The sequence below is a fragment of the Lygodium microphyllum genome, chromosome 18 (assembly GCF_053477565.2).
Source record: "Lygodium microphyllum isolate KBCC chromosome 18, Lygodium_microphyllum_v1.1.10, whole genome shotgun sequence".
Lineage (NCBI taxonomy): Eukaryota > Viridiplantae > Streptophyta > Polypodiopsida > Schizaeales > Lygodiaceae > Lygodium > Lygodium microphyllum.
In genome coordinates, this window is record NC_141152.1 from 87,586,660 (window position 1) to 87,658,748 (window position 72,089).

Genomic DNA, 72,089 nt, shown 5'->3' on the forward strand with positions numbered 1-72,089 from the left:
CATAATATTTGGATCCACACAGCCTATTTCACTTGGTTGAAAAGTAAAAGCTTTTCCATGTTTCATTAGCATTTGCATAAAATAGTCTTTTTTAGCTGGCGAAAGGAAATAATTTTCACCTATTTTGAGCACTTTTATACTTTCAGATGTGAACTTATGACCAGTGTTGGAAGGATCATGAAGACTTGGCTGATTTGTTGCCCTATCAGCGAGCCCTTCACTTTCAAGAGGTAGTGGGACTGCCACAGGTTTGACTTTCTTATCCACTATCTTGTATTTTGTCTCTACTTTTGCTTCAGCCTTGTTGAGTAAACCATTATCTTCGTGTTCAACAAATTCTTGAATTGTTTGATAAAAATCCAATGTACATACTTCTATGGACTGATTTTCTGCATGAGCAGCTACATATATTTCAGCCAATGTGTCAGTAGTAATCAGTCCAAAAAAAATGCCTGAAATATCTTCATTTTCAGCCATCATGTCATATGTTTTTAGCTCCCTTTTTAAATGACATAAATACTTTCTTTCAGCCTTAGTAATGGCCAGAAGAGACTTATAACAGCACATACTATTGGCTATGCATACATATAAATTTGCTAGAGACGCAATTTCTGTTGCATGAGGAGGTTCGATCTTTTAACATGACGCACTACCATAGCCTCCCTTTATAGTAGTGTAGCCCAAAAACCCTTGAATTCTCAGGCATTAGGAGGCATAGGATAATCACACAGTTGATCTCTGTTTTGATGATGGTTAACACACACAGTAAGAAATTGGTCAACTCGTTCATTATCCTTGCTTCGGATTCAAGCATAGGAAGAACCATCATCAAGAGCTTTTGTTTCCAAGTGGGCTTCAGAAATGTAAGGTTTCACAAGAATGATAGGGTAACTACAAGAGTCTTGAACAAAAAAATGAAAATCGTCTTTTATGTCTCCAATAGTTACCTGCACATTAGGACATGCAGCATATAACTCTCCAGAAGAGTTGTTTGCAGCTCTCATTCACCAACCTAGATCAACATCTATGGGCCATCCGCCACTTTCATAGAGACTCCTTGCCATGATTACGTTTATCTTCGAGCCATGGTCTAAGAGTGCAATACATGGTGTTTCTCTTTCTCCAATTTTGAGGATTGTCTCCGTTGTTGCTCTTGCCAAATGCATACGGGAGTAGTGACTGCTTGGAATGAACTGGGCCTCTTCTTCCTCATGCATGTGTTGTAGATGGTTGAGAGGTGAGCTACCCAACTGGTTTGGACAAGCCGGCCATTACATTTTCAGCTTTCACTTCTTTAATTTTTGCATTCATGTTTTCTTTATCTTTAGCTTTAATTGCTGCAATTAATTCTTTAACTGCTTCCAGTTGAATTCCTTGTGAAGTCACCTTCTCTTCATCCTGCACAAAAACTCGAAGAACTTGCAAAAAAGCATGCACTGTTTCTTCATCACCAACATATTGTCTTTTCCTTTTGATTATATTAATAATTACATCATGGAATTCACGTTTGGCAATTCCAAGAATTTTGCCTAAGGTGAATTCAATTTTGCTTCCTAGAATTCGTTCTTCTAGGACTTGTTTGAGATCGATTGCAGTTTCTATGTCAGACTGCAATTTGTAGCCTAGTTGCTTGCCTTTCTTCTTTTCTTCGGTCTTCTTTGTTTGTGGCGCATCTTCTATCTCTTAATCTGGGGTTATATTTTCAGCAAGCTTTGGTTGTTCAGGTGTTCTTCTAGTTACCCATTTTGAAGGGCCAGCACAGAGGAAGGCCGTGGTTCATCTTCTCTTCTTCTCTTTTCTTCATTCAAGACTTCTTTCTGATTGATGTCAGCCAAATGTGCAAAGGCAGAAAACGAATCTACCGGGTCTTTCCAACCAGTTATTCCTCAAATATACTGATTGGCTAAAATCTTCTTTGGCTACTTTACCACATTCCATTTGATCTACTATATGCATCCATACTTTAGATTGCACATTAGCTTTACATGCTTTCAAACTTGATTTAATTGGCTCAATTTGTAGCCCATAGGTAGCTGCATCAATTACTGCATAGGCATTTTTTACAGCTAAATCTTCTAATATTTTCTTCATTCTACCATTGCTAAAATTTGGCTCTAGTGGAAGACCAGTTTCAGTCGCATGAATTTTTCCGTCTTTCTAAAAGACGAGTTTTTTTACTTCAGCTTCACGGAAGGCAGAACACTCCCTCTTGTCATGTTGAGGCTGTCACACCAAATAGAATGCCTCATAAAGCCTTCTCTCATGGATCTTTGAGTTGATGCTCGTCCTCGCTCTTCGACTTTGACATCCAGCTTCTCTACTTTGGAACTAATTTCTGTAAGATTCAGATGAAGGTCACACATGCTTTTAATGAATTCATCCATTACATCATTTTTAGAAGGAACAGAAGAAGAAAGAGTTGGTTGATTAGTCAAAGGAATAGGGGATTTTGAAGGTGGAACAAGCTCCATCAATGGAGTTGTTGAAGTTGAAGGAGAGTCCAATCTTAGTCACATCCACTCTCTTCGAGCAATCATGTTAACTGCATCAGTAACATTTGTCCATGCAGTCTTGACTCCTGATTTGGAGGTAAAATCTTCTAGGCGATCAGCAAGCTTCTCTTGCAGAATGGGATCTGCAGCCTTAAGGAATAATTCAATCTTCTGACCTTCCATACTTTGTTGGTCTTCAGCATCAAGTTGTCCAAATTTACTTTCAAACTCATGGTACAGAGCTGTTGTAGCTACCCTTGTTGGGTTTTTCAACCCATTCAGTGAAACTTTTCTTTGTCATTAGGCCAGAGTCTTCTAAGAAGAATTCTTCGCGTAGGCTTTTTTGAATGCAACCCAATCCGCATCTTGTTGAAAAAAACCATGGATTCTTTCTTGAAGACCATGCTTGGCTAGTCTGGCAAAATAACGGCTTCATGCATATTGTGGTACACCAAAGAAGAGCATTTTTTCAACATTTAAGCGAATAAAAATAGAGACATTTTGACCATTAAATTGTTTTAATTCATGCCCAACTTCCTCTAGGGCCTTGATAGCTGTGGAGTCAATCTTCTCTTCGTCTTGCCTTTATTGTTGTTGTTGTAACATTTGGATTTGTTGTTGCTGAGTCTGCTGCAGTATGCGCACCAATTGTTGTAGAGTATCTCCTAAGGAATCCCCCATCTTGGAGTTCTCTTACACTAACCTTCACCTCGGGTTCACCAATGTTGCAGCACATAGGGTTGAAGGTCACCACATGGATTTGGCAAGAGAAGAATGTATGGGGTTTCAAGGACTTCGGAGATGGTAGAGATAAGAGAAGGGTTGAAGGTTTCAAGCCAAGTTCTTGAAGATAAGAGACAGCAGGGTGTAGGTAGATTCAAGGAGAGAAGTAGATGGAAGAGAAGGGGTTTGAAGAGATTGAAGATGTAGAAGAATACTCCCAAAAAGAATTAGAAAATATAGAAGAATACTAACAGAGATGAAGTCTGTCAGTTTCTTTCAGCATTATGAGAAAATATAACTCTAATAGACAAAAACGTGTACAAAATAATACCTTCCTCTATGTTGCTTAGATCACCAATCTAATGCTTCCAATGGCTTCGAAAGGGGGGTTAAATAGTAGGACACCTGCCCAGAATCGTGCCAGATCACTCCTTCTTCATCTCCCACTTTCGGAGTGATGTTCACTACTTGAAAACATCGATTGCGCTGTCGTATTGCTGCGCATTCGAGGTGTGAAAACCAACCAAAAATTGTGTGTGTGATTTGATACTTTGTATATACTCAGTTGTTGTGTTTACATTTATTTTCTGCGTATGAGTATAGTGAGGAGGAGTTGGAGGCATAGTGGTGAGCAAGATGAGATGCTTTCAGCCTATGTTGTGCAAAGTCAAGAGAAAAGCAGTTTATCATGTTACAAGCAAATGCAAGATGAAGGTTGTATTCTTTGCAAGGCAATATTTGTCCTTAGCCTTCAGGCATGCATAATAGTCATAGAGAAGATGACATTACTAGAAATTATACAAGCAAAGATAACACAAATGCATTGAAGGATGTGTTGGATGATGGGGCTTCACCAAAAGCAGCTGATTATGATAACAGAATTGCCTTACATCTTGTCGCTAATGGAGTTGCTACTTCAGTATAATGCTCTTGACAATCCAACGGATCGTTGGGATAGAACAAGTGTTTTACAACATGGCTGATGCAACATTTTAACTTACAGTTCACACATCTCGACTTCTTTGCGAGCATTATGGTATACACGGGAAGTTAAAAAAGATGGAGGCCGCTTTTCTGTGTGTGATATGCTATGGAAGAAAGAGTGGCTAAAAAAACAAAAGGGGATTGTGAATAGTAAATGGCAAGAAAAGCAAAAAGGCTATTTGGGGAAAAAAAAGAAGCTTTTCTAGAAAAAGGAAGGAGCTTTTTGAATCGGGAAGGAGGGAAATAGAGGGGAAGAAGAGAACACTCGGCGCAGAATTCTGGGAGGAAGATCATAGCTGATATGGAAAAGAAGGTCGAGGAGCCCTTTGATTGCTCTGCAGCTTCGGTTTGCGGAGTCTTTTTGCAGTGCCTCGAGGAGCCATTCTATTTCTAAGTCGCAGTTTCTGAGGAGCCATTGATTTTTCTGCAGAGGTGCTTTCAAAGTTGCAGTGATTTTGAAGGATCCAATTTGAATGCTTCGCAGAGTGCATTGTACAGGGCCATCGGATTCCTCTGTAGAGGAACTTTGAAGAATTCTGCTGCTTTGCGCTGTGTATTGACGTCGAGACTTGGATGCACGGGACTATTAGAGATGGCTGACATCTGCCCAGACGTACTTGTCTGTTCTTGCTCGGTCAGACATGGCCGACCCTATTTATGACAGCTGCTTCGGCGCCTGTGTGCGCTTGCTCGATTATCTAATGGATTCTCATGAGCCGTTTCTGCGACTGAATTTTGGAAATTTTCGGCAGACATTACGACCTTCCTTCTCTGGCGAATCTGTGGATTTGCGCTGGAATTCTGAGAAATCTCTCTCCAAAATAATCCTGAGATACTGATTCGATTCATGACATGTGCTTGCTTGCCTAGTCTTAGTCGGTTATTCAATGGATTCTCATAAGCCATGTCTACGGCTTAATTCGGGACGTGTACCGCACAGATTGTTTTCTGGAGCATTTGTCCTGAATTTCTGGCAATTTTCGGTCGCTTCTTAGAGTTTTTTTGGGAGCATTTATGGGTTTGCCCTGAATTTCTGACAGATCTCTCTCAAGGATAAGTCTGAGAGACTGATTTTGATTCTGAGATGCATACTGGAGATGATGATGATTTGTCCCAGAAGATACTGGCCTCTCTTCCAGCAGATCCGTTTGAACAGCTGGAGATGGCACAAAAAACCACATCCATGGCGGCCCAAGCTCCGGCAAAAACTCGGGGAGAAAGAGAACATGATTCATAGCATGCAGCAGCAAATGGGGGAGCTTGAAAATTCCCTTCAAGACGCATCGATACGCTTAAACCAATCTTTGGACGAGCAGGATTCATTTTTTTTTGCAGCAACTTGAGGAGAGTGACATTATCTCGCAACCTACTTACATAAGCTCAATACCTAACACATCAATGCTTGGCAAAGTCTATGATGCAGATGGAGAGGGGAAAATGACTCGTGAAAACATTTTGGAAGTTCTCTATGACTTATCAAGCTTTTTCCTTTCCGAAGAACTAGGCCAACAAGTCTGTTTGCCACATTCAAGAGACTAAAGGCTTGAACAAATTGATTATAGGGTCATTTTCTGACATTGCATTCACAAATTGAATCTTGATCTTGTTTGATTGATCTTCTATCTTGGACCAATAACCTCTGTGGTTGCGACATTGCTTTCACAAACCCTTCGACATCTTTGGTGAACCCGACGTGAAAGCGTCGCAGAAATTTCAGGATGGGAGATACTTCAGCCTCTATTTCAGCTTCTTCTACAACTCCAGCTGCCTCTACTTCAGCTCCATCAATGACTGCAGCGTCAAGTACTTCAACGGAGGATCTAAAACAGATTTTACAGAATATGTCCATGTATATGCAGCTTCAAAATCAGCAAACTCAAATGTATATGCAGCAGCAACAACAATTGCATCAACAACAGTTGTCTCAGCAAAGGCAACTCTACTCGGAGCAGGAGAATGCAAACAGCGCGACTAAGGCTATTGAAGCAGTTGAGAGTGAGAAGAAGCTATTTGACGGGCGTAATGTTTCAGCATATTTGAAGACATATGAGATCAAGATGGGGTTTTTTGGAGTTCCTGCTGGACTTATGAGTAAGTACTTCCTTCGTCTTGTCACACCTGCTTTGAGGACAAAGGTGACTGATTTATTTATTCAAAATACACATTGGCAAGATTTTAAGAAGGCTTTAAAAGAAGAATACTTCCTTGAGGACTTTGGTATGGCTACTCGGCGGTCATTCCGAGAGTGGGTCTACATGCCAAACAAGGGTCTTGCTGCTTCGGAGTTGATTCGAGAATTTGAAGAAAGGTATAGTCAGCTTGATGCCATTGAACAAAGAGCATTGGATGTTGAAAAAGTTGAGCTTTTCTTGCAAGCTGCAGATCCTGCTCTTCAAGAAGAATTGGGTGAGCTTCTTGAAGATCGCACGAAGCCTATGGGTCTTAAAACTGATTGGCAGGATGCTCAGGATGCAGTCTCGACTTTGACCAAGAGGAGGATATGGAAGACTCACCTACAGAATGGTTCCATGACACCTACATCATCATCTGCTCCTATGCCTACTTCTATCCCTGTTATTTCTTCTCCTCCTCAGCCAGTTTCTTGGCCTATGCCAGTGCCTATTATTTCTACTCCACCTATTCCTCCTGTTCCACGACCGATGCCTACACCTTCTGCTCCAAAACCATCCGCTCCATCGGTACCTACTTCTCTTGATGACATAATCAAAGGTATCACAGATTTGACACTTGAGTCAGTCAAAGCGGAGTTGGTGGGTAAGTTGAAGGAGCAGTTTGCTTCAACTGCGCCTGCTACTTCCTCTAGTGCTCCTATTGCACCTAGGAGTGCTCCTAGTGCACCTAGGAGAGATCGGAGATGTATTTGGTGTGATAGTACGGAGCATCAGCATTGCAGGGATTGTGACTCTTTCCAGGATGCAAGGAGGCAGAATTTGGTATATTGGGGGCAAGATGGTAAGATTTGGTTGACTGAGACAGGAGCTCCACTTGCTACCAACTTTGGTAAAGGTGGAATGAAGAAGTTAGTTGAGGATATGGCTGCGCGTACTTCTTCTGTGACAGCTAGAGGTGATGCTTCTACATATGGAGTACAGATTGAGAAGGGATCAGAGACTCAGTCCGCACTATGGACTTATGCTATGGAGACTGCAAACAAGGGGAAAATTCAGCAAACTGTTTTGACTAGCGCAGGCTCTAGCATCAGATCAGAGACAGGTTGGGACTCGCCTGTTGACAGGTATTCTATTTATGCTTATTTGGCTAAATCTCATGGTGCAGATGTATTTGTTGAGGAGAAGCATAAGAGGGATGAAGACAATCCTAGTGCAGCTAAGAAGACTAGAGGGGGTGAGTTTGTTACTCCACCTACTGCAGGACCGTCTTCACGACCAGGGCCAGATCGACAGATGGAGGATGCTCAAAAGAGGGAAAAGAGGCAAGAGCCTAGAGAGAGAAAGCAGCCAGGATTCAGATTGATGTCCGATATTGAGACATCTACAGATATGAAGAAAATCTTTAATGATAAGATACTTGGCAGTGAGGTGACTTTCACTATTTCCGAGATTTTGGGCATCTCAAAAAGAGAGTTTCAGGATCAGTTTCAGGAGGTCCTGAAGAGGAAAAGACATGCATTGTCTACCACTGATACACAGGGAGTTTTGATTGGAGAGTTGGATGATGATGATGATGAGGTTATGGTTGATAATGCTTCTGTTTTGCCACAGGTAGAGAAGAGGGTTCAGCCTATGCATTATGCTGAAATTGATGAGCCTGTTTTGATACCACGTAGTCACTTCTCGCGGAGTCATTGGGCTAGGGCAACTACAGAGACGATGGTAAAAGTTGGAGAAAAACAGGTGCCTTATGTTGCATTGGTTGATCATGGTTCAGAGATTAATCTCATTGTTCGTGGAGTTTATGAGAGTAACAGATGGCCTATGGATGTAGAGCATGGGTGGCGTATGAGAGCCGCCAATAACACTGCAGGTGATTTATATGCTGCTTGCCCTAGTGTCAGGGTTTCTATTGGTGATGTAGAGGAGGATTTTCATTTCTTTGTGCAGGATTCGTGCTCGTATCCCATAATTCTTGGTCAGCCATTCATTACAGAGATGCGCATGGAGACAAAGGTCATGGATGATGGATCTGCTTATGCACGGATTCGCAGTAAAGATGGTATGAGAGCAGTTCAATTTATGACTATATGTGTGAACCATGTTAGAAACAGGGATACTCTCAGAGATGCACCCTTACCCACTGTGAGGGATTCGGGTTTTCATTAGGTACCGCCGTTTCGCGAGACGACGGTGGTACAGAGGAGAGGAGATTGGAGTTCTCGCCTCCTGGCAGCGGTGTTTTCTCCTCCGGTTATGTTGAGATTTCAGCAAACAATTCAATGAGCTATCAGAAGACTTCTAGATTGTCTAGAGCTGCCAGGCAGTATATATGCAGGAAGGAGAAAAATTTGAAAAATGCAGGAATTTTGGAGGATGATGAGTACATAGATGGTATGTATGACAGTGTGATTTGTGCAGATACGATGACAGAGATGAGAGATATGCTGAAAACTGATATGCTGAATTGTCATGGTAATGTATTAGTGCAGTCCCTGGACATGTTTCATGAAATTGCAGATTTTGTGTCACAGATTGAGTCAGAGGCTGAGGAAACTCAGCAAAGAGTGTTGAGTGCTGAAGAAATTCAGCAAACAGAGTTTCCAGCTGGTTATGATCAGCTTTCAGAGAGACAGAGGGCTGAAAAATTTCAGCCAACAGAGTTTACTGCTGAAATATTTCAGCATTCAGAGTTTGGGGCTGTTTCTATGCAGTCCATAGAGCAAAGGGCTGAGAATATTCAGCCATTGGAGTGCAGAATTGCTGATTTACAGCAAGGTTTATGTAATGCAGAAGAGCATAATGAAGCCAGGGTTGACACGAAGTACAAGACTGTGGATAAGAAGGTGGATTTTATAGGCAAGATTATGGAGTATTGTTCTACCACTTCAGAGATACAGAGATTCATTGGTGCTTGTGTGTTTTATATGATTTGGATACCTCATTTTGCACACATTGCAGATTGTTTGTATCAGCTGTTTCGAAAGGGGCAGAAACTATTTTGGGATGAGAGCCACACTAGAACCATGCGGAAAATGAGGAAGTTATTGCAGATTTTTTGGAAGATGATGAAAAGATGGTTTGGGCCGTACATAGTCAGACATGTCTTTGATAATGCAACATATGAGCTGACAGAATTGGATGGAACAGTGCTTAGAGTGCCTATTGCTGGAAAAAGAATCAAGATTTTCAAGAAAAGAGATGATGAGGATTACGCATTGGAAGAATTTTCGAGAGAAGAGCAACGACAAGAAACTCCAATGGAAGAGACAGATGATATGGCTGGATATCTTGTTGATCTACCGGTAATGCATAACGAAGAGATTGATTTGTTTGTGGATCTTGATGATAATGATCATGGGTAGTTGGCCCATCCGGAGGATGCGTAGGATTAGAGGGGGTGGATGTCGTATTGCTGCGCATTCGAGGTGTGAAAACCACCCAAAAATTGTGTGTGTGATTTGATACTTTGTATATACTCAGTTGTTGTGTTTACATTTATTTTCTGCGTATGAGTATAGTGAGGAGGAGTTGGAGGCATAGTGGTGAGCAAGATGAGATGCTTTCAGCCTATGTTGTGCAAGGTCAAGAGAAAAGCAGTTTATCATGTTACAAGCAAATGCAAGATGAAGGTTGTATTCTTTGCAAGGCAATATTTGTCCTTAGCCTTCAGGCATGCATAATAGTCATAGAGAAGATGACATTACTAGAAATTATACAAGCAAAGATAACACAAATGCATTGAAGGATGTGTTGGATGATGGGGCTTCACCAAAAGCAGCTGATTATGATAACAGAATTGCCTTACATCTTGTCGCTAATGGAGTTGCTACTTCAGTATAATGCTCTTGACAATCCAACAGATCGTTGGGATAGAACAAGTGTTTTACAACATGGCTGATGCAACATTTTAACTTACAGTTCACACATCTCGACTTCTTTGCGAGCATTATGGTATACACGGGAAGTTAAAAAAGATGGAGGCTGCTTTTCTGTGTGTGATATGCTATGGAAGAAAGAGTGGATAAAAAAACAAAAGGGGATTGTGAATAGTAAATGGCAAGAAAAGCAAAAAGGCTATTTGGGGAAAAAAAAGAAGCTTTTCTAGAAAAAGGAAGGAGCTTTTTGAATCGGGAAGGAGGGAAATAGAGGGGAAGAAGAGAACACTCGGCGCAGAATTCTGGGAGGAAGATCATAGCTGATATGGAAAAGAAGGTCGAGGAGCCCTTTGATTGCTCTGCAGCTTTGGTTTGAGGAGTCTTTTTGCAGTGCCTCGAGGAGCCATTCTATTTCTAAGTCGCAGTTTCTGAGGAGCCATTGATTTTTCTGCAGAGGTGCTTTCAAAGTTGCAGTGATTTTGAAGGATCCAATTTGAATGCTTCGCAGAGTGCATTGTACAGGGCCATCGGATTCCTCTGTAGAGGAACTTTGAAGAATTCTGCTGCTTTGCGCTGTGTATTGACGTCGAGACTTGGATTCACGGGACTATCAGAGATGGCTGACATCTGCCCAGACGTACTTGTCTGTTCTTGCTCGGTCAGACATGGCCGACCCTATTTATGACAACTGCTTCGGCGCCTGTGTGCGCTTGCTCGATTATCTGATGGATTCTCATGAGCCGTTTCTGCGACTGAATTTTGGACATTTTCGGCAGACATTACGACCTTCCTTCTCTGGCGAATCTGTGGATTTGCGCTGGAATTCTGAGAAATCTCTCTCCAAAATAATCCTGAGATACTGATTCAATTCATGACATGTGCTTGCTTGCCTAGTCTTAGTCGGTTATTCAATGGATTCTCATAAGCCATGTCTACGGCTTAATTCGGGACGTGTACCGCACAGATTGTTTTCTGGAGCATTTGTCCTGAATTTCTGGCAATTTTCGGTCGCTTCTTAGAGTTTTTTTGGGAGCATTTATGGGTTTGCCCTGAATTTCTGACAGATCTCTCTCAAGGATAAGTCTGAGAGACTGATTTTGATTCTGAGATGCATACTGGAGATGATGATGATTTGTCCCAGAAGATACTGGCCTCTCTTCCAGCAGATCCGTTTGAACAGCTGGAGATGGCACAGAAAATCACATCCATGGCGGCCCAAGCTCCGGCAAAAACTCGGGGAGAAAGAGAACATGATTCATAGCATGCAGCAGCAAATGGGAGAGCTTGAACATTCCCTTCAAGACGCATCGATGCGCTTAAACCAATCTTTGGACGAGTAGGATTCATTTTTTTTTGCAGCAACTTGAGGAGAGTGACATTATCTCGCAACCTACTTACATAAGCTCAATACCTAACACATCAATGCTTGGCAAAGTCTATGATGCAGATGGAGAGGGGAAAATGACTCGTGAAAACATTTTGGAAGTTCTCTATGACTTATCAAGCTTTTTCCTTTCCGAAGAACTAGGCCAACAAGTCTGTTTGCCACATTCAAGAGACTAAAGGCTTGAACAAATTGATTATAGGGTCATTTTCTGACATTGCATTCACAAATTGAATCTTGATCTTGTTTGATTGATCTTCTATCTTGGACCAATAACCTCTGTGGTTGCGACATTGCTTTCACAAACCCTTCGACAGCGCGTCGTGCGATTTCGCTAATCTCTTGTTTTACACAAAATCCTCTCAAATTGGCTGAAAGCTACATGCTTTCTTTTACATGTCCTTCTAATCTAGAAGTTATCTATAGTTTTATGGATTTTTACAATAGATAATATCTAGAATATCAAAAATTGACTAAAAACTTGTCCAAAAAAAAACTAATATTTTGAACCATGGACACTAATACTAATGTCTAAAGTGGCATTGGCTCTCTAAATCTAAAAGGAAGCCACACTCTAGATTCTTTTACATGGCACGACAATGTGATTTTGTAAGCCCTTCCTTTTGCATGAAATCTCCCCAAACTAGTTGAGAAAACAACTTTCTTTTTACATGTTACCCTATTCTAGAAGTTTTCTATTTTTTTAAGGATATTTACAATGAATATAAAAAATGGACTAAACTTATCCAAAAATCCTGTATTTTGGAACTAACCATACTATGACACTAACACTAATGACTATGATGACATTGAATCTCTAGATTAATAAGAAAGTTGGATGATGATGCACTACAGGGTTTTTCACATTGTGTCCATGTAGCAGCAGGACATCCACCCCCTAGAATTTGCACATCCTTTGGTATGTACCAAAGTCCTAGATGTCACTAGATTCTGAGTCCTCCTTATCCTCTGCAACCATATCCTTTGCTTCTTCATCTTCCATATCTTCTTAGCTATCCCTTGTATCATGACCACTATTTTCTTCTAATTAGGTAGTAGATTTCCATCTCTTGAATGATTTGATTCTTTCTCCTACTATCTAAAGTTTTATGGCTATCCCATCTAGCTCATTTAATGCATAAGTAGCATTATCAAACACATGTCTTACTAGATAGGTTCCAAACCATCATTTGGAGACTTTACACATGGCACTTTGCTAGTTGTCTAAACTGTTGTCATAAACTAGTACCCAATCCCCATCTTATATTGTTCTTGGCCTCAATCTATGTATTTTGTCACACCATTTCTTGTTCTGTATCCTTGCTACCCTTAACTTCACAACTGCTGCCTCTATGTCTTCTGACTTTCTTTCCAACTATCTAATACATAAGGCCAACAACTCCTCTCGATTCAACTTCCCTTCCCAAGGTAGCACACTCCATGTGATTATCATCTCTTTTATTGGCATGATAGGTTTTTGACACAATATTTTACCTTCTCTCCAGATTTTTTTTCCAATGCATTCACAATAGGTGGGTGGCCTTTTTCACTTTTTAAATGCAGCTCTTCTAGATGCATCAAAATCCTTTCATAATCAACAATATGGTCTGCAACAAACTATCTGCACCCATGAGCATCCATCTCTTCATTCTTTTCATCCACTACATACCCTTTGATTGGAACATCATCCAAGAAGGGCATTGTTATTTGTGATATAAAATCCTTGAGTACCCTATTCATACCATTTCTCATGTATGCCACTGAGTTTGTTGCATCCTGCAGGAGAGTATCCATCTGTACTAACCCCAAGGGAGTCTTCATGGTTATGATATCCCTACTTTCAACTGCAAGCTGAAACTGATCATATCCTGACCCGAGTAAAGACCATCCAAAGAATAGATTGCTCTACCTATAAAAGCCTCTACAAATTCATCAACCATAGGTCATGCACCCACATTTCTTATGTCTTGAATAAATCTCAAAGCCCCATTCTTTTTGGGCACAGTAAACCAACCATTTGAGTACAGCATTGAAGAGGGCTCTAAGATCTTCATGCAAATCTTTTCATTTAGTAAATCCATTAGCTTTGGCAACAAGTAAGATTTAGGTAGTAGAATAGGCCTCAAGTTCCATGATACATATGGCATAGTAAATATTACCATAGGAGATACAATATTTGGATCTACATAACCTATTTTAGTTGGCTAAAATGCAAATGTTTTTCCATGCCTAGCTAACATTTGCATAAAACAGTCTCTTTCAGTAGGCAAAAGAAACTCTTTTGCACCAACTTTCAATTCCTCTAATGTTTCAATTGTAAATTGATGGCCTGTATCTTTAGGATCCCATAAGCTTGGCTACCTTAACACTTTTTTATACAGACCCTCACTTTTTGTTGGAATTGGCAAAGCAACTGGTTTTACCTTTTTGTCAACCATCTTATACTTTGTCTCCACAAGTGCTTTAGCCCATTGTAATCCTTCTTGTTGAGCAAACAATGCTATAACATCATACATGTCCAAAGAACATATTGACAACACTCTATTCTTAGCCTCATTTTTTGTATGTATAGTTGTTGAATTTCAGCCATTGTGTTAGTGATATTCAATCCATAAACAATGCCTAAAATGCCTTCATTTTTAGCTACTAACAACCCTAGTGCTCTTAGTTCCTTGATAGTCTGTCTCTCATAGATATATATTCAGTCTTGCACATAGCTTCCATAGGCTTAAACCACCATGAACTGTTTGTTGTAAACTGAGAATAGCCAATAGTAAATACATGATTCATTCCATCAAGTGGCGAGTATATCCTCTGAACATCACTACTATAGCCCCGCATTATAGTAGTGCTTAATGAAAATCCAAGTCTTTGAATTCCCTTACATTTGGAGGCAAAGGAGACTCTCGAAGTGTGTCGTGATTCCTAGGATGATTAACATAAATGGTAATAAATTGGATTGCTTTCCTCCCATCCTTGCTTTTGACTCTTGCATAAGTAGAACCATCATCAAGCACTTTTGTCTCCATAAACACTCCTGTAATATAGGGTTGTCCCAAAATCACTACATATGAGGATTTATCATGCACAAAGAAGTGTTGCTCTTCTTGTACATCACCAATCGTCACGTTTACATCAAGACATGTAGCATAGAGCTCCCCCAAAGAATTTTTTGCAGCCCTCATACGCCAACCATGATCAGCGTCCACAGGCCATGCACCATTCTCATACAATGCATGCTTAATGACATTAATCTCAAACCCATGGTCAAGAAAAGCAACACAAGGAGTTTCATGCTCCCCTATTTTCACTACCATTTTAGAGGTAGCCATGGCCTAGTGATTTCTTGTGTAATGACTTTGAGAAATCAACCCTGGACTCTCTTCCCTATATATTGTCGCATCTACCTTACTCCACCATGCATATTGCTACAAGACAATGCATTTTCATCCAATTTCTTCTCTTTTTCACATGCTATCCCCATTGATTTGCAACATCCTGCATAGATAAACTGGTACTTACATCATGCTCATATTCATCCCGAATACCCAACAAACCAATTTCCTCTTCAAATTGTAGCAATGCACTAGTGGTATCACCAAGAAACTAACGCTTTCTCTTAATTATGACAATTATTTTGTCATGGAATTCCTGTTTGGTGATGCCAACCACCTCTCCTAAGGTGAATTCCACCCGATTGTTTAAGATCCATTCCTCAAGAACCTTCTTAAGATCCATGATTGTCTCAATATCAGACTGTAGCTTATATCCTTTGCTGCTTGCCCTTTTTTTTTCCCTCTTGTTTGCTATTCTATTTTTTTCTCTTGACCAACATTTTCCATAACATACTCAGGAGGTGGCCAATTTGTAGCTTTAGACTGATCCACGCTTCTTCTTGTCACTCTTTAGATGTCCCTGTAATATCTTCATCTCTCTTTCATTTCTCTTCCACAAGTACATCCATGTTTTGCACCTTTGCTAAATATGCATACACTGAATATGCATCTACTAGTGATTCTTGGCTAATTATGTCACAAAGGTCTTGCCCTGCATGAGACATTTCACTATCACTAGCTTTTCTCTTTTCAGCTGCATGCAAAGCATGTGTCCATATTGCAGCCTTTGGATCAACCATCACTTGGCCAGACATTCTAACTACAAACCAAAAGTAGAAGCATGTATAGCTGCATAAGTATTTCAAACAGAAAAGTTTTCCAACAACTTTTGCATACCTCCCATTCAAAAATTCAAAGCAAGAGTCAATCGTGTTTCTTGTGCATGGATCTTGCCATCTTTCCAAAAAATGAGTTGTCATACCAAGGCCTCCTATTAAGCAGCACAATCCTTCCTTTCATGCTGCAAACTATCACACCACATACAACTTTTTCCTAGTTTAGGGGCTATTGCCCGTCCTCTTTCCTCTTGTTCTTTCTCATCCAATTTTGTGACCTTCAACTAAATATCATGCATGCCTTTGACCAATTCATCTAATACATCTTCCCTAACAGTGGGAACAACAAGTGCAGTCATAGGGTTAGCCACACAAGTGGGTGGCTTACCGGATACATCAACTATTTTGGCCGTAAAAATGGGCAAGCTAGATGTATGCAATCTTTCTACTTCTATGATTTTTCACTAGTGCAGTAAAAGATTTCTTAACATGCCTCCAATCTATCTTAAGCCCTCTCTTTCTAGTCTGACAACTTGCAAGAGCTTGCTGTTCTACAAGATCTAACTCCTCAAACTAACTTTTAAATTCTCTTAATGACTCTGTAGCCACAAGACCCTTATTAAGTTGTAGAACCCACACTTGGAAAGTATTCAAACTAGTGACTTCAACATAAAATTATTTCTTCAATGTCTTCTTGAAAGCTACCTAATCAGCATCGTGCATGTATAATTCAATAACTCAAGCTTTTAACTCATGTACAATGACCCATACAAAATATTGGCTCCATGCAAGCCATCCCAAAGAATTCCATCTTTTGAGCATACGTATGCAAATATGCATATACATTCTTGCCATTCAATAACTTCATATCATGCTCAACTGCTTGCAGAGCACTCATCACAATAGTTTCTATTTGAGAAGAAGCCTAAATCACATGTTGTTGTTGTTGTACTTGCATAAGCATATTCATATTCTGCACTAATTGCTACAAAACATCGCTAGAAATTTTTCTTGAACTTGTCTTTCCTTCTAATGACCTTTCATGTCAAGTTCACTAATGTCGGAGGGGTTTTAGTTGAAAGGTCGTATATCCAGCGGGGATCAAAGATAGAAGAAAGTAGAGAATAGAGATAGAAGAGAAGAAAAAAAATAGACAAGAGGTACACAAGATAAAGACAAACCACAATGAATCAAAGCACTATGTATTAATACAACCTGAAAAGATAAATAAATTCATTATCTGGCATTACTCACAAGCAATCTCCAAGCATTAGATCTCCTGTAGCTCACTTGTAGACCAAAAACATGCATTAAAAAATAGCTTCTTATCTACTTCTAGTTTAGAGTGTTGTTTACTACTTGTAAACTACAATCGCGTGCTGCACAATTTTGAAAGCCCTTATTTTTTCATGAAATCTCTCCAAACTGGTTGAAAAACCAACTTTATTTTTACATGTCACCCTATTCTAGAAGTTGTCTACTGCTTTTTAGGATATTTATAATAAATAATATCAAAAATATCAAAAATGGACTAAAATTATCCAAAAATTCCGTATTTTGTAACTAACCATACTATGGACACTAACACTAATGACTATGATGGCATTCACTCTCTAAATTAATAAGAAAGTCGGATGATGATTCACTCCAAGGTTTTTCACACTGTGTATGCATAGTGGCACAACAACGGTTGGTGTCTGCAGCCCAACAATAGTAAGATTTCTATTATCTCCTACTTAATTAGGCTTTTCTCTCTCACGAAGTTCATAAATTAGGCTCTTCCTTTACTACTTCACTCGTAGAAGCTCCATTAATCATAGGGTTTAGGGTCCTATATGCAACATCACCATCATGTTTAGGTATGACCCCCACATCATCCTTGGCTTCTTCTTCTCCTCCAAGTAGCCCTCTAGAGGATGTTTGAAAGGCTTTGTAGGAACAAGCTTGGCCTTCTCAACAGGAATGGTTAGTGCTTGCCTATACATTGGCTATGATGATCTATTATTCCTCTTAAAGGAGTGAATATGCTTATGTAGGACATATATTACAAGGAGGCCTCTTTCTACTAGTCCAAACACTTTGTGCACTTTACCTTCTGCTCCTAATGACCTGCAAAAACTTTGAGTATTGGATGATTGGATGGTAGGGATGTTGGAATGGAATAGCACAAAAGCTAGTGGGCTTGAAACACTAATTGCTTCACTATGGCTTGCACATGACTTTGTTGCTCCTAGTATTGCAGCTTCTCCCCTTATCTTCATATCCTCTACTTCTACATAATAAAAGGATGGGTGGGAGGGTAGTACTTCTTGACACGACTGCCATTGAAGAAGCCTATGCCTTCACCGTCTAAGGTCTCGAGCCGTTCTAGGATTTCTTGTTAGTTGTGAGGCAGTTAAAGAAGCTTGCCAGAGGAAAAAATGATGATAGAGAGGAAAAAACCCTGAATATCTCAAAGAAAATAAATATATACAAAGGTGTGTAAAAAGGGGTTCTAACCCCTATAAAAATAGAAAAGCAAAGAAAGGAAAATTTATAAGCAGTTGATCATCGCCTTGCAAAGGATTGGTAGGTTCCTAGGGACGAGTCAGACTCGGGGCCGATGCCTTGTCTTCCTAGGGGTGGCGTCTCGCTGGAAAAGAAGAAAGTAAGGAAGGTCGGAGCGAAAATAAAAGTGAGCATCAGAAAAGGATTAAGTGTCGCCTCGCAAGGGCTTGGTAGGTTCTTGGGTACCGCGACAGAACCTGAGGCCGATGCCCTGTTCTCCTTCGGTCACTACGCTCAGCTCCCTCCTTTTTACACGCTCGAGTATGAAAAAATAAAAACCTAAAAGAAGAAATGTGCTAAAAGAAAATATTTCTTGATCAAGGTATAGGAGTCCTCACCTAGTAGGAGCTCCTGGTTGTGTTATCCTTTATTAGGTAGGTAGTTCAGACCACCACTTAGGGTGACCTCTTTGATAGTTCTTTTTAGTTTGGCCGTGTTGGAGCAGTCGATTAGTGCTAGCTTCGGACCTTCTATCAGATTACGATAGGCCTACTCCTTGTGGATTTCATGCCTTGGTTTTGTTAGGGGGTAGGGTGAGCATTGTGCTGTGGTTTAATATGTATCTATTTTGTATCATCTTGATGCTTCCTTTGGTTGTTTTGTGTAGATCTATTGTGGGATTTGATAGGCTGAGTCACCCTATCCCGTGGTTGCCAATGAGAGTGGACTTTTGAGCTCGGGATGTGCCTAAAATTTGCCAAAAAATCCAGAATTTAGGGGAAAAATAATCGACATCAAAGGCGGCAGCTGCAGCTAGGATGATTTTAAGCACCAAGTGAAAGACGGCTTTTAAAAGGCGCACGAGTGACGCTTGTGGATTTTTGATAATTTTTTGCACTGCAATGCAGGATGCCGGGAGCCGCCAGTCATTGCGGGATGCCGAGACGGTCGTGCAGGTTTTTTCAGAGGCCGAAACGGAGCCCGAACGTAGAAGAGGCCAAAAATTGGCCAAGAATGAAAAGGTGGACAAAACTTAGGCCAAAAGGGGGTGCCCTTTGGGAGGAGGCACCCCCCCTCCCTCAAATTTCATCACGTGGTGGCATGGATATGGCGACCCCATCAGAATGGTGCCGAAACCCCCCCCCCCCCCCAAATCATAAATGGAGCTTCAATAGAAGTTATGCAACAGACATTGCCTGGCAACTTCTCCTTCTTCCTTGATCCTATCGCCGGTCTTCACGCGAGATATGGTGGACTGCATGAAGAGATCATAATCTAGTATTTCTCTCTCCTCCCTCTCTCTCCTCTCTATGGGCTGTTCATGTATAATATCTTGAAGGAGGAATCGGGAAGGAGATTGAAGCAAACGGTGATGGAGATTGATGGAGATGCTGAAGATTGATGTGCAACATTGGATTGAGAGCAATGGAGGCTCTGTCCGCTGGTCATGCAGTCATTTAATGCATCTCGAGTTTCGTAAAAACACGGTATGATCATTTTTATGAAGAAAATGAAGGATTTTTGGTATTTTATGATGGTAATGATGTTCTTATTGGATGAAAATTTGTTTGAGTGCTGGTTGTATCATGATTAATTTCTGTTTATCAGAAAATTTTGATTTTGCAATTATTTACATGCTCTATTTAATTCCCGAAAACCCAAAATGCGGTTTTTAAGCGGTAAAATGATAGTTTTGTCGTTTTGGGTGGGTGAAATGTGTTCCTATGGGGGGAAAATGGAAAACAAATTGAATGTTAGTATGCTGAAGTGATTGGAACAAGAAAATCCAGAAAATAGCATATTTTATTGACAAATAAATCAAGAAAATGAAAAAACTAAGGAAAAAAATAGAAATACGCTTCACAAAAATAAGGAAAAATATAGTGATTGTTTGTGGATGTATGGTAGTGGCAAAGCATGAGGTTTAGCCTCAGTTTTCCCTATCTCCTTCTCAAAGTTTGTGATTTACCACTTTTCATACATCAAAACATGACAAAATGAACCTCTACACCTATGCAACGAAAGCAATACCTAAACGTAGGGGGGTGGGATGTTTGAATGGTGCGATTTTCATGCTTGACCCACGCTTGAGTGTGGAAAGGCAACCTAAGCCGTAGGATAGAAGTTTGTTTCTTGGGGAATTATTTGGTAAGGACGCATGGTATCTCCTAGAATACGTTCAAAATGAAAGAGTGGAGTTTGTTCGTTTGTTCTATATGTTGAGTAGCGTATCAAGGGGCTAATCCGTGCGATGTAGGAGAGTTGCAGTGGGATCGCGGTGATTCCATCGAGAGGTTTCCTCCCATTTATGTGATTATCATGGCATTTATTGGCAATGTGTAAGGGTTCTCCCTCTGTGGAGTTTATAGAAAGGGAAACATTGGACTACAAAACTATAAACGCATAGATTAGGCTTCAAGACAGTTCGTCCTTTAGCAACAGATAGACGCTCCTGGCCCACGAGGCAATATGGGTGTGTTTGTCGATTATGAGTATGAGGTCCAGCTAGTGCCATAGCCAATGCCGGCCCATTTGAGGTCCCATCAGCTAGATCTCTAGCCACAAAGGTATCCATGCCAAACAACCCAATTCTTGAGCTAGCTAGAGAAGAGGCATGCCATGATCCAACCTATCAAAAGTTGCTAAGGGAGATCCCTATCAAGGATCAAGAACCGAAGCTACAAGCAAAGTATCTAGAATTCTCTATCAATAGTGGACTTGTCTACTATAGAACGAGATTATATATACCGGCAAGCCAGTCACTCAAGCAGAAAATACTTTGGGAAGCTCATGACTCCCCTTTTTCAGGGCATCGTGTCTATGCCAAGACCCTCAATGCAATCAGAAAGAGCTATTATTGGGAGAGGCTCAAAGGTGACATTCTCAAATATGTCACTGAATGTTTGTCTTGTCAACGCATTAAGGCCGAACATGTCAAAATGCCAGGGAAATTGCAACCACTCGACATTCCCAAAATGAAATGGGAATTCATTAGTATGGATTTTGTTGTTGGCCTGCCCCAAGTTCAGGGAGGATACAACTCCATTATGGTTGTGGTTGATATGCTCACCAAGGTTGCACATCTTATCCCTGTTAAGACAAACTATAAAGCCTCAGACATCGCAAGGTTATTTATCAAGGAGATATTCAAATCGTCATGGGTTACCCAGAAGAATCATTAGTGATCGTGACTCTCTCTTCACATCACATTTTTGGAGGGCTATCTTCAAAGCCATTGGGACTCAACTATGTTTCAGTACAGCTTACCATCCCCAAACCAATGGTTAAATGGAGCGAGTCAACCAAGTCATTGAGGATATGCTAAGGGCACATTGCTGCCGCGAGCCCAAAAAGTGGATTCAATATTTGCCACTGGTGGAGTTTGCCTACAATGTTTCTTACCAACAAAGTATTCAGATGACCCCTTTTCAAGCATTGTATGGGTACGATTGTCAAAGTCCTTTAAACTTCTCGGATCCAACCTTGAGGGTTGAAGCTTCCAATCAAATGTTGGAAGATATGGATGACCAAATCAAGTCAATAAGAGAGGACATCCAAGCTGCCAAGGACAGACAGAAGGCTTACACGGAGCTGAAACGTCAAGACAGATCCTTCGTTGAAGGTGACATGGTCTTCATTCACGTACGCCCAAAGAAGAGTTCCCTATCCTTGGGGGAATGCATGAAGCTAAGTCCAAGGTATTGTGGACCCTACAAGATCCTCAAGTGCCTAGGGCCTAATGCTTCAGACTTGAAGGAACCACCGCTTTATGTGAGTCATAGACCGGTTACATGGTTCCGTCCCTGGGATTTTCCTTGAGCTACGACCTGACAGGGTCTTAGATGTTAGGGAGAGACATTTGAGATCCAGGACCTTGAGAGAATATCTCATCTAGTGGAAAGATTATCCCGAAGAGGATGCCACTTGGATAGATGAAAGTACTCTCAACCAACAATACCCCCCAGTTCTTCTCGAGATGAGGACATCTCGATTCCTCTAAGGGGGAGAGAATGTAATATTTTCGCACGAAAATATTAAAGAATTTTGACCACTACATGCCCTGTGCAAAAGCAATGCTAAGTCATCTCCCACAACAGAATAATGCTAGTGGCTAAGTCCTTACCCAGCGTGCTTCAATAAACAGCTCACCGCATTGAGCGCAGGAGGCTGAGGCTAAAAACCCGCAAGGCCACACACGAACACCCTTCACGGGAAAAACAAGTGGATAATGGATAAGAATTTTGCAATTTTTTTTATTAACCCCTCCCCTCAGCCAATGCGTGGCAGGGGGAGAGGGAGTGTGAGAGGAGTGATGAGAAGTAGGAGAAGCACGAGGGGGGAAGAGGAAGCATGCAAGAGCCACGTGTGTGGCTACCTCCCCCCCCCCCCCCCCCTTAACCTATAAGACCCCCCCTTGAGAGGGGAGAGGGAGGAAATCAGACGCTTGTTGTTGCCGCCTGAGGAGGATGCCGCCATGTTGATCCGCCACGCCACCACCGTCCTCACCTCATCACCATCGTCATTGTGATCATCATCCTCACCTCCTTCGTTCTCAATCTCCTCCTTCCCAATGATCCCCCCCCCCCCCCCCCACCTCACTCTGTCAAACAGAAGCTTCTTAAAAAACAAGGCTTCCATAAGCCTTGTACACACGGCTTTTTTCGAGTTTTTATAACCACGCCTTGTAAAGATAATTTTTGCGCAAGGGAGTAGGCAGATTTTGAGGCTAATTTCCCAAAGCCTGGAGGGAGTTCGTAGATTGGACAAAGGCAAGGACGAGTTTGCGGAGTCAAGAGTCTACATCATCGATGGACCCCAAACAAAAGATGCAAGGTGCACACACGGGAGCCTCCAACCCAAGTTTACACGTGGACATCACTACGAGTCCTCATGCCCAGGTTCCAATTGCATTTCTTGCATGAAAGGGATGCATTAAGCACGATGGTTTTTAGAAAAATTTAAATACATTTATCCATTTGTTTTACAAGCTTAGTGCATGTCATGCCCTTGAAGAATGCTTGCACTTCCAAGTTGAAATCTCCTTGAATGAATAATGCATAAATTAGAAGAGGGATCATGCTAAGAAGGATAGAGCTTGTCGCATGTTGCACTTATGATTTAAATCCATGGACGTGATTTGTATAAAGATTAATCTTAGACGCCATTGAATATTGTCCAAAGAATTGCATTGCATGAAAAGGAAACCATGAACTTACCTATTGCATGCGAGGATGCTTGCATTTTAAGTCGGGTTAAATGCTATAGGGCGGATTAAGTCAATAAATAGTCCTATGACATTCACTCATGCATGAACTTCTTTATCGAAGTTGTTTTAGAAAAAGATGCATTTCATATTAAATCATGAATTCAATGCATTGGACAAAAGGTTTATAGGTATATTTCTCATTGAAACTCAACGTAGGTTTCTATACGAGTTAGTCCTAAATTGTCAATCATTAAAGCTTGGTTCCGTTGCATCATTATAGTTTCAGTGCAAGGGAAAAGAAATGATCATTGAAATCTTTTAGCTACATAGAAGGAAAAGTCTATGAATTGCATATTTGCATAGAATGTTATGTTTTGCAATTATTTACATCTCTTAGGAAAAGCATTTGCATCTCTTCTAAGGAAATATCACCTCTTGTCACAAGACAATTGGATCAGTTAGGTAATTCGTTGTAAGGGTGTAACTCAAATGATGACCACTTCAATGCGCTAGGTAAAGCTAGGTCGCGTTAAAATTTTGCTTAGTATCGCACTCGAAAAAAACGACTTGATAATTCCGACCTCAAAGGTCCTACCCACATTCACGGAATGTTGAGGTTAGTTAGATACCCATACAATAACGATCTAGGGTTTTTACCCTAGGGAAAATTGGCATAATACTAGACTTCTGATTGAGTTTAGAAACCCTAGGGCCAAACGTTGTTGGCCTAGTATGGTTAGGGTTGGGTTGGGTCAAGAGGACTCCCAAACCCTACATCTTGACTAAACATATTTCTTGACCAAGGAACACCGTTTGATGGGAGAAATGATCCCACAAGTTAGGTGCGACACTTGTCTCGTGCAACAAGTCGCAACATCGCATCGCTTTGTGTTTAAATCACAAGTTAGATTTTCCACTCCTTGTAACAAGGTTGGCAGGTTCTAAGTACAAGACTAAATTGCAAGAGGATGAGTAGACATCCTGCTACATCACCCTTCTTTGGACTGATTTGCCAAGTTAGGGAAGTTATGTATTGCCTAGCAAGCAATGGACCAATCAAGTTGGGGAGACGAGGTTGCCCAGGAATTACTGTCCCTAATGTAAGAAACCTAAGGTATTTGTTGATTGGGTTAACAGGGTATAAACCCTAACCCAAGGATAAAAGGGTAAACAAGCAACGAAACCCTTGGGGATCTTGCCAAGTTGCAATTGACCCCGGATCGAATGCTGGATGCATTCAAAGAGAAGGAATATACCTTAGCAGTTGGCCAAATAAACAACCACTGGATTGATTGTGTTTGTACAGTTAGGAGCATTGTTTATACTTCTTTGCTCAATGAACTAAAGTTGGAAAAAAAATTAATGCTTCAGGTTGAAGGCCTCGAGGGAGAGGCATCGTCAGTTACCCCCGACTGTCTGCCTGACCCTATCCAAGGGGGTTGTTAGCCGCGCTGGGTACATGGACCAAACCCGCCGTGAGAGGTTTCTCCATGGGTGCTACTTGGAGCACGAGGATGGTTGGGTGCCAGCGGGGGCTCTAGCCATAAATCCCTTGCCTCCGGATCCTGCACAAGAGGCCGACGTGACTCGGGATTGGATCTCGAGGCATGCATACTAGTCTACGGGTGGAAACGTGGATTAGTAATCTGTGAGGATTGCTGGATTACCTTCCGGCGAATTATGGATTGCCTTCGGGCGGATTATGGAATAGCCTACGGGCTGGATTATATGATGTATTCTAAAGACTGATAAATAAGATCAATTGTTGAAAAGGAACTTGTTTGACATTGTATTTCTATGTCAGTGCTTAAGTTACATGAAGGAACTGGTGGATAATTGGCTAATTAAGGAAGCTGTTTTTGCGTGTCAAACTAAATGTGGTAGGTAATTAGATAACTAAATCAACCCTGAGGAAAGTGCGGTGGATGCGACCATAGGTCCATCCTACGGAAGGGTGGTCCCGGTTGGCCGGGAACTTTTCTGAAAGAAGTTGACAGCAAGGTAATAATGATTTAGAATCTAGGAAGCTAGAGTCCTGATTTGTGATGTGTTAGGGGAACAGAATGGGACTATGCCTTATGGGCAGAGAGGTCGAGCTTTGCATCCCTCTCGTTTCCCATTCTCCTTGAATCAAGTGCAGCGTGAACCCGCTTCGACCCTGACATTTCTGTGTAAAGTAGTTCGCCTGGGGCTTGATGCTAGCTACCATTCTAGGAATTTGACCACTAGGGAAACCCTGATTTAGGTCGGCCCTAAGTGGGAACGGCCGGAATACTTCCGCTTCGTGGCAGACTCGGGAAGGCCTAGATCACAAACCCCGTGACATTCCATGGGAGTGCTGGGCGGCACTTTCTGGACTCTCTTCCCAATGGGCTGCTAAGACGTGTCCTACAAGTGAATAGGTGGACACATTACAAAAATTATAGTACTCACTTTCATCCATCCTTCTTTGCCATTGTAAATTTGTTTTTGTGGCCAAAACCTTTGGCCAGCAAGGATGGATTGTAAGAAGCTGGGAAGACATGTTTTAATGAGAGAGTTATTAATAATACATTGTCATACTGACATAGGTATAAAAGGTATGAGATATGTAATTTCTAACATATTTTTACGATAATACAATTACTATATCTCATCTCACATGCTTGTACTCAGCTTTCATGGCTTCTCTCTCTTCTTTTATATCTTTCTAGTATTTCTCTCTTCTCTTCACTCATTCTATCTCCTCTTTTCTCTCTCTTCTGCTCTTCTTTCTTTCACCTCTTAGCCCTCTCCTTGACAGATAAGCATGATATCTTTTGCATAGGCCATCGCATAGTTCATCAATGTCAAACCCATTGTCTTTAAATTACACTCTTTAGGATTTGAAGCTTGATAACAAATATCAACATTGAAATAATAACTAGTAAGTATAGTTGGCATGAACTTAATAGATATAATTGTATTATATTAAATTCTTAATGTTCTACTATATTCAATCAATACCTTTTGTGCATTGTACCTTATAGAAAGGAGCCATGGTACATTGTAATTGAACTAGGTCAATAGAAATGTAATTAAATTCATCATAATCACAATAAATTATCTTTTCATCTTTAGTTCCTTTCACTTCACTTTTTTCAATAAGCACTTCATTTTTTGGGTCATACAAAGCTTTTTGAAATTCATTCAAAGAACCTTATGAATGCAAGAAGGATTGATGAGAATTATGTAACGTTGATTCATAACATTGATGCATATGAATATTGGCACCTAAATGCTTGCAATACCCTAATAGAACTGTTTTACCATTTTCAACATAAGTTAGTAATGAATGTATACAATTAAAAGGAGGATCTAGAAGCTATTTTTTTCTTTTGTCTTGCATCATGATGAGTTTTCATATGGCAAGTAATTATAGTAGATCTTATAGCCCCCTAGAGTCCTACTAGTTGGAAATTTGTCTTTTAACTACTTGAGAACCCATGTATTTTCTACCTTGTGTTTTGTCTTATCCCCTTTACTATTTAAGGCCTTATAGCTTGCACCTTTGTTTATTTTTGTGCCAACATCACTTATGATGATGATGACAATTATATTGATTGTATACAACACAAATGTTATATTTGATTGATATTCATTGTCTCTATGTTTTATTGAAGTTATACCCTATCCACATCATTATTGTACATGCTATTGATAATGAACATATATATACATAATGAAAAATTTAATTGATAAATATTTCTTTGTTTAAGAGTTTGAAATCCATTACTAATGTAGACTCTTAAGAATTAATAGCAAGATGTGGTTCTTAGCCCAATGTGGCTAGAAGGGTGGCAGAGCCACAAAGCTCTCCTACCAAATTTATTTCTTGTAATTGTTGCTATTGCTGTCACTATTTCTATGCAATCCTTGCTATTATCATTTCTATAATCATCCCTAACAATATCACTATTAGCGATATATATATATTGTTTCATATCTCTATACATGTCTTAGGGTATTGCTTGCTCCTTGTTGTATGTGTGTGTGTGTGTGTGTGTGTTTATTTTTGTGTTTTGTAAGTGTCTTGGTGTAACATATGTACAACATGCACATGTTCAACCTTAAAGATAATTTAATATATTCATTTGAAAAGAGAGAGAGAGAGAGAGAGAGAGAGAGAGAGAGGAAAATATGGCTATTAAATGGACAAAAAAAGAATAAAAGTGAAAGACACATGACTTCTTCCATATTTAAAATCCAATCTTGAAATTCACTCTTCCCAAGGCATTTCACTCTCTCCAATGCCCTCTCTCTCTATTCGCACGTGTGTGTGCGTGTGTGTGTGCATGTGCGTGTGCATGTGCATGTGCGTGTGCGTGTGTGTGCGTGTGCGTGCATGTGCATGTGCGTGCGTGCTTGTAAATGATCATGTATACATGTTTTTGCATATTTGTGTGTGTTAAAGAGAGGTTAAAGAACTATGCATATTACTATGGTTTCATTGTATGACATTTCTTATGTTATTTATGCACACATGTTTATATGCATGTGAGTATACATATGTATGTGTGTATTTGCCTTTGTGTATGTTTGCTTATTTCTATGTTTCATGTGTGTGTGTGTGTGTGTGTGTGTGTATGTGTTTCAATTGTATATCTATACCCTATTGTATTATATATGTGAATGTACACATATATTCATATGCATATATTTATGTGTACATGCATATATATGTATGCATGTATGTGTCTGTATACTTGTGTTTTTCAAAAGTTTGTGTGTGTACAAATACACACTGCACCATATATACATTTTCAACGATTAAAAGAATACTTCATATGTTGAATAAAAAAAAGAAGAGAGAATATATATATATATATATATATATATATATATTAAATAGACAAGAAAGAAAGAAAAAGGTAAGTAACACTCCCAATGGGGTTATAGCCCAAGTGATTTGAGAGCATAGGTGTACATGGCTGTATGAGTTCAAATCTTGGATACATCCTTGATAAGGGGAGTGTGTGTGTGTGTGTGTGTGTGTGTGTGTGTGTGTGTGTGTGTGTGTGTGTGTGTGTGTGTGTGTGTGTGTGTGTGTGTGTGTGTGTGTGTGTGTGTGTGTGTGTGTGTGTGTGTGTGTGTGTCGTTTTGAGCTTTCTTATGGAAGGTTTTTCAACTATGCCTAGTTAGTTGAGCTTTTAGGGCATACTTACTAATCCTTGATATGTACAAGTGTGCTTAGAAAATAAAAATGGTTGTATGTGATAGTGGGCTATGTGTATATTTGTCTAAAACACACACACACACACACACACACACACACACACACACATCCCCACCCACACACACACGCGCACACACACATGCATGGAAAAACCCCTCCATCATTAAATAAGGTTTTTATTCTGCTTTTCTTCCCAAGCACAATGGAACAACCCTCATCAATTTTGGGCTCTCATCTCTTAAGCTTATGGGAATAGAAGTAGTCCCTTCCAAGAATGAAATTTGAGAAAACCCCCAAAAATCATCTCCAAAACTCTAGAAGGTTTACCTTGGGGTCTTAACCCCATTTTTCATTGCCCCCATACTAGGCCTTATAAGCTTAAAGCTTCAAGATTATTGTTTACATTTTTCAATTTGTAGTGTGATCTACCCTAGCTTATAGTGACATTTTATGGTGATATTTGTTTGGATACTATATCCCAAATCAATATACTAGCATATACTTTTAGGGGGGGTATTTTTAAGATCTATATATAAAATTTCTAAGAATGCAAAAATTGGTGATTTTGACCCTAAAATTGAGCTCAAAAGACCAAAATCCTTACAAATAATTGCAAACATGATCCATTTCAACTCTGGATAAAGTTTTGGGGATGTAGTTTTCCAAGCCCTAGACTAGTCTATGCTAGCGCGACATCGGAGAAGTTTCTATACATAGTGTGGAAATGGACACTTAACTAGAGGTAAAAATAGTAGAGTTGTTGTCTATTTCATTGAGTAATGATGGTCTACTAGAAGATTGGCTTATCTTATGGCCTTGGGAAGCACTTGAAAAGTCATGCTAGTGTGTGGCTTGACTTAAGCCTTGATTAGTGACTCAAGTAACTTACTGGCTCCTTACTAGAGAGTTAAGTGATAGGCAAGGAGTTGTAGAGTATGGCTAGGATCTTCAACACAAATTTTGGCCTCTTTTGATAGGTGCCACGATGTTGTCCCAATTGTGGAGAGAAAAGGGATGGAGGAGATCTCATGGCCATACAACTCAAGTGACAAGTGAGGAAGAAGGTCTCAACCATTGGATCAAGCTAAAATGAATTTTTATTGATGCAAAGGGACTCTTGAAGAGAGTGTACTACTATATTCTCAATTTGAGATTAGGGTTTTTAGGGTTAAATACTCAAATTTGTTCTCTTATTCTCTCTCTACGATGTCCATAGCTTCTTATGCTTGCATCTTGGACTTTACCAATAAAAGCTTTATCTTTGATCATGGAAGGAGAATGCTATGTGTCATGAGTACCATTTTTAGACTGATTTGGGACTTTCTTGATAGCCAACAAAAGAACATACAAGGCATAAGACAAACTTTTGATTATCCTCTTCTCTCTTTGAATCAACTATGTCATCATCCGTTGGATATATAGCCTCTAACAATGGAAGATTGAACCTTGATCATTGGTGGAGTGGTCTATGAGCTTTGAGCTCTATTTGTGGGCTGTTTTGACTATTTATGATAGGGCAAAATAGGGCTGAATGTTGTATATGGGTTTCAAACACTCTCTTTGATCACTTTTATGGTGGATTATGCTTGGTTAATAGTTCTAGAGAGCAAGGGCACTTGTATGTTTCATCAAAAAAGAGTTTTTGGCCATGTATGGACTTGATTTAGGCTATTCTTGGTTGTAATAAATAGTTAAAATTAGGGCAGCTTGCTATGATTTTTTATTTGGATGCATCAAAGTGGTTCTTTTGAAGAGCTTTTGAACTAAAAGGGGTCTCTAACAATGCTAGACATAGTATAAATAGTTTTGAGTAGATTTATCTTAGAGTTTGAGCTTCTTATGGCTCTTGATTGAATGTTTTAAATACACAAAATAATAGGGCTAGCATTCTTTGGTAACCTTGAGAGGGATTTGGCAAGTGCTTTTGGTTTACCAGTCGCTTGTCTTGGTTATGGTGGATGATATTTTCCATCTACCACTATTAGTTTAATGTCTACATGAGGAGTTGAGATGAATATCTATAGCAACATATGGATTGAGCTAGTAGAGATCATGATATGTAATTGTGTATAAGATGAGCTATCACCTCAGTGTTTCTTGGGATATTGCCCCAACTTCATTGATGTATCTATCTTGATTTGATTATGGGATGATGTATTATATGTATATCAAGATGTATGCTCTGCTAAGCTGTAGGAAACAAAACAGCATGATTCGCCTCTATTAGTCTCATCTCATTCTTATTTTCTTCCAAAAGTCTTCTCTTTCATTTGTTCCTATCTCTGAATCCCTACATACCCTTTTGTCTCGTACCCCACTAGTTGATCTCCCACTAAACATGCTCCAACATTAGTGAGGCACTGACCTGAAGGTCCGTAGAAGCAATGTGGATATGGGAACTCATGAAGTTCCAATGGTGATGTATTGCAATAGGTTGTGCTATTGTTGCAGGCATAGCAATAACAACAACAACAACAATTACAATTGCAACAACAACAACAACAACAACTATATTTGCAACAATAACAACAACAATAAGATGGAAACTGCAGCCGTAAATGCTTTGTAGGCTGTGGGACAAGAGATGAAATAGTTCAATGGTCAAATGTACAAGCTTTTATGATTGTATGCTGAAAATGTGATATTTTATGGGGTTGCACAATATGCATGGAGTGAGTATTTTTCCCGTCATTGAGTTGTGCATGCATTGTAGGAATGCATAGATGGATTATACTATTGAGAGGGAGATTGGGTAGCGTTTATGAAGGCTCTTGGGGACTAATTCTTCCTTGAGGACACAAGATTGGTTACCAAGAAAACTTTTCAAGAGTGGATTGAGAAACCTCACAAGCACAAGGGGCTATTGCAAAAATCCAAGAGCCACTATGCTCAGTTAGACTGATGATCAACAATCTTTGGAAAGTCAAAAGGTTGTGATTTTTTAAAAAGATATAGATTCTATATTGCAAAAGAAGTTGATTGACCAGCTTCAAGATGCATCTTCAGACATTGGGCAAAAAACTCCATGGGTTGATGTGACAGAGGCTCTCAATATGTTTGCGAAGTGGGAACACATGAGATTGAGGCTTGATACATGCTCTACACCTACAACTCCTATAAAAGGGGCCAAAATTATAGCTAAGCCAATTGTGCCTATGACTAAACAAATAGTTATGCCTACTGGTCCAACCTTAAAAGGGGATGTTATGGATGAATTGGTCAAAGGCATGTGAGATCTTTGCTTGACTTTAAAGAAAATTAGCTCAAAGGTTGAAAAAATAGATGTAAAAGAAGAAGAGGAGTGAGCAATAGCCCAAAAGCCTAACAAAGAGGGGTTAAAGAGGAGATGTATTTGGTGTTGACGAAGGAAATTCGGTATGGAAGCCTCTATAATATGCCAAACTCCCTTCTGCCACAAAGTGAGTGAGGTAAGGGCACCAGTTAGTCATGGAAGAGCGGACTAGGACGCTATGCAAGAGCGAGAGGAGCTTGTGAGAGAGAAGAGAGGAAAACTGAGAGAGAGAGAGAGAGAGAGAGAGAGAGAGAGAGAGAGAGAGAGAGAGAGAGAGAACTACAAAAAATAGATGAATCAATAAAAGTTAAGAGGGCACAAGAGATGGAGAACCCTCAAGACATAACCAATATATACAATATGGACACCAATAGCATGGGCTTATTACAATGTAGAGTATGCATAAGCTATAGTAAGGGAATGAAGTGCATAAGCTCATGAGAGAGAATGGGGGAAGTCTCAATAGGGCTAAAGAAGGCCTCTTGGCTCTCTCTTGAAAATTACAAAGAAGAAGGCCTCTTTATATAGGCCTTGAGGGTGTTTAGGGAGGAGGTTAAGATAGAATAGGAATTAACACCACCTTCCACCAATGTGCTCTATCTAGATGTTTTGTTGACCAATTTTGTACTTAATCAAGTTCCATCATAGGTGAGTTGTCTCCATTCTCCCCCCCATAGCTTGAGTCCAAGAGCTCTCCTATAAAAAAATATAGAGAATCTTCATAAAATAAGATCATATCTAGCAATAATGGAGAGAGAATAGTGAGAATTCATACATTACTACTACAATTAAGGATGATTTGAGGATGACTTAGGAGGGGAATTTTAATGGTTTATTCGCTTGAGAGAGAGGAGAAGAGAGGGGAAAGGGTTGAGAGTCTAATGAATGATGTTTTATCGAAGTGTTAAGTGTGGGTGTGTATAAAATTGGGAGATGGTCTCCACCACAGTTGGAAAAAGTTGGCGTCCACCATTTTGGCCATATCTCCCGACTCATAGCTCCAAAAAAATTATAAAAAAATACCAGCCCAAACTCTAGCTCACACGCTACAACTTTCATGTTGAAATATTTTTTTGGATCAGAGTGGAAGTATTTTTAAAAATTCTTACAAAATCATGTGCTAGATTTTTCTTCCACTAATGCTTCCAAGAAGGGTCTTATTTATTTGAATTATCATAAGGCTCCAAAGCCATGACATTATGAGCGTCACATGTCCTTTGTATGGCTCCAAATCCATTTCATGTATTTTCTTTCACATTACACATTTTCCCTTCACCTTCCTCTATTGATCTTTACTCTTCACCCCCCCCTTGGTAAACCGGTCCATGAAATATTTCCATCCAGTGATTTCTTGGATTTCCCAAGAGGTTGTTCCCACCCTCTTCTTTATTTCAAACCTCCAAATGTACAAAAAATCAACAAAGTATTAGACAAATATTTTTTTTGTGATTTTCTCAGATCATATAGCCCCCCCCAAGCTGGCTAGAGGTATTTATGCCTCTAGAAACTCTTGATCTGATCCCACCCTGATGTGATAGGGTTTTAAGCGCCATCCATTTACCCTGGTCTTGTGCACTTTTCCCTTAATGTCTTGAAGTTTGTAGCAGCCATTGTTGATTTTTTTTGTGACCCAAAACAGTCCCTCCCACCGGTAGAGAAACTTGCCATCCTTTCAAAGCGATTGTCATATCGAAGCACTAAAGATCCCTCCTTGATATTTTTATGTGTTAGCTTCTTGTTGAACTTTTCTCTACACTTCTTAGCTTCCTAGAAGTAGTGGTTGATGGCTTCTTCACGATCCAATTGTAGCCTCTCTAGGTTCAGTAATCTTTGATGTAACTTCTCCTTTTGAGAGCCTACTATGCCACCTAATACCCGAAGGCTAGCTAATTTCACCTCAATAGGCAAAAGAGCCTCTTGTCCATTAACTAGATGAAAAGGTGTAAACCCTAACATGGTTTTGAAGGAGGTTCTGTAAGCCCATAGAGCTTCACTAAGATGCTTGTCCCAATCCCGGGGCCTTGAATGTACCTGTTTGCCGATGATTTTTCAAAGCATTCCATTTACCTTTTCCACCAATCCATTGCATTGAGGGTAGTAAGGGGTAGAGTGTCGTCGTTGAATATTTAGCTTTTGCATGAGTTCACCCACCACATTAGCTCTAAACCTTGGTTCTCTATCTGATAGTATTTCAAGAGGGGTACCAAACCTACAACAAATGTGGTCAAAGATGAATTTACTCACTTCCTTAGCAGTGATTGTTCTAGTTGGCATAGCCTCGGTCCATCTAGTCATGTAATCTATCCCCATGATAAGATACTCTTTTCCTGATGGAGTGTGTGGTAGAGGCCCTATGGCATCAATTCCCCACTTCTCAAAGGGTCCATAGACCTTGATTGGGATTTGGGGTTCTGCTATGAGCCGTCGTGGTCCTGATTTTTGACATTCTTCACATGTTTGACACCAATATTTGACATCTCGATGTAGACTGGGCCAAGTAAAGCCGGCTTGTAGAACCTTTCTACTTGTGATGTCGTGTGAAAAGTGGCCTCCACACACATCATCATGGCAAGATTTTAAGATTTCTTCAATTTCCCATTTTGAAGGCACTTTCCTAAGCACACCATCCTTACCAAGACAATACAAACTATCATTTACCATGCGATATCTTGTAGCCTTCTGAGCTAGCCACTGTCTTTCTCCCTTAGTCAGGTATTTGGGAGCTTCTCCTTGCTCTAAGAGGTGTAGAATATCTTCTAAGTCTTCCTTGCCTTGCTGAAGTGGGGGTTTGATAGCCAGTGCTCCCACCATTGACTCATTCAGCCTTGATGATGCTAGATGGTCGGCATCCTTGTTCTAGTCTCTTGGCACATGATGTACTTGTGCCTCCCTAAATCTTCTCATAAGAGATTTGGCCTCTCTCATTTTACTAGAGAGGTTTGTATTTTTGCATGCCCATGTACCTTGCATCTGCCTTACCAATAGCATGGAGTCTCCAAAAGCATTCAACTTCTCGATTGAATTACTAAGACACCAACAAAGACCATGAATTAAAGCTTGATATTTTGCCTCATTGTTAGAGTGGACACCTTCCAAGATGATTCCTTCACCATAGATTTTCTCTCTTAAAGGAGAGAAAACAACAATGCATGCGGCTGCCTTATCCTTAGTTCTCTTGTATGCACCATCAAAGTAGAGGCTATAAGCATCTACAAGAGTCTTTATGGATGGGGGTGGTGGAAGGTCCTTTCTTTTCACTTCAAACTCTTGAAGTCAGACCACCCACTTTGCTATTTTGTCAGAGATTTCCATATGTTGTAGTGCATAGGGAAACATATCCTCCACAATGATGATCACAAACCTCTTTGGAAGCAAATATGGTCGAAATTTGGTTACTGCAAACATGAGGGCCAACAGTAGTTGTTCCATGGAAGTGTAAGCCTTCTCTGAGGCTTTCATGAGGCGGCTAGCAAAATACATAGGCCTCATGAAGGATGTTTTTGGATCTTTTTGTAGAAGAGCAGCACCAATGGCCTCTTCTCCCACGCCAGGGTTTACAAAGAATGTTTCTTCCCAACAAGGCTGGAGGATTATAGGAAGTGACCCCAACATTTTCTTTATCTCCTTAAAATGTCATTCACTTTGTTCACTCCATACAAGTGTTTCTTGGCGTGTCTGTTGCTGCAGGAATATATGGCCTGAGAGAGTAAGTGTATAAATCTACCCAAATATCTTAGCTTTTGTAAGAAGGAGACTAATTGTTTGATGGAGGTTGGGAAAGGTAGAGCTAGCAATGTTTCTACCTTTTTGGATCTACTTCAATTCCTTCAATCGACACTACATGCTCTAGTAGTGTAACCTTGCTTTCCCCAATGTGACATTTATTCTTATTTAGTTGTCCACCCAACCTAGCTAAGCGAGTAAATCCATCATCAACCTTGCATAGATGTATGTTCCAGCTGTAAATACAAAAGTCATCTATGAAAACCCTTATGGACTTACCAAAGTAAGGTTGGAAGACCATATTCATGAATCGTTGAAAGGTTGTTGGGGCATTTGTGAGACCAATGGGCATGACCGGAAATGCAAAACAGCCCCATGGTGTGATGAAAGTGGTCTTCTTTTGATCCTCCTTTGCAATGCGAATCTGGAAGTAGCTAGATTAGCCATGACACACTGTATACCGCTCATGTCCCGCTACTTCATTCAAGATTTCATCCTAAAATGCGAGAGGGAAGTGGTCCCTCTTTGTTGCAGCATTTAATGGCTTGTAATCTGTGCATACTCACCATTTATCATTTTTCTTTGGCCTCACTACTACTGGGGAGACCCATTCTGAATCTTCCACTAGGTATATGAATCCTGCATTCAAGAGTCTCTTCACCCCCGTCAATAGTGCATTCTGTTGCACAACTCCCAGTCTTCTCAATCTTTGTACTGCAGATTTACTTCCTTCTTTGAGTTGGATGTGATGCTCACTGCAGTGACACCTGTAATGTGAGTATAATAAAAATTAAACAATGATACATGCTTCTTGAGAACATTCACATAACCCTCCCTTTCTTCATCCTTTATATCCTTAGACATCATCTTCTCGAGGCTAGCATCCCACACATCTTCTCCTTGGATTCTTGGGTTATCTTCTGATGAGGTAGGTTCCTTTAAGGTGACACCCATAACTTTGAGAGTGCTATCACTCTCTCCACTTGAACTCTCTTCCTCTTCTATCGATTAGGAACATCCACTTGAGCTCCACTTATTGGCAGACGTTTATAGTTCAAGGTTCTTTTGACGCCCACTCTTCAAGTTGTAAACCACCTTTTGATCGTGGCCACCCACCTTATGTGGCCTCAACTCCAGATCCCCTGTTGCCCAATCTTGCCTAGCTCCGATGCCCATAAGCCAAGGTCTCCCTAGGATGAGGGGATATCCTTCTCCCTTTACTGGAATCACATAAACATCCACTGTTGCAGTGATTCCAAAAATGGAAACTCTCAAAGCTTTCACTACACCCACACATGTGACCACATCATTGTTGGCCATCTTTGCCCTAAAGGTTGAGGATTCCATTACCTCTAAGCCTAATTGATGCATAATATTTTCTATCATGACACAAACCTCTGCTCCACTATCGATGTATGTTTTTCAAATCCGTTGACCTTTGATTTGATCCTCCACTAAAGGCACTATATCTTTGAGGCCATATGCCTTGATTGCACTAACCATTTTACATTGCCTTGCCCTTGTGCTTACCATTTTTGACCATTGTAATCGTAGTTTTGTAGAGGCATAAAGTAGTTGTGGCCAAGTAATTTATGGCCCTTGAGAGCTCACATGTGCTATCAGATCATGAGGTTGTGTCCGAGAACCCAAAGGGAAGTCGGAGATATCAATTTTAGACCTAGTTCGAGTCTTTGTCTTCTTCCCTTCATCTCTAGGTGCCCATGATGTACTTGCCTCATTGATTGCTTCCTTGCTTGCCTCAGTTTGGACACGTACCCGCTTGATAGGCATGCTCTCTACTAGATCTACCTTCATCTTACCTCTCGCTATTTCTTCTTGGAGACTTCTATCCCTGACCACCTCCTCTATTTTCATGACATTAACATTTGGTTGAACAGCAGGGGTTTCAGCTTGAACATAAGGTGGTTGTAAAATTGCAAGTTGTGGCTGCTCTTGCTCTTGAGTCCTAGCACGAGGAGGGCTTACTTGTTGTCGAGGACCTCTAGCAAGGCGATCATATCTTCTAGGGTGAGGATAATTGTACATGCCATGTCCATTTTCTCCACAGTTGTAACACAACATCTCCCTTGCTTGTCGCCGCATTTGTGGTCGATTCCCACCATTCCCCTCAATAGGTCTTCTTGCACCTTGCACAAGATTCACTCTCAAACCCTTTAGTTGATTAGTAAGATTGTTTATTTGTTTGATCATGTCTTCTTGACCTCTAACAAGGCCTCGTGCATTAGATACAGTTGGGGAAACTTGAAAGGCCTCCATAGTTGTGATGTTGTTTCCCAATACTACTTGACTAGCTTGGGCTTGGTAGAGAATCTTTTGATTCTTTTCCCTAGTGATTCTCAAAGCGTCTTCAAAAGTGTTTGAAAATTTCACCTTTACCTTCTCCCTGAGCAAGGGGTACAAACTTGAAATAAATCAATCCTTTTGAAGGCAGTTTGGAGCTCTCTCACTAGGATTCAGTGAGTCTGACCACTGTCCCCAAAGCTTCAAAAACCCTTCCTCATAAGTGAGATCAGATTTTTGAGCCCGGAATGTGCCTAAAATTTGCCAAAAAATCTAGAATTTAGGGGAAAAATATTCGGCATCGAAGGCGGCGGCTGCAGCTAGGACGATTTTAAGCACCAAGCGAAAGACGGCTTTTAAAAGGCACCCGAGCGACACTTGTGAATTTTTGATAAATTTTTCGACTACCGTGCGGGATGCCAAGAGCCAGTCAGTGTGGGATGACAAGATGGACGCGCAGGATTTTTCAGAGGCTGAAACAGAGCCCGGATGCGAAAGAGGAAAAAAATGGGCCAAATTTGAAAAGGTGGACAAAACTTAGGCTAAAGGGAGGTGCCCTTTGGGACCTTAATCCCCTCCCCCCCCTTTTCAATTTCACATGGCGTGGATATGGCGGCAGCATTTGGACGTAGAAAAATGACACAAAAATCGGACCCCCCCAAATCGAATTTTGGGCTGCAAGCAACCTACTTAACAGACATTGCCCAGCATATGCTCCTTCTTCCCTGATCCTATCGCCGGTCTTCGCGCGAGATATGGCTGGCTGAATGAAGAGATCAGAATCTAGTATTTCTCTCTCCTCCCTCTCTCTCCTCTCTATGGGCTGTTCATACGCACTATCTTGAAGGAGGAATCGGGAAGGAGATTGAAGAAAACGGTGATGGAAATTGATGGAGATGCTGAAGATTGATGTGCAGCATTGGATTGAGAGCAATGGAGACTCCGTCCACTGGTCATGCAATCATTTAATGCATCTCGAGTTTCGTAAAAACACGGTATGACAATTTTTATGAAGAAAATTAAGGGTTTTTGGTATTTTATGACGGTAATGATGTTCTTATTGGATGAAAATTTGTTTGAGTGCTGATTGCATCATGATTAATTACTTTTTATCAAAAAAATTTGATTTTGCAATGATTTACATGCGCTATTTAATTCCTGTAAACCCGAAATGCGGTTTTTAAGTGGTAAAATGATAGTTTTGTCGTTTTGGGTGGGTGAAATGTGTTCCTATGGGGGGGAAATGGAAGATAAATTGTGTTAGTACGCTGAAGTAATTGGAACAAGAAAAATCAGAAAATAGCATATTTTATTGCCAAATAAATCTAGAAAATGGGAAAAATAAGGGGAAAAATAGAAATACGATTCACAAAAATAAGAAAAAATACAATGATTGTTTGTGGATGTATGGTAGTGGAAAAGTATGAGGTTTAGCCTCAGTTTGCCCTATCTCCTTGTCAAAGTTGGTAATTTATTGCTTTTCATACATCAACATGACAAAATGAACCTCTACACCTATGCAACGAAAGCAATACCTAAACGTAGGGGGTTGGGATGTTTGAATGGTGCGATGTGCGTGCAGATTATTGCTGATTTGTTGATGCATATCATGAAATAGAGTTCTTTGTATTTTAATTAAGAGGATAGTAGCACGAGTGTTGTCTCGGTGCTATCCTTACATCGCTGCAACGGGTTAGTGAATGAGCATTGGAAAGCGTGGTTGTGCACAACACGTTTCTGATTGAAAATTATGTTTGATCACCTTAGAATCATCCACTTTTGCATGTGCATGTCAACCATGGTATTAGAATACAAAAGATTTGATGCATAGTACCTGTTTTCGATTATGATGACCCATGCTTGAGTGTGGAGAGACAACCTAAGCCATAGGATTGATGCCAGGAGGCATATTCCACGGTGGATTCCGTGCCACGGTGGATTCTGTGAGGTTTTACGATGGATTCCGTAAACTTTGATGACCAGGGCTCATACACAAAGTGGATTCTTTGTGCGAGAAGTTGATGGGGACGCCTGTCCTTTTCGGGCGTTTTATTAATTTAGTGCGTACATGGGTGATTCCATAGCGGGTGATTCCGCAAAATGTATATTAAATTAATAAACGTTTATGAGTTTAGAGTGCGCACTCGTAATAAATTAAGGTTAGGATTATTACGAGTGCGCACTCTAAACTCATAAACGTTTATTTTGTCATGAGCGAGTATTCGATCTATGGATTATATTTTGATAGGCGCCACGCCTATATTTTGTCATGTCTATTGAGGCATCGATTATTTATTATTATTTTATATGCGCCCTTGTGCACGGTTATGTTATTTCTATTTGGACATTGTATTGGGCGTGCCAGACTCTTTGGGCACCGTCCATTAGCTTTATTCCTATTTTTGTAAAAGCAAACTTAAAAGCTAAAATCTTGTTATATTTTTGTAAATTGGGCTATTATTGAGCATGAAGATGAAATATACATAAAGTACATGCTTTGTGAAGCGCTCACACAAGGCATGGGGGGAGATTGCACCCAATTGGTCTCTTGCTCTTGTCGTTCATACTTTTTACCTTGTAACTTGTGCAAAAAGTAGAGTTCATTGTTCTTGGGGACCTTCCCGCATTCACTACGCGAGCATACAGCGTCCGATCTGCGCACCAGTGGTATCAGAGCGGAGCTGAGATCAAGAGCTTCCAATCGCTACCCATCTCGTGCGAAGGCGGAGCTCCTGGAACGATCGGGCTCTACGGTCAATCTCGTCGCGAACCGTCGATACAAGCAGACTTCTGGCGATCAAGAACCCCTGTTTCTGTCATTAGATCGCGAAGGACCGGGCTATACAGGCGGAGGACCACTTCTACATCTCCTTCAACAAGTCGTGGACAACCAGAAATAAGCTTTACAATCTCCATAGCTAATTCTTTTCAAAAGCTTAGTAGTGAAGCTTAAAAGCTTTAGGAAGCTTTAAAAGCTTCAAAATTTGTTAGCGAGGTATCGGAAGACCTCCGAGATTTGGGCGGCGGCTGAAAAACGCCCCCCCCCCCACGATCTGCGTCGTTTTCATTCTTATTAAGCTCTAAGCTTAATAAATTAAGCTTAGTTACTTAAGTTGTCAATCCTACAAGTCATAAACTCCAGGTCACACACAGTTAGTCAGATTTGGCAAGTCTATCAAGTTCAAGTTCTGCAAGTTCCATAAATCGAATAATTTTTGCAAGTCTGCAACTCTGCAAGTCACATAAGTCTGCAACTTTGCAAGTCAGACTAGTCAACTGGAGTCAGAACTAACTTGTGCTCAAAACTCCTAGAAGGACTGTTCCTGCGCAGAAACTCCGAACTGCAAAGTTGTTCATTGGAAGGTACTCTACCTATACGCAGGTTTATGAAGCATTTTCAGCATACGAAGAAGGATAAATCACAGATTTTTCGAAGATTGAGAGAGCTATACCCAAAATACATAAGCCTTGTATCCCCGAACTTGAGCTACGCTCATCCCGCTAACCTGATTTTGAGTGAGAAAGGTCTTTTGAGTTTTACAGGATGTCGGAACCACATATGGATGATCTTATAGCTGAAGGTGACTTACCTAACCCTACGATGGAGCAAAAGCTGGACTTAATCATGATGCAATTGGAAGAAGAACGAAGGGCTAGGCAAGCATTGCAAGCTCAACTGGCAAATTTACAAAGAGCGTCTACTGACAAAGAAGAACCTCAAGCTGAAGATCTAATTCGACGTACCATTGATGCAACTCTTGAAGCTCAAACTATCCGCAGGAATCAAAGATAAGTAAAAGAAGTTTCAAATTCCGTACTTTCAATGGCATACGAGAAGGAAAAACTGTTCTAGCATTCATTAGTCAGTTTGATGACTATTTCCATGAGGAAACCTACGTAGAAAAAGATAAAATCAAGTGTGTTACTAATCATTTAGTAGACAGAGCATCTCTTTGGTGGACTGTAGTACGCAAGAGCGTAGAATGTCCTGCTACTTGGGAGAATTTCAAGAAGAAGTTCATGCAGAATTTCCTTCCTCCACAATTTCATGAGAAAGCTATTAAGCAATGGGATCTTCTTCAGCAACAGGATCGTGAGCCTATACCTCAGTATACAGAGCGTTTTTGGAATGCACTACTCCAGTTACGCATGCTTGAAGACGTACCAGAGGCGACACACAAGCGCAAGTATATGTCTGGACTCCTTGGGCATTACTACGTTGAAGTTAACATGTTCAAGCCTGCTAGTCTTGAAGACGCTATTTCACTAGCTCACGACACTGAAGATAAGCTATGAGGTAGAGACAGACGACCACAGCAATTCCAAGCCAATGGTAACTATGGATCTAAACAAATCAATTCCAACTTTAGAAGATTTAATCCAGGTCGTTTCTCTTCATCATCTTTCCGCAAGAATTGGGCAAAACCACCTGCATTACCATCCAATGTCAATCAAAACCCTAAGCCTATTCCACAGCCAAATCCTAATGTACCTAGACTTCCCGCCATTGCAAACAATGTAACCAAAGCCAAGCCAATAGTATGCTATAAATGCCACCAGCCTATCAAAGCTGCATTTTTAGGCACTAGGTATAATGGTACACAGGAAGTGTAAGACTTAGAGATTCAAATTGGTCAATATACTGAAAGAAGAAATTTTCTAGTTGTTCCATTACAGTCGAGTGACATTATTTTAGGTATGCCTTGGCGTCACTAGCATAACCCAGATATAGATTATTCCACACACACAATGAATATTAATTTTCAAGGAAAATCTATTACATTATATGGTATGCATACATCTAATGTTTTTCCACTACTTTCACATACTCAAGCTAAACGTGCATTACGCAAGAGTCGTAAATCTTATCTCATTTGGGTGAATGAACTGCAAGTAAAAGATAATCATATGCACCTTAGGCATAAAGAATTTCTTGCATATTTTAAGTATTGTTTTGCAGAAGACCTACCACCTGGTTTACCTCCTTTACATCCAGAAGACCATAAGATAGATTTGATCCGTGGCACACAACCACCTTGCAAAGCACCATATAGGCATAACCAGATAGAGCAAAAAGAAATTCAGAGTCAAGTTGAGGAATTACTAAATAGAGGATTGATTCGACCTAGCAGTTCTCCATTCGGTGTACCTGTTCTGTTAGTCAAGAAAAAGAATAATACCTATCGTATGTGCATTGACTATCGAGCTTTAAATAGAATCACTATAAAGAATAGGTATCCTATTCCTAGAGTTGATGACCTTATGGACAAACTGCAAGGATCTGCTATATTTAGTAAAATAGACCTTAAGGCTGGTTATCATCAGGTGAGACTAGATAAGTCAGACATATTCAAGACTGCATTTAGAACACAGTTTGGTCATTACGAATTTTTAGTCATGCCATTTGGATTGACTAATGCACCTGCTACGTTTAGTAGAATGATGAACCGTATATTTTTGAAATATTAGTATTGTGTAATTGTCTTCTTTGATGATATTTTGGTGTTTAGTCAAAATGAGAAAGAACATTATGAGCATTTGTCATTGGTTTTTCAGTTATTGAAAGAAAATCAACTGTATGCAAATCCTGAAAAGAGTGAATTCTTTAAAACAGAAATTGAGTATTTAGGTCATATTGTATCATCTGATGGAATTAAAGTTGATCCTAAGAAAATTGATGCAATATTGAATTGGCCTGTACCTAATGAGTTACATTCATTCCTTGGTCTTGCTAGTTTCTATAGAAAATTTGTATGTAATTTTTCATTACTTGCTTTACCATTAACCAAACTTCTGAAGAAAGGTATTGTTTATCATTGGACCGAAAATCAACAGAAATCCTTAGACTTACTGAAACATGCATTAACCCATGCCCCTGTTCTACAGTTGTCTGATTTTAATAGACCATTCTTTCTAGTAGTGACCAATGCTAGTGGATCAGGAATAGGAGCTGTACTTATGCAAGACAATCATCCTATAGCCTATTCTAGTTGTAAGCTGAAACCTTCTGAGCTGAAATATTCCACATATGACAAAGAACTATTAGCAGTTGTACAAGCATTAAGACAGTGGAAACACTACTTGATAGGTTCAGAATTTATGATTTAGACCGATCAGCAAAGTATTAGACATTTACTTAGTCAACCTCAAATCTCTGACCGACATATCAAATGGGCCTCCTTTATTCAAAGTTTTCATCCTATCATTCAATACAAACCCAGAAAAGAAAATGTAGTGGTGGCTGATGCATTGAGTAGAAGACCTGCCATCCATAATATTTCTGTCATATCTTTTGATTCTTTGATTGCTATGAAAGATACATATCACCAGGATATTACTTTTCATGTTGATAGGAATAAATTAGTTCAAAATAACTTGGTTCCTATTGATTCATTGTCATATAATGATGGATTTATGTTTTATGAAAAGAGATTGTGTGTTACAATTCCATTCCGATCTTTTATTTTGAATGAAATTCATTGTCCCCCATATCAAGGTCATCGAGGTATCATATCTACCTTACGTACGTTAACTAAAGATTTTTATTGGCCGCATATGGATGCTGATGTATCTAACTTTGTTTCTGAATGTTTGATTTGTCAAAGAGTTAAGAGACATCATGGTAAAGAGTATGGATTACTTATGCCTTTGTCTATTCCATCTAAACCTTGGGAACAAATTTCTATGGATTTCATTACCGGTTTACCTAATACTAAATCTAACCATGATATGATTTGGACAGTTGTAGATAGATTTAGTAAACAAGCATATTTCATTCCATGTAAGAAAACTTTAACAGCATCACAGGCAGCACAATTATTTTTGAAAACTATTTTTACTAACCATGGATTGCCAAAAGTTATTATTTCAGATCGTGATTCTAGATTTTGTAACAACTTTTGGATTACTCTGTTTGCTAACCTAGGCACAAAGATTGATTTCTCATCTGCATTTCATCCAGAAACTAATGGACAAACAGAAGCCACTAATAGCACAATTCTAGATCTTTTACGTGCATATACTATTTCTAAACCACAGACATGGGACACACATTTGCATTTATTACAGTTTGCATATAACAATACACCACACACATCTACAAAGAAAGCACCGTTTGAAGTGATTTATGGATATAGATTATCTACACCTGTTGCATCTTTGTCAAATAGAATTCAAAGTGCTAATGATATTGCTAGTATGCATAACAGTATTTTTGATGAGGTTAAACATATGATTGCTAAAGCCCAACAATCATATACCAAACAAGCCAACAAGAAAAGACAAGCAATGAATTTCAAAGTTGATGACTATGTTTGGCCGAGAATAGAAAAATGTAGGCTACAAAGTGTAGATAGACATCCAGTTGTCAAATTAGCCCCCAGATTCTATGGACCATTTAGGATCATTCATAAAATTAATGATAATGCATTCAAGTTAGAATTACCACCTCATTGGAAAATTCACAACACATTTCACATTAGTTTATTGAGACCATTTAGAGGCCAATTACCTGTACACCCTGTTTATGAAAACCCACCTTTATTAGAGGAAGAGACTGAAATACTTGAACCAGAAGCTATTATAGACACTGACTTTATGACCACCAGAATTGGCCGAAGGTATTCTAGATATCTAGTTAAATTTAAGAACCATCCTGTAGAGGAAGCACAATGGATGCACGCTAGAGACTTAAATGCTTTCCCCACTCTGTTAGCTCCACATTGAGCTAATAGCAATTGAGGTCAATTGCTATCCCACCCCGGGGGTATGATGCCAGGAGGCATATTCCACGGTGGATTCCGTGAGGTTTTACGGTGGATTCCGTAAACTTTGATGACCGGGGCTCATACACAAAGTGGATTCTTTGTGCGAGAAGTTGATGGGGACGCCTGTCCCTTTCGGGCGTTTCATTAATTTAGTGTGTACATGGGTGATTCCATAGCGGGTGATTCTGCAAAATGCATATTAAATTAATAAACGTTTATGAGTTTAGAGTGCGCACTCGTAATAAATTAAGGTTAGGATTTATTTCTAACAAGTTGATTTATTTATGTAGCTGAAGACTGCTATGTATTCACTTTTGTCGGTTTAATTATATTATTTTACTAACGATTGTGAATGCTTCAGTTGATGTGTAGAGATAGCAGCAGTGGCGGAGGAAAGCATTGGAGGATAGCGAGTATTCGATCTATGGATTATATTTTGATAGGCACCACGCCTATATTTTGTCATGTCTATTGAGGCAGCGATTATTTATTATTATTTTGTATGCGCCCTTGCGCACGGTTATGTTATTTCTATTTGGACATTGTATTGGGCGTGCCAGACTCTTTGGGCACCGTCCATTAGCTTTATTCCTATTTTTGTAAAAGCAAACTCAAAAGCTAAAAGCTTGTTATATTTTTGTAAATTGGGCTATTATTGAGCATGAAGATGAAATATACATAAAACACATGCTTTGTGAAGCACTCACACAAGGCATGGGGGGAGATTGCACCCAATTGGTCTCTTGCTCTTGTCGTTCATGCTTTTTACCTTGTAACTTGTGCAAAAAGTAGAGTTCATTGTTCTTGGGGACCTTCCGGCATTCACTACACGAGTGTACAGCGTCCGATCTGCGATAGACGTTCGTTTCTTGGAGAATTATTTGGTAAGGACACATGGAATCTCCTGGAATACATTCAAAATGAAAGAGTGGAGTTTGTTCATTTGTTCTATATGTTGAGTAGCGCATCAAGGGGCTAATCCCTGCGATATATGAGAGCTGCAATGGGACCGCGATGATTCCACCGAGAGGTTGCCTCCCATGTATGTGATTATCATGGCATTTATTGCCAGTGTGTATGGGTTCTCCCTCTGTGGAGTTTATAGAAAGGGAAACGTTGGACTATAAAACTATAAATGCATAGATTAGGCTTTAGGACAGTTCGTCCTTTAGCAGCAGATAGACGCTCCTGGCCCGCGAGGCCATGTGGGTGTGTTTGTCTATTATGAGCATGAGGTCCGGCTAGTGCCGTAGCCAGTGCTAGCCCATTTGAGGTCCCATCAGTGGTGCGTCTGTCGGGAGCTGCCAACAAAGTGGTGATTCTCGAATCTAGGGTTTTTAGGGACCAAAAAATTGGTTTATGTCCTCTGACAAGGACTGTCAAGCCGAAATACAAAAAGCAGAACGTGCTGAGAGGGCTAGACGGCGGTTGGAGATTGTAAGTCGCTATTCTCCTCAAAGGAGCAGCCCGATACGCATAAGAGGAAATGGTCTTAGTAACCCAACTGCTGCGCATAGTCCTTTAGGTGCAGAAGGAAGTGTAAGTTCTTCCTCTCTTCCACCAAGTCAACCCACTTCAAGTGGGGGTGTGATCCCATCAGTCCAAACTCCTATTGTCAATCCGATTGTCATCATGGCACAACCCATTGCAACTCCTACAGGAACGCCGGATCTGCCAGCTTTAGGAGTTCCTTTGCCCATTTTTAATAGGTTAGCCGAAGAAGATGCAGAGTTTCACATTTGTGAATTCCAAAGATTAATGTTTAATTACCGCATCCAAGATGAGGGACATCTTATGATGTTCTTTAACATGACATTAAAAGGAAGGGCTGCAGTATGGTATCATAGCATAGAAACTGGAACCATAACCACAATCGACCAATTTTATGCAGCTTTCCAAGGAGAATATGCCCCTGAAAGAGGTGGCCAATACTGATTGCATGTTTTGAATGTAACACGCCAAGACCCCCATGAGAATGTGAAAGCCTATGCCAAGAAGCTTAAGGAAGTGTTTTGTAAGTTACAAACTTACATTCCTATTCCGCCGGCTGCCCAATTGCAATACTTCTTGCATGGATTGGATTTAATATTCAGGTACAATGGAGCAGTGTGGCTTTGGCTGATATAGACACCGCCATCACGCGGACAGAAGGAGTAGAGTCACTATTACAAATGGCCTACTCCTCTTGAATAAATCTTAATGCGGGTCTAATACCCGGAGGCAATTTACCATTGATAAATGGAAGTCAAGGGATGCCTATGAATAACCCTAATGGGAGAGAAAGCATGGTTCAAAATGTACCTTTGCTGCTAGCTCCTCCGAGTGTGACTATGCCTATGGCCAATCAAGTGGTTTCACCAAATGTTGGAGGCCAAGCTTCGAACCCTAATGTTGTTCCTGTGATTCAACAACCAATGCCCAATCAAATTGTTAGGCTAATGGAACGACGGATAGACGATCAAGGCTATGAGTCGAGTGCCTCTAATATCCTTGGCAAAGTTAAGGATATAATGAAGCACTACACTGACATGATTTCTGAACAATATCGGCAAATAGCTATTGACATCAATTTCTCGAAGAAGCAACAAAATCTGATAGGAAGTCGACGCCCTGAAGAGGGTGGTCCCTCAAGATTCAGCTATAAGTGGTATGGCGAACAACATTTCCCTAGAAACTGTCCAAATGTTAAATGTGATATTTGTGGGAACTCGGGCCACTTAGCCGCTACCTGTTGGAGTAAGATTTTTCCCTCCAACAAGGGAGTAAACAACCATGTCCAGTTAATCATAGGGCGCAAGGTAAAAACCTCTAGCAAAATGATGGACCAAGGCAAATATTGCAAAGGGAAAAGACCACTATAGAGGAGTTGCCACAAGGAAATGCAGTCAGCCTTATCGAGGTTGTATGCGTCAATGGCGCTGAAACCTCTAACCTACAAGCCGTGACAAGAGGCCAAAAGGCTAAAGAGGTTGACAAAGATAATGCAAAACCCGTCGAGGAAAACCATAAGCAAGGGGATAAGGGGACGCAAGTCCTGAATCTTGGCATGGAAGGTGGACCTCTAAGGCCTGTTGACATAAAAGTCAATCCTAAGAAGGATGAGGAAGTGCCAAGAAAGAAGGCAAGAGCTAAAAGAGAAGCACCAAAGTCGTTCTTGAGACCAAAAGAGAGAATGGTTTGGTGAGAAAAGCAAGCTTTGGCTACCTATCATGATTTTGATTTAGCAAGTTCTCTTTGCGAAGTCAAACCAAATGTAAACCTCTTATAGTTGATTAAATTATCTCCAGGAGTACGCAAGGAATTCAAAAAGATCCTGCGTATTGGGTATCTTCTAGAACCTTTGGGCATAGCACGAGTAGGGGAAGATTGGTTTGATCATACTGAAAAGAATTGCCCTAGGGTTCCAGCATACGTGGATGGAATATTAGTGGAGCATGCTATTGTAGACACTGGGTCCTCTGTCAATGTCATGAGTTTAGAGTTGATGGAGAGGTTGGGTCTAGGCATCCAAAAAGATGGCTCCACCCTTCTTAGAATGGCTGATGATAGTCTAAGGCAACCAGAAGGTTGTGTTACTAAAGTCCATGTTACAGTTGCAAGTGTAGAATGCTTCTTGGACTTTAGGGTGATAAGATTTGCACGACGTCCGAGCTATCGAGTCTTGCTAGGCAAGCCTCGGATTTTACGAACAGACTGTCAAGTTGATATACCCACCGGTCGAGTGGTTCTAGGTAGAGAAGCTAATCGAGTAATAGTCGATGCTTACCCTAAGTCGCCCCAGAGTGAGAGAGCTCCTTTATCTTTTACTGAATTAGAAACAACAGATGATCCATCTGGTAGTGAGACGTCATCCAACGATGAATCTAAAGAGGGGTCCAATACAGAGGATATTTATCAGATAACTCTAAATGAGCTGATAGAGCCACAAGATAGGATAAGAGACACAGATGTGATTGAGTTGGACCTTAGTACGTCGAATGATTCGTGACCAATTAAATTAGGTTCCATGCTCAGTTCAGCAGAAAGGGAGGACTATGTGTCCTTGATTCAAGAATTCTGCAATATCTTTGCTTGGAGTTATGATGAGCTGAGAGGCCTTCCTCCCAGCCTCGCAATTCATACCATTCCTGTAAAAGAAGGCAGACGTCCTGTGCGTCAGAAAGTAAGGTGTATGCCTTTTGAATTGAGGGACGGGCTGTTTGAGGAGTTACAGAAGTTACGGAAAGCTGGTTTAATCTTCCTTGTACAACACACAGAATGGTGTTCACCAGTTGTCATCGGGAAAAAGAAAAATAACCAGATCCAAGTATGTGTAGATTTTAGAGAGCTGAATAAGCAGACGGTTAAGGATTACTACCCGTTGCCATTTATTGACCAGATTTTGGATCAATTAGTGGGTAGGGAAATATATTCGTTTATGGATTGCTTTGCAGGATACAACCAGTTGGCAATTGCAGAAGAGGATAAGTTAAAAACAACTTTCATTATTGTCTTTGGTACTTTTGCGTACCATGTGATGGCCTTTGGATTGTGCAATGCACCTGGATCATGGCAACGAACAACAGACATGACCTTTGGTGACATCTTCCCAGATGAGTTGAAAGTATTTATCGATGACCTGGGGGCAGCCACTATAAGGGAAAGGATGTTGATTATCTTAAGAAAGTGCTTTGAGCGCTGCAGACAATTCTGTATTGCTCTTAACCCACGGAAGTGTGTCTTTGGAGTGCCTTATGGGCTATTGCTAGGCCATGTGGTCAGTTCAATAGGGATCGCAACTAACCTTGAAAAGATCAAGGTTATAGTCGCTATGAGTCCACCATGCACTCCAAAATAGGTACATAGCTTTCTGTCATCGATAGGGTACTATCGGAGGTTTATAAATGCCTTGGCAGAAAGGACGTTGCCATTAACAAACTTATTATCCTTTAGCTGTCTATTTGTATGGAGCGACCCTTATAAGGTAGCTTTTGAGGATGTGAAACAAGAGCTAGTAAAAGCACCCGTTTTAAAAGCACCCAAAAGAGGCGAGGTATTTGACATATTTTCAGCAGCCACCATGCATAGTATTAGCCCAAATCTAGGAGGAAAAGTGGTATCATCCGATAGCTTTTGCTAGTCGAAAATTGGGCATATCAGAAATCAACTACACCTACGTGGAGAAGTTGTGCCTTGCAATGGTCTTTACGACTAAGAAATTGAGGCACTACATCCTCTATGAGAAGGTAGTTTTCTATACAAAGGCGGAAGGGCTTAGATTGCTTATGAACAAGCTACAATCGCTTGATCGTCTGGCAAAGTGGTTAATCACATTGCAGGAGTTTGATTATGAGATTAAGAGTAAGCCACCGAGGTTGCAGGGGATTGTGGAATGCCTTGTGGATTTCAGGGAGCTGAAAGAGACTTTGGCTGAAGGAAGTAATATTGAAGAAATGTTTAAGATTGATACAGCTTCTATCCCATCTTGGTATGCTGCTATCACGCATTATCTATCAATAGGAGAGACTGGAGCTGGCTTATCAAAATCAAAAAAGAGGAAAATCAGACAATAGGCTTTGATGTTTTCCTTGATCATAGGAACACTATATCGGTAGGGTGTTGATGATATCTATCGCGGATGTGTGATGCGTGACGAGGTTTCTTTCATCTTGGAAGAGTGCCATGACTCTGCGTGTGGAGGGCACTTCGCGGGACGGTTGACGACGCAGAAAGCTTTAAGAGCTAGATATTGGTGGCCGTCCATCTTCCAAGATTCCTTTGAGTACGTTAAGAGATGTGATACCTGCCAAAGACATGACAGTAGAGAGAATAGGAAACACCCACTTCGCCTATCATGGCTATCCTTCCATTTGAGAAGTGGGGCATTGACTTTGTGGGTCCTATCACCCCGTCGTCTACTACTCAAAAGAGGTACATTATAGTGGCAATTGATTATTTTACAAAATGGTCAGAAGCGCGGGCGATGAGACAGGAAATGCAAAAGAGACTGCAAGTTTTCTCTTAGAGCAGATTATCTGTCATTTCGGTCCACCGAAGAAACTAGTGTCGGACCGTGGAACCTACTTTTTGAATAAAGTGATCAAAAGCCTGATTGAAGCTTGGAAAATCAAGCACAACAAAACGACCCCCTATGATACGCAAGCCAACGGGCAAGTCGAAAGTACCAATAAGCAGCTTGTGGGTATTTTGTCTAAAATAGTCTCGGAGACGAAACGAGACTCGGACACGAAGTTGTATGTGGCAGTATGGGCATACAATACAACGTTCAAGCGAGCTACCGGCCATACTCCATTTAAATTAGTTTATGGGGAAGAGTGTGTGTTACCCCTCGAAATCGAGCTGCCAACCATACGGTTTGCAATTAACCACTCTTTGGGAGACGAGGATGCACTCTTTGAACGTTTCATGACCATAGTTCACCTGGATGAACTGAAATTGCAAAGCTCATTACACCAGGAAGTAGCTAAACGTCGGATGAAGCAGTTGCACGACCTTAAAGCAAAGAAGTATACCTTTAAAAAAGGGCAATTAGTTCTGTACTACGATGCACGTAGGGAGCTATTTCCAGGGAAGATGGAACCTAGATGGGATGGCCCCTACAAGATTGTCAGGTAGAAAAAAATAAGTCTACGGCTCTACTAGCTGATCTGCAGGGAGTAGAATTTAAAAATAAGGTTAATCTTAATAAGGTTAAACCTTATTATTTCTAAGTATGCTAACACGGAGAAATGCATTGCAGGTCCATACTGGGGCTGATTTGAGACCTGCAAAAGAGCTTAAAGCTGGTTGATGGGGCGGTTAATCCCTTATTTGGAGCACCCATATCTGGAGCAGAGATATCATCAGGGGAAACTTATCTGGTGGAGCAAAGGATACAAAGTGATTGAACAAGAGGACGGAACCTTTGTGTGGGAGATCAAAGTCTTCTGCCATCACTGCTTACGAATGTTGATAAGTATCCCTGTTGAGTTTAATGAAGAAGGTGGGATGGAGCCGTCAGTTCATCCTCTAAACATGCTAACTTTTGACTATCATAATTACGAATAGAGGAGTTCGTAATGGTAGGCTATGTAAACCCATTGTGGACGTACACATTATATTTTGACGGAGCATCCAGGGGCCCTAATAAAAAAGGGAGTGTTGGAGTAGTAATCCGAGATCCCCGACATAGAGTTACAATGAAGTTGGCTGCTTATCTCAGGGTAGGATTCACCAACAACATGGCGGAGTATAGAGCCTTGATTATGGGAAACAAGGTGGTATTCAGCAGTTGTTAGTAAAACGGGATTCCCAGTTCATCTTGAATCAGCTAGATGGGACATACACAGTGCGGAATCCCATCCTTTGTATGTATCATCGAGCTGCCATGACCCTATTTGAGGAGTTTGAGAGAGTGTCTCTTCAGTTAATGCATTGAGTAGAAGACCTGCAATTCATAATATTTCTGTCATATCAATGGGCTTCCTTCATTCAAAGTTTTCATCCTATCATTCAATACCAACCTGGAAAAGAAAATGTAGTTGCTGATGCATTGAGTAGAAGACCTGCAATTCATAATATTTCTGTCATATCTTTTGATTCTTTGATTGCTATGAAAGATACATATCACCAGGATATTACTTTTCATTCTGATTGGAATAAATTAGTTCAAAATAATTTCATTCCTGTTGATTCATTGTCATATAATGATGGATTTATGTTTTATGAAAAGAAACTGTGTGTTACTATTCCATTCCGATCTTTTGTTTTGAATGAAATTCATTGTCCCCCATATCAAGGTCATAGAGGTATCATATCTACATTACGTATGTTAACTGAAGATTTTTATTGGCCGCATATGGATGCAGATGTATCTAATTTCGTTTCTGAATGTTTGATTTGTCAAAGAATAAAGAGACATCATGGTAAACCGTATGGATTACTAATGCCTTTGTCTATTCCATCTAAACCTTGGGAACATATTTCTATGGATTTCATTACTGGTTTACCAAATACTAAATCTAACCATGATATGATTTGGACAGTTGTAGATAGATTTAGTAAGCAAGCATATTTCATTCCATGTAAGAAAACTTTAACAGCATCACAAGCAGCACAGTTATTTTTGAAAACTATTTTTACTAACCATGGATTGCCAAAAGTTATCATTTCAGATCGTGATTCTAGATTTTGTAACAATTTTTGGATTACACTGTTTGCTAATCTAGGCACAAAGATTGATTTCTCATCTGCATTTCATCCAGAAACTAATGGACAAACAGAAGCCACAAACAGCACCATTCTAGATCTTTTACGTGCATATACTATCTCTAAACCTCAGACCTGGGATACTCATTTGCATTTATTACAGTTTGCATATAACAATACACCGCACACATCTACAAAGAAAGCACCTTTTGAAGTCATTTATGGATATAGATTATCTACACCTGTTGCATCTTTGTCTAATAAAATTCAGAGTGCTGATGATATTGCTGGTATGCATAACAGTATTTTTGATGAGGTTAAGGATATGATTGCTAAAGCCCAGCAATCATATACCAAACAAGCCAACAAGAAAAGACAAGCCATGAATTTCACAGTTGATGATTATGTTTGGCTGAGAATAGAAAAACGTAGACTGCAAAGTGTAGATAGACATCCAGTTGTCAAATTAGCTCCTAGATTCTATGGACCATTTAGAATCATTCATAAAATTAATGATAATGCATTCAAGTTAGAATTACCATCTCATTGGAAAATTCACAATACATTTCACATTAGTTTATTGAGACCATTTAGAGGCCAATTATCTATCCACCCTGTTTATGAAAACCCATCTTTATTAGAGGAAGAGACTGAAATACTTGAACCCGAAGCCATCATAGACACTGACTACATGACTACTAGAACTGGCCGAAGGTATTCTAGATATCTAGTAAAATTTAAGAACCATCCTGTAGAGGAAGCACAATGGATGCACGCTAGAGACTTAAATGCTTTCCCCACTCTGTTAGCTCCACATTGAGCTAATAGCAATTGAGGTCAATTGCTATCCCACCCCGGGGGTATGATGCCAGGAGGCATATTCCACGGTGGATTCCGTGCCACGGTGGATTCCGTGCCACGGTGGATTCCGTGAGGTTTTACGGTGGATTCCGTAAACTTAGATGACCAGGGCTCATACACAAAGTGGATTCTTTGTGCGAGAAGTTGATGGGGACGCCTATCCTTTTCGGGCGTTTCATTAATTTAGTGTGTACATGGGTGATTCCAGAGCGGGTGATTCCGCAAAATGCATATTAAATTAATAAACGTTTATGAGTTTAGAGTGCGCACTCATAATAAATTAAGGTTAGGATTTATTTCTAACAAGTTGATTTATTTATGTAGCTGAAGACTGCCAGGTATTCACTTTTGTCGGTTTAATTGTATTATTTTACTAACGATTGTGAATGCTTCAGTTGATGTGTAGAGATAGCAGCAGTGGCGGAGGAAAGCATTGGAGTCTAGCGAGTATTCGACTTATGGATTATATTTTGATAGGCACCACGCCTATATTTTGTTATGTCTATTAAGGCATTGATTATTGATTATTATTTTGTATGCGCCTATGCGCACGGATATGTTATTTCTATTTGGGACATTGTGTTGGGCGTGCCAGACTCTATGGGTATCGTCCATTAGCTTTATTTCCTATTTTTGTAGAAAGAAAAATCAAAAGCTAAAAGCTTGTCATATTTTTGTAAATTGGGCTATTATTGAGCATGAAGATGGAAATATACATAAAATACATGCTTTGTGAAGCGCTCACACAAGGCATGGGGGGAGATTGAACCCAATTGGTCTCTTGCTTCTTGTCGTTCATGCTTTTACATTGTTTTTTGTGCAAAAAGGTAGAGTTCATTGTTCTTGGGGACCTTCCGGGATTCACTACGTGAGCATACTGCGACCGATCTGCGCACCAATAAGTTCAAGGTAAATGGTGCTATAATTGGAAAAAGAGCTGAGAGCTCTGTATCATGTATGAGTTGTTTGCCTCCTAGTGTTGTGAGTTTCGAACCATAAATATGCATGCATAAATAATTTTGAATCTTTCTTTTGCTCACAAATATTGCTGCCAGAAACATGGAATTATACACATTGATAAGTACTATTTAAAAAAATCTTGGTATAAGATTTATAGTGATTATGTGAATAACAAATCGTCATTTGTGGACCAAAATGATTTCATTATATCATGAGTTACAGAATTGCATTACAATTTAATAGGAAAGACTTGGTACAAGCTTTATAATTCTCTATGATTCTATGAACAAAAAATCGTCTTTCATGGGTAAAATCAAAATAACATATCATTACATTTTGGGTTAGATTATTGCACTACAGATGTGTACACAAGGGGAATGTTACTTCAGTACAAATAGACAAACTGGTAATTATAAGGCTATTCTTTAGCTTCTCTTTGATGATCTTTGGCTTTTCCATCCTCGAGTTGTTCTTTAGCTTCTCCATCCTTAAGACCTCTCTTTCTTTGGAAAAGTTGCCTCATCTTCCATACTTTCATCCGTCATCGCTATTTTCCTCTTAGTAGGTGTTTTCCTTGGTTGCTCGAAGAACTTAACTACCTTAGGCACTCTTTTCTCCTTGGGCTTTAGAGGGGATGGACTAAATTTCAATGGAGAAAGCTTAGGCATGCCCTTCATTTTGGGCCCCTTTTGTTTGGACCTTGGAGACTTCTTTTTCTTAATGGTTGCCATTTTCTTGCCTTTGTCCTTCGTTGTTGCCTATCCTTTGGAATTTTTAGCTTGGAGAGGGAAATCTGGGTCCACCAGTGTAATTGCCCTATCTAAAACTAGTTCAATACACCTCTCCCGTATCCACCATATGTATGACTCAGGGTAGTCTCTATATTGTAAAAAAGCACACAAGTTATTTGAAGTAGCAAGAGACTTTCACTATAAAAAGGATAAAGCAAAGGAAACTTATATTCACCCCCTCTACATTCAGTAGCTTTGAATAAATTATCCTCGAAGCATTTGAAACCACTCTCTAGCCACAACTATGTACGTCATTTTGCAATGGGACCTCTTGAAGCAAAAACTTGAAAGGTCTCTAAGGATCAACAATGCTTTGAAAGCTAGTGTCCAAGTGAGTAGTAACAAGTCTAGTAGCACTACACATATTAACTTATTAGCAAATACTATAAACTTTATCCAATAAAAGATAAAATAAGAGTGTTTATTGATAATAAATCTTTGATTGGCCATGGATTCCTGAAAGAGAATTCATAGAAATGACCTCTCTTGCAGGAATGTTGATATAGATTAGGCTCCAGTGTCCTCTACAAACCAAAACACAAGTGAGAAATAATCTTAAAGACAAATCATCAAGAGATAGAAAGTACCTTTCAATACATAGAAAAAAAAATATGATGGTTTGCGACACTATCAAATTCCTTAAAAAACCTTGGAATATTTGAATCAGATTTTGAAAACAAATCCACAAACAGAAGTGGATCAATAACAAATATATCCTTAGCAATATCAATGCTAAGAGAAGCAACATATGCCCTGTATACAAAGTAGAGAATGAATAAGAGAATGACTACAATATAAGGACCCTCGGAAAAATTCATTATAAATAAAGAGAAGCAAAAGATCTTACCTCAAACAACAATAAACTACTAAATCTGTTAGTTGAGCATCCATTTTCTCAAATAGGATCTTATCCTCTGGAGAAATGCTGAGATAGTCTTCTTTCTTAGGACTAACAGAAACATTCACGACCATTTGGCCGTACACTTTGCCCATCCTCTCGTAGTTCACTTGGCCAAGAGAAAAAATCTTTCTTTGACAGATCAAATCCTCGTTTTCTATTATCTCTTTCCTTTTCTCCTCCAAGACAACCTCTTGCTCACTTGCAACCCTTGTAGGATAAAAATGGATAACCTCTTTAATCTTGGGTGCTAGTGGCTCTTTCTGCTTTCCCCTAGGTGGAACATTGAGGATTTCAAATGCCTTTAGATTAGTTGTTGATGGAAGAGGATTCAAAACTTTGTCAAACCTATATCTGAGTCTGCTAACCATATTAAAGTCTTTATTCATTAATGTAATTCGATGTGCATGGGTAGTTGCAATATAAGCATCATTCATAAAATCTATAAGAAAATCTTCTGATGCCTCTTGCAAGCATAGTAGGGCAGATAGCTATCATCTCTTGTTGAGGTCATCCACAAAAGCAATAGAGGACAATCTATCAGATATCTCCTTGACCAGTCTAAAAAATGCAGCCTTAGGAATGAGGTGACCACTGGACTTTTGAGCTTTCCTTATCTCTGCAAAACATCTCTGCATGTAAAACCATTTTGACTTTCTCTTTTTCCTCACAGGGGCTTTCTTGGGAACCTGAGAGTGAGGAGAGGCTGAGGGCTCAAACTCACCAGATAACTTGTTCTCTGAGGATTCACCTGAACAAACTTTACCAACTGGTGTAACAGGGACAACAACTTCTTCAATTGTCTCCTCAACAGTTAGCTCAGGACCTTCTTTAGAATATTTCTTCACCAAGACCTTCCTGGTAGTTTGTTTTGTCCTGGCCATCAAGACCCACATGGCGTGATAAGGAACCTAAACACAAAGACAACTGACTCCCATTGCGCCGTAACAGCAGCTAGATAAAGCCTTGAACTCCTCCTCGCTTGGTAATAAAGGCAGGACCAATACAATGTGATTAAGGGAACTTGAGTTTCTGCTTTGTCTTTATCGCTTCGTATTGGTAGATTCTAACGCAATCGAAAGCATGAGTTTCCCACACAACAGTGAAGTCTGATATGACGTGATTAAGGATGTTTCCAGAGATCTGATGAATGATATCAAGGTGTTTCAGAGAATCCAAGACCATACAATGTGATTAAGGATGTTGCAAAAGAGCTAATGAATGATATCGCATTGTTTTGGAGATTCGATTACCATGCAACGCGATGAAGGTTCTTGCTTTAGTTGTTGAAGTATTCTATCACGTTGTTTGAGACGTCACTAGCTTTCAACGTCACTGATGTCAGACGTATGACACCTCTGTCAATCGGATACATCAGAGCTATCGGAAAAATGGTAGTCGTGACATGAGGTTTGAAATTGTGTTCGCGCCAACTGAGAAGTTCTTATACACTTCCGAGTGCGGATCTCTAGGTGTCATGTTCTCATTGGTTGTTTGATTAGGGTTTCTGGAATATTCCTTCTCTCGCGCTCACACCTATTAAAGGAAACCTAAAATTTTTTGTGCACTTTTCTTCTCCATTTTCTCGTGCATTGGACCGTCTCTGTCACCCCCTTCATCAACCCCTGCATCACCCCCTCCGTCACGCCCTCCATTAACCCCTGCTTCACCTACTCCATCATCCCCTACATCACTTGCTCCGTCATCCCCTACATCACCTACTTCGTCACCTCTTGCATCATTCCCTCTGTCACCCCTCGCATCCCTCCATCACCCCCCCTCCGTCTCCTTGTTCATCAACGACCCGCTCTGTCACCCCCTACATCATATGCTCCATCACCTACTCCGTCACCCCCCTCCATCACCTACTCCATCACCTGCTCTATCACCTGCTCCGTCTTCAATCTCCACATCACCACCCTTCGTCCATACTTCGTCACCCCCCTCCGTCAAGATCGTGTCATGTTTCTAGCCCCCCTCCATCACCCCCTCCATCAAGATTGTGTCCTATTCCTATATCCTCCAACACAGTGAGAGATGTTAAATGGAAAGTTTCTCATTTTCTTCCTATCACGTCGTATTGTTGACTCGTCGAGCACTCGTTTTCCTACTCTCGTGGAAACGACACGATATTAGTGTTTGGAGATTCCAAAAGGCCCTCATTTGTGTCGTATTGCTAGATCCTGCAACACGGAGCGAGTGCACCACTTCAAAAGGCTTATACCTTTATATTCGTGTTGTATAGGCAAACAGTCTTGAGCTTTTGAATCTCCAGAAGATGTCCAGTACAGAGATGTCACACATGTCTGCCTCCACATCTATGAAGAGGAAAAGAGTCCTTGAGCCCACAATGACAAAGGAGTCAGTTGCCTCAGATGTTTCAATAGCATCTCATATGTTTGTGACAACTGACGGTTCAAGAAAGGATCCAAAGAAGGGAAAGGCTTCAAAGTCTCCTGTGAGGATCCCAGGGCTGTCTCAAATTACAGATGTCACAGCCTCTGAGAAGCTTTTGGATTTTCTCATAGAAAACAATATTGACATTGGTTTCTATCCAACAGCTAGGGAGATTTTCAATCCAGGGTGGGACCTTGATCAAGTTCTCAATTTCTCAAATGAGTTTAGCAAGGAAGATTTTGCAAAGTTCAAAGAGTTGGCATATCCTATTGTTCAGTTGGATTCCAAGGAGTATGTTCACACCCCAGTTGGAAGGTCATGCACTGAGAAGTCCTTGTTTACCAAGAAATGTGGTTATCATTCTCTTGATAGATTTTATGCACGTGAGTTATTTTTTTACACCCAAAAAAATGCAAGCTTATGCTTAAGTCTACTGCATTCATTGTATTTGCCCTTGTGAAATACCCTCTAAGATTTTATGAAAAGCATAAAGAAACCTCAAAATTATCTAGTTGTTGCCTTTTGAAAGAGATTGTACATGAAGTTGATGTTGAGGAGCAACTAGACACCCAGATGGAAGCATTAGTTGCAAAGGACTTGGATGCTGAATTCAGAGCAGAGACAGTAGTTGAAGAGACCTCTATAGAGGTTGATGAGCCATCTAACACTCCTTCAAGCCTTATTGTTCCATCTTTGCCTACTTTCCCAATTAAAGACAAGGAGTACATATTATTGGCTGATCTCCAAATTCTTTTCAATTTGAGAGAAGAATATTGCTTGGCAATTATTGTAGAGGCATCTGTAGATGCAAAAGACATAGTGGATGTTGAAATGAGTCCAAGGAGGACTTACTCAAATTAGATACTCAAATGTCTGATGATAAGTTTATAGATGCATCAAATACTTTTTCCCTATGTTTAAGCACTGTTAAAGATGCTGAGAAAGAGTTATAGGCTGTTGTTCACCAATTTCAAGAGAAGCTTGGAATCTCCAATTTTGGAAGGGAGGAGTCAAAATATGTAAAGGAGCTCAAGGATTTTAGCTTATGGAATCTAAGCAAACTTGAGAGTGTTGAAAATCAAATGGTAATGCATTCTTTTGTTTTTGTGAAACTACATACATATTTTTATTTTTTTCATTCTGACTGTTGCTTTTACAGTTGGAGATTGCATATGAGGATAATTTCTTTGGAAGAGCCAAAGGATCAAGAGTTGGTGGTAGTTCCCTAAATGATTTTGCACTTGGGCATTATATATCGAAGATTGATCCCAATATTCTGTTGGTTTTGCATAGCAATTTCTTAGAGGAGGCCTCATGGCCAATTGTCTGTGTTAAAGCACTTACAAGGATTCTTGGATACTAAGGTTTGCAGCACAATGCACACAAAGTTATGTTTTTGGAAAAGACAGCAGCCATCAGAATATTTGGTTATGGTCCCAGCTTCTCTACCTCTAGGGCTGGATACTTCCTGGCATACTCATCTTATGTTTTAGTAGCAAACAAAACAAATATCAAATCCATAGCTGGAAACAAGAGAAGAAAGTTTTTACATTATAGAGGAAAAATGTCTGAAGAGGACGAGGATATAAAGGCTCTTAAAAGCTAGCCATGTATATAATATTTTGAAAATAGTATCAATATTTTAGATTCCACTGCACTTATTGTGTTCTCAATCTTTGAAGTTGTCTTTGAAAAAACCAATTGAATAACTCCTCAAGGGCATTGGTTTTTGTTGCTCCTCCTCCATGTCTGGTGCTCCGAAAGAAACACATACGTGCTTGGTAGTGAGATTTCTCCATACCTTGGCTACTGTAAGTTGCTAGGGGCCCTTGCTCTTCCACAAAATAAGGCCCATGAACAAGAAGAATATGCTGTGACAACCCAACAAGAAATAATCAGTTTAAATCATTAAACATTGTTTTCAAAGCAAAAAGATTCAAATTTATGTCTATCTTACCAAGTAGAAAGTAATATCCTTTTCTCCCCAAGCTTCCTTAATTGCTTGAACAAGATCCACAATTGAACGTTTGTACTCTTCTGAATAGTTAGATGTTATCTTTTGTTCCCTAAGCATTTTTTAAAATATGTCAAGGTGTCTCTAAAACTCCATTCGTAGGATTGCAATTCGTGGTGTGCTAGTCGCATTTGTTGTGATTGCACACAACTCTCTCCAGCACTCCCACAATGCGTTCATTTGTTTACCAGTATGATTTCTTAGAAATCGTCTAGCTTTTGCACCCCCCATAGAGACATCTGCTAAGACCTCTCTTGTTTTCCCTGAGGCTATTGGATCCTTTCTTAGGTGAACTTGACCTCCATGAAAACCCATTTTTGACAATAAAACCTCACATTTATCAATGCATTCATCTGAAAAAGATACTAATTTTATTGAATATGCATAGTCATGATGCAATCTAAGCAACTTATCAATTATTCTAATCTCTGCATGTAATGTACAAATATGAACATTCCTTAGAGAGATTGAGAGAATAGGATCCCACAAGCCATCCATGTTTTTGAGCTTGCCCAAATCTATAGAGTTCCGAGTCGGGGCTCTTCTTGCTAGTCGCAAAGTACTCCATTCTTTGGATCCCAAACTCTCCATGCAATAAATACAATGATATTTTGCATTGCCCCCATTACTTAATCCAAGCATACATTTGATACTTTTTAAGTCAGCACTCATATGCCATTCAACATTAAAACCACCAACATCATTGACTATCAACATTTCACCTTCACTTTGAGAGTTTATAATATCAGGAATACCTGTATGCGAGAATAACTATTTCAAGATTTCATGACTTTCAGTTGGTACCTAGGCCGCACCAATCCACCAAAGCTCCATCTCGGATTGTATCTTAAAATGTTGTTCTTTCCCCCAACCAATACTATAATCCAATGCCCTATTCATCATACAGATGCTGACTCTTTCTATCTTTTGTCCCTTTTGAATCTGTGCTTCATCCAATTTTAGTGCGAACTTCAGAATACCACCACATTCTTGGTCAAAAAATTTATACATATGGACCATTGCGATCTGGACTCTTTTAAGATCAATCCAAATATTATTAAATGTTTTGTATTCAAAAAAGGCCTTTGTTTTATGTTTTTCATAGGGCATAGATCCCTCTATATGGATATACTCTCCAAAAACATATGGAATCCTACGATTCATACCTATCCTAGTAATTGAAACTACAAGAGGCCGAGGCAAACCAAATGCACTTATTCTATGACATTTAAGATTTGTAAATCACAATTTAGAGAGAGAGCATGATAACCTCTACAACTAATACCCATACTGTCACATGTCTCCACTATTTCATTTGGTTTAACTGTTCCTTTTAAATCTTTCACTAGCTCTTTCAGAGTTTGGCTTCTCAAGTCTACATTTTCAGGTGATTTAAGAATCCCTATAATGTCCTTCTTTGTCATGGTTTCTTTAATGAGCTTAATCCTCTCATCATTCTCTCGAATATTAATACCTAAAATATTAGAGACACATCTCTTTGCAAGATTTAGTCTCCCTTTCTTCACACGACTACACAAGTCCACTATATTTTTAAGTCGTCTTTTTCTTTGTCTAAATCCTATTGGAGTCTCTTTCAAGCGCAATAATTTTTCTTGCAATGACTAATTAGAGTTTTCTAGATTATCAACCTTATCCGTTAGCTCAGAAATAGTTTTTTGTGCCAATGTTAATGCTTCCTTCATTTCATGCATTTGTTCTCTAAATGTAAAAGATGCAGAATATAACCTCATGCAATAGCCAAGCATCCCATCACAACCATCTTCAACATACCTTATGTAATCATGAATATTGTAAAAAGGAGGATGTTTACCTGTAGAAGGGTTGGGAGGATAAATATTTCCATCCATCCATAAGTCTACATGCTTCTTTCCTTCTAATCGCAACCTGTTAGCTTCATCCTTGTCCAACAATGCTCGATGGTGTATACTCCTCCAAGATGAATAGACAGGATCTAACTGAATAGTAAGTTTATACTTGCGTGGTGGGGCTGTGCTTGTATTGCTAGAAGAGGTACTGGTAAACATTTTGGTAGGGAACCCTAAACAGGGCAACAATATCACAAAGAAGGAAATAGAACCATAGGAAAGAGAGGTGCAAAAAATGAACGTTGAGGAATAAACGAGCGACGTCTTTTGGTGCGAAAATTAAAAAATACAAGATTTTGCAATTTCCAACAGAATAAGACTGAAAAGGAGACACTTATTGTCCATTAAAGATTGATGATATTTAATACTCGACCTCTTAAATGAATCATGCATTCTCTCATTAATCATGTTCAAGCAGCCAAATTTGGAGGGTTTTTCTCTTCTAAACCTCTTCCAATTAGCAACTTAATCATTTTCTTACGAGTGTCGTTTTGAAACTTTTTTTCCCTAATGAGCTATTGATGACAATTTCCATTAGAAGCAACAGAATGTGATAGGGAGTCAACACCTTGAAGAGGGTGTGCCCTCAAGATTCAGCTATAAGTGGCTTGAGGGCCAACATTTCCCTAGGAATTGTCCAAATGTTAAATGCGACATATGCAGAAAGTCCGTCCACTTAGCTAGTACCTGTTGGAGCAAGATTAGATCTCTCCAGCAAGGAACTAAACAACCAGGTCCAATAAATCATTGAGCCCAAGGGAATAATCTCCAATAAGATGAGGGATCGAAACAAATATTGCAAAGAGGAAAGGCTATTGTAGAGGAGCTGCCTTGTGGTAGTGAAGTGAGCCTTATTGAAGCTATATTGTCAATGGTACTAAAGCTTCTAATTTACAAGTCATTATAAGAGCTCAAAAGGGTAAAGGTGGTGACAAAGACAAGGTAAAACCTATCAAGAGAAACCCTAAGCAACATGATAAGGGAATGCAAGTCCGGTGGATCTCTAAAAGCAATGGATAGTAAAATTGAGCCCAAGAAGGATAAGGAATTGCCAAAGAAGAAGGCAAAAGCCAAGAAAGAGGCACCAAAGCAACATATTCAAAGGCCAAAGGAGAGAATGGTCTGGTGGGAGAAGAGAGCTATTGGTAACTATCATGAATTTGATTTAGCAAGCTCTTATTGTAAGGTTAAGTCGGATGTAACTCACCTACAGGCAATTAAGTTGACTCCAGGATTGCGTAAAGAGTTTAAGAAGATTCTGTGCATTGGGCATATCGTGGGAACCTTGGGCATAGCACGGGTAGGAGATGAGTGGTTTAAGCATGTTGAAAAGCATTGTTCAAGGGTAGCAACATATGCCAATGGAATATTTGTGGATCATGCTATTGTAGACATAGGATCCTCCATCAACATTATGAGTTGGGAATTGAAGGAGAGGCTAGGGTTAGAAATCCAAAAATATACCTCCACGATTCTTAGAAAGGTTGATGACAGTCTAAGGCAAATTGAAGGTTACATCACTAAAGTCCACATGACCAGTGCCAATGTGGAATGTCTTATGGAATTTAGGGTAATCAAGCTTGCGGGGTGGCCTAGCTCTCAAGTATTGCTAGGCAAGCCATGGATATTACAAGTGGAGTGTCAGGTTGATATACCCATTGGTTGGTTGATCTTTTGTAGAGATGCCAGATGTGTACTAGTAGATACCTGCCTTGAATATCCTCAAAGTGAGAGAATTTCTTTATCCTCTACAGAGATAGATACATTAGGGGATGCAGCTAGTAGTGAGATATCATCAAGTAACAAATCTAAAGAGGGGTCCACTACACAGAGGATATCTATCAAGTAACTTTGAATGAGCCAATAGAGGCTTGAGAGAGGATAAGATATGCATACGTAATTGAGCTGGACCTTGGGACAATGAATGATTCACGGCCAATTAAATTATGTTCCATGCTTAGTTCAGAAGAAAGGAAGGCCTATGTGTCCTTAATTCAGGAATTCCACGGCATCTTTACTTGGAGTTACGAGGATCTGAAAGGTATTCCTCCTAGCCTAGCTATTCATATCATTTTCCTAGAGGAAGGTAACTCCCTTGTGTGACAAAAAGTAAGGCATATGCCTTTGAAATAAGGGATAGACTATTCGAGGAATTGAGAAAACTATGGAAAGCTAGCTTCATATTTCCAGTACAACACACAGAGTGGTATTCATGAGTTGTTATTAGGAAGAATAATAATAATCAAATTCGGCTTTGCATAGATTTCAGAGAGCTTAATAAGTAGATAGTTAAGGATTACTATCCATTACCATTTACGGATCAAATTTTAAATCAATTAGTGGGTAGGAAAATCTATTCATTTATCGATTGCTTTTCTGGATACAACCAAATGGCTACTGTAGAGGAAGGTAAGCTAAAAATGATGTTTATCATTGTCTTCGGTACCTTTGTGTATCATGTGATGGCCTTTGGGTTATACAATGCGCTAGGGTCTTGGCAACATACAGCTGATAAAACTTTTGGTGACATCTCCATTGAGGAGTTAAAAGTTTTTATTGATGATCTAGAGGTAGCCACCACAAGGAAAAGATAACTGATTATTTTCAAGAAATGTTTTGAGTGTTGCAAATACTTCTCCATTGCTCTTAATCTATGAAAGTGTATATTTGGGGTGCCCTATGGGTTGTTATTGGGCCCTGTAACAACACATAGGGCACCCCAAATATAGGTTCCTAGTGATCTTATTCTGTTAGCTTGCTTAGTAGTTGTTCTAGGAGTCTCTATTAGTGCGAGGAGGTTAGAGAAGCCTATCAAAATAAAAAGAAGAGACAAGCATGAATAAATCTGAAATATAAAAATATAGAGGTGTGTAAAAAGGGATTCTAACCCCCTAAAATAGAAAAGAAAAGGAAGAAAAATCCTAAGAGCAGTTATTTATCACACGCCTTGCAAAGGCCCGGTAGGTTCTTGGGGATGAGCTAATGCCTTGTCTTCCTAGGGGTGACAGCTCAACTCGGGAAAAGATATAAGGAAGGTTTAAGCAAAAATAAAAGTGAGCGCAAAGAAAAGATTTAAGTGTTGCCTCGCAAGAGCTTGGTAGGTTCTTGGGTATCAAGTCAAGACTTGAGACCGATGCCCTATTCTCCTTTTATCAACACACTCAGCTCTCTCCTTTTTATACGCCTTAGTATGAAAATTGGAATGATAAATATCATAAAATAAAAATATATGTTGACCAAGATATAGGAGTCCTCACTTAGTAGGGGTTCCTAGTCTAGTTGTCCTAGGTTGGGTAGGTAGTTCAAGACACCACCTAGGATGACTTCTTTGATGGTTTTTTAAAGCCAGTTTGTGTTGGTGTAGTTGGTTAGCGACTACCTCTCGACTTTTGTCAGATTATATTGGGCCTCTCCCCCTCATGGGTTTGATTCCTTGATTTTGTGAGGGGTAGGGTGAGAGATGTGATATGTTTTATTGAGTATCTTTCTTGTATCAGCTTGATACTTTTTATTGTTGTTGTTTCTGCAGATCAATTCATGGGATTCAACGGGTTGAGTCACCCTATCCTCCTATGGTCGCCAATAAGAGCAGAATTTCAATACCTAGGAAGTGCGAAAAAAAAGTAGAATGATGCAAATTTTATGTGGGAATTCAAAGCCGACAAAGGCAAAAGACGTAGATTCGATGATTTTAAGAGCTGGACATCTGAAGGGGTAAAAATGACCAAAGCTAGAAACCAAAACAATGGGAATGGGCCTCTAGGGCCCAAAGGGCCCCAAATTGTTTTATGTGGGGAGGGGCCATTTTTGAAACAATGTGAGTAGTTGTCAGCCCCCCATGGCGATGATTTTGATGGAGGAGGCATAGAGGGCCTACCAAGTAAGCCACCAAACTGATGATTGCCATGGACTCCTTGAATTTTTTTCCCTCCATTGCTAGTTGTCTCATGCAACGTGATTGCCTGAAGAGAAATTTGAATTTCTAGTCTTTCTCTCTTCTTTCTCCTCTTGATGTGTGTTTTCATGCTTTAATCTATGAGAGAAGGGGGTGGGATGAGACATGAGTTATGGATCGTGGGATGATGCAAGAGCATGAAAGAGTATAGATCAAGTTTTGGAGGAGTGTCAATAGCCATTAGGAAGTGTCAGTGGCCTTCCAATCATGAAATGCGTGTGTGAGATAAAGCGTGGTTTTATAAGTCATAAATTTCAACATTTTATGATAAATTCCATTTGTAAATGGTTGTTATTGGTTTTCAATGCTATGATCTATCAAAAATATTAAGAAAATAGAAAAAATTCAATCATCTAATGATTTTTCTATAAACATGCAAAACTCACAACATTGCGGTTTTAAGGAAAATCATGGGTTTTTTGGATTTTATTGTGTATATGGTGTTCTCATGGAATGGAATGTGATATGGAAATGATTCTCAGCAAGCCTAATCAGTGCAAATCAATTAATTTAAAAATATTGATATTGATCAATAAATAAATAGAGAAAAGAGAAAAAAAGTTTTTGCGTTTAAAAAAAAGGAAAAAATCACATTTGTGTTTGTGAATGTATGATAAGGTTGAGGCATGAGGGTGAACCTTAGTTTAGCCCTATCTTTATGTTAAAGTGGGTATTTACTGGTTTTATAAAGAGAAATACATTAAAAATACTCTCTAAACCTACTATCGAATGCACAATCTTAAGCGATAGGGAGAAGGGGACTGTTAAGAGCTGATAATATGTTGGATTCTAATTTTTTCTAATGCATGGCATATAGGACACATGGTTTTGAAAATTAAGAGGGTCTACTAGCACGAGCATACTTGGTGCTGGTCTTATGCCAACACAGTGATTATATTTATTGTAAAGACATGAGAAAATATATTTTTTTACCTACACAATACTGGTTGTTGATGGAAAAAAATGTTTGAGCACTATAAATCATACACAATTGCATTGCATGCAAAACATGGTATCATCTTGGATGCAGAGCAATTGTCTTCGTGAACATTGACCCACATTGAGGAGATGAGGAGCCCTAAGCCATGGGTCTAGTGATCGATCTGTGTAGTGAGGAATATATTACATCTCATGGAATGATTGATTAAAGGAGTGGAGTATATATCGTATGTGTTCTATGTATGGGAAGAGCAACTTCTTGGGGCCAATCCCCAAGGTTTAGGAGAGCCACAATGGGGCGGTGGGCAATCAGCTCTAAGGGGCTCTCCCTTTGTCTGTGCTTATGTGGTGTATTACCCCGATATGTGCAGGGACTCCCTCTGAGGAGTGTGGAAAGGGTTACTCGTTAGAGTACAATCCATACAAACACGAAGTTCTACATTAGAGTTTAGGGTAGTATACCCCTTAAAAGCTCATGGCCACAAGGCCGAGGGGTGATTTGGGTGCATAGTAAAGTCTCGACTAGTGCCATAGAGCCAATGTTGGGTCTATTTTAGGTCTTGATAAACAAGGTTATAAAAAAGATGGAGAAGAGCTTCATCTTGCCACATCATGCACTCTCTTGCAATCTCACAACCTCATACACAACTCCAAAATCAAGTCTCTTACCATGAATGGGAAGAAGAAGATGTAGAGCATCACTTTTCCTCAATCCCTTACTCAATGCACCTCTCACACACACCCTCTCTCACTGTCAACAATGGAAGAAATATGATAGAATAGAAGGATTGAATTGTTGCACTGATAGAGCTTCCACAACATGGATGTGCTTAAAGGGTGTGTGTCATGAGAGCCTCCATATCATGGATGTGCAAAAGAGGTAATACAATCTAGATCTCCCACCCTTGTATAGACCAAGATTAGGATTAGGGTTATGTCACTTCTCTAAGGTGGTGTCCCATTTTTATTTTAGGGTTTTCACTCCACTTTGTGTTTTAGGGTTTGCATCCTTGTGAATTAGGGTTTGTACCCCTTTTATGTTTTAGGGTTTCCACCACTATGAATTAGGGTTTTCACCCTCCTTTGGGTATCCTATCCACTTTGTGGAATTTAGGCTAGTCATTCCTTGAAGTATACTTCATCATTAGCCTAATTAGACCTAGGCTATGCTATTGTAGTCACAAATCCATGTGCACAACCCATACAATAGTTGTGGGTTCAATAATTACAATTCTAGGTGATGATACAATGTGAATGAAAGTGAGCCCGGCTCTTTAAAAATAATAAAATCACGATAATTTGATGTCTATGAAGTACAATAGTAATATACAAGTGCCCAAAATAATACATTGAAGTGCTCAAAAATATAATCTAATATCAAATAAATTTGGTACTTATACTTTGGTTTTTATTTGTCATTCTTTGACTTTAGCCTTCAAAAAATACTATTAACAAGAGGTTTCTAAATATAGGGATAAAAATTAAAGGGACTAGAGTATTAATAAATTGTAGTAGTACAATAGATACTTTCATTAATAGAATATAGAAAAAACTTGAATCATACATCATATGGTATACTATTATAGATTTCCTCATACACTTCTTCCTCCATTTGGTAAAGTTTCTTGCTAGAATCAATGAGGTGTAATGGGAACTTGATAACTAATAGTTCGCACCAAATTTATATAAGTTACATTATGTTGATTCTCATGAATTAAATATTAAGTGAATCTCTCGACTTTTGAATACCAATTGCTAGAGACCACATGAGTATTTGTAGCAATAGCATTCCCCCAACTATCTTCCATTGCCTTTTTTAGATGTTCTTTCTTTGAAATGCACATGAGAATGTAAAAGTCCAAATCTTCTTTGAAATGCACTTGAGAATGTAAAAGTCCACATTTTATTCATTATCTACCTTAGCATTTAGTGCAAAGTTGTCTCCAATACTCAAAGCATAAAAAATAAAGTCATAGTGACATTCTTTATCACTATTCTCTTCATCATCTATTTGTTCATTGATATGATATCTACATGCTTCCACATGTCTTCTATTTTCATATACTTTCCACTTTCTTTGCACACATGCACTATAAAAACATGAAAGCCTTTGACCCTAAGAATCTTAATAGTAGAGTATGACAACAAACATAGTATAATGAGTGTGACTTTGGAATGGATTTTTACTCCCATTTTTGAATCATCAATGTGAGCACCTCTTACCTCCCAAAAAATCATTTAGACTATTTGTCTCTTTGCTAGAATGAATGTAGGTGTGGCTTCATGATTATAATTCTCCTTCAAAAGTTTCACTATATCAAGTGCACATTGGAGTTTTACAGTATCAGCTCATACTTGCTCATGAGTTAATGCTTGTTTCACCATAATGCCTACTCCATCATGCTCATATTTGCCATGTCTTGACTCAAAAAAATGGCTCATCATCATCCATGTCATCCCTTTATATGTGGCCTTAAGTAGAATGCTTGTTTTGCTTTGAATTGTGATACTACACCATTTGACCAAATGCAATGTTTGCTTAACTATGTTAGCTCTCTCATTTGTAGCCAATAGTAGTATAGAATAAAATAATACTGTAAAAAATAATTATCGTGCATTTTATTGTCTCAAATATAAAAATGTAGATACTTTGGACCTTACTAGCATTGCAAATGTAGGGGATATGAACCAATATCCTGATTTGGATAGAGTGCTAGTGCATAAATTGTATTTCATTTGCTCTTGAAATGTGTAATTTTTTGCAAGTTTTATGACAAACACAACCATATGCTCTTGGTATGTCTACACACATTGCTTGAATATTTCACCCTACAACTTATTGATGAAGTTGTTTTAAATGAACTTTTGAAGGCAAGACTTGAACTCATGTAATACATTACTTAAACTTATTTTCTTGAAAGTAGGAATTTTCTTCTTTGCACTTTTCCTTTCCTACTGATACCAACTTCAATATATTCAAAAATCCCAATGGTAATATATATTATGATGTTTTGACTAGCCTACAAGGACAATGTTCTAATTTCATGTAACATGCTCAATTGAGGACCCCTTAATGGCATGATTATCGTGGCTTATCAAGAGATAATCCTAAGCGATGCCATTGGGTACTCCTTAGAATAGCACGAGGTTACAACAGAGAAGTTAGAAATGCATCCCATTTGGAAAATGATTAAAAAATCCATTTCAAACTATGTAAGTCATAAGGTATGATTTTATGAGTAAGTCATAGAATTTATTGTTTTATGATAATTTTTGGTTGGAAATGGTCAGAAATGATTGTATTTGATTGAAAATGTTTTGATTTATCAACAATGTTGAACTAATCAAGAAAAACTAGTTTTTTAATAATTTTATGTTAAATATGCAGAACTTGCAACTATATAGTGGTTTAAGGAAAAATATGCATTCTTTGGGGGTTTTACCATGCGTATGCTATTTTTATGGGTT